At 50.0% G+C, this 70,675-nt stretch overlaps 1 protein-coding gene across 4 annotated transcripts; it reads left to right on the top strand.

Annotated features, from left to right (window-relative positions):
• The first annotated feature begins 9,940 nt into the window (after nucleotides 1–9,940).
• MICALL2 (MICAL like 2) lies at nucleotides 9,941–44,651 on the top strand. Of its 4 annotated transcripts, XM_065560058.1 has the most exons (18): nucleotides 10,574–10,855; nucleotides 19,770–19,818; nucleotides 24,861–25,002; nucleotides 27,327–27,514; nucleotides 28,652–28,773; nucleotides 28,929–28,997; nucleotides 29,441–30,094; nucleotides 30,323–30,549; nucleotides 31,600–31,675; nucleotides 32,030–32,145; nucleotides 34,219–34,341; nucleotides 38,632–38,696; nucleotides 39,113–39,236; nucleotides 39,884–39,974; nucleotides 40,422–40,495; nucleotides 40,839–40,953; nucleotides 42,597–42,643; nucleotides 42,731–44,651. In XM_065560058.1, exons 1-18 carry the CDS (start codon nucleotides 10,713–10,715, stop codon nucleotides 42,826–42,828), a joined length of 2,523 nt encoding a protein of 840 aa, XP_065416130.1. In that variant the 5' UTR covers nucleotides 10,574–10,712; the 3' UTR covers nucleotides 42,829–44,651. The 4 variants fall into 4 exon arrangements, with proteins under 4 accessions (XP_042709098.2, XP_065416130.1, XP_023958115.2 ...); XM_024102347.3 differs by lacking the exon at nucleotides 28,929–28,997; XM_065560059.1 differs by lacking the exon at nucleotides 34,219–34,341.
• The last annotated feature ends 26,024 nt before the right edge of the window (nucleotides 44,652–70,675 follow it).

The following is a 70,675-nucleotide window of genomic DNA, read 5'->3' as shown; positions in this document are numbered from 1 at the left end:
CTCAGATCCTTAGGTGTATAGCTCCCATTTAGGTGCCCTAGATACCATTGAGGATCTAGGCCTAAGTGCATCTGTGCCTCTGATCTCCATCTGTACAATGGAGATAATAGCATTTCCCCACCTCACCAGGGGGTCCTGAGGATAAATACCTTACAGGGTGCTCAGAGATAACGGGGCCAGATAAGTTGATAGATGTCCCTTGGGTTTTTCCCTGCCAGGAAAGACAGGATTTCCCTAGAAAGTTCTGGAAATGTAATTTAGAGCTAGGGCTGATACAAGGTACTGGCTCTGATCTCTTGCTAGTTGTGTGTGGTGGGGATTTATCCATCTATTAAATGCAATAAACTGAAAGAGGTCAATAGAAAAAGTCTTATTGAGCAGACCTCAACTCCAGGGCTTTCTGTTATACTTGTCTTTCTAACCGATAGACTCTAGCTTGACAGAGTTATGGGCTGGATGCAGGAACCACTTGGTGACATCTTATGACCTGGCAGGAGGTCAGACTGGAGGATTGTAACGGGCCCTTCTGGTCTTAAACATTCACGAATCTATGATTAGTCATCATTGCATTGTGATTCTGTGGTCTGGCTATTTTTGGCTTGGATTTGCTGATGTTTTGATGTGATATATTTTTCCATTAATCATCTAGATGACGCCTGGATATTTAAATCTGAATAAAAATGTCAAAATCATGCGTGTTTGCAAGGTTGTTGTAGCTGGGTTGGTCCCAGGATAGGGAGAGACAAGGTGGGGGGGGGGGGGGGGGGTTGAAATCTTTTATTGGACCAAACTTCTGTTGGTGGAAGAGACAAGCTTTCGAGCTCCAGGGAGCTGAAGAAGACCAGAAGAAGAGCTCTATGAATCTCAAAAGCTTCTCTCTTTCACCAACAGGAGCTGGTCCAATAAAAAAATAATACCTCACCCACCTTGTCTTTCTAAAATCATGCTTTGCATTGGACAGGACCCAAGATAACGGCAGTTCCTGCCTTGAAGTGTTGACAATCGAATATCCAGTAAATGAAATTTAACATGAATATCTCTGCACTTGGCTCATTTTCTTTCCCCGGTCTATTTCCACAACGCAGAGTTCCCAGCTGGAAAAGCAAAATGGATCATTCATTCTAAAGCTGGTGTCAATGCTGCCAGATTAATGCATCAGGGGCACGTGATATTTGTAAGGAGGTGAGTTTTGCTAGTTCTTCTAGAGGTTGCCAGTCTGCTCTTCCTGGCACCTGTGCTACTGGCACAGTGCTAGGTTTAGAAATAATTCGTTTCATACTTTGGCTTCCAACTTGGAGGTTTGTAGAGAAAAGAATGTGGAAAAAATAGCTAAAGCTGGTACTGTGCCGACTACATGATGGTAGCCACAGACTGGAGACCACGAAATCCTGATTTCTAACTCTGCTGCTGACGTGCTGGGAGAGAGACAAGGTGCGGGAGGTGATATCTTTTATTGGACCAACTTCCGTTGATGAGCGAGACAAGCTTTTGAGCCACACAGAGCTTTTCTGGGAAAGGTACTGCTACCGTCACCGCTAAATGCAGGGTGAAACAGATTGTTTAGCATCAGTAGTTAGCCCATATCTAAGGGACCATTCAAGATCGAGTCGCCTGTTAATACCTCTGCAGTCATAGGACAAAAAGAGGGGGTTGGCAGATTATAGGTTGTTGTAATAAGCCATAACCTGAAATGCTGTGTCAGTTAACTTCTGCCTCAGGCTAACATTTATGTCGGTATAACTTATGTCGCTCAGGGATGTGAATAAGCCACCCTCCGGAGCGACATAAGTTACACTGACCTAAGCGCTGGTGTGGACAGCACTATGTCTGCAGAAGGGTTTGTCCTGCTGAGATAGCTGCTGCTGCTCGGTGTGGGATGGATTAATTAATTGGCTTAGAGCAGCTACACTAGTAGAGGTCTTACAGTGGCACAACTGTGCTGCTGTAAGCTCTCTAGTGTAGCCATAGTTAGTTTTTCCAGTATGTAAATCAAGGATAACACCCATTTACCCACATGGCCTGGGCTTGTGAGGGTTAATTTGTTAATGTCTGCAGTATGGCTTGAAGAGGGAAAGTGCTATCTAATCACTGACAAACATGATCAGCTCAGTTCACCAGACTTTAATCTCTGCTCCACTGATAACAGGTGAAAAAATCAAAGGATGGCAATGGCAAACAAGTTTGAAGGAAAGAGTAAAACTGGGAAGGGCGTGTTCCCATGGTGATCCATGATAAGGAGAGGGTACCGCACCCAACCCAGCATGTTCTGGTTTGAAAACCCAAGCTTCATTTTCGGTTTCAGTGATACGCAGTGGTAAGATCTCTGAATGATCATGTAACTGGAGTGTTATTTCTGTTTATGACGGTGTAAAGATCACTGTCTGTTTGAAAACCCAAGCTTCGTTTTCGCTTTCAGTGATACGCAGTGGTAAGATCTCTGAATGATCATGTAACTGGAGTGTTATTTCTGTTTATGACGGTGCAAAGATCACTGTTTAAGTCTGATCCGTCGGTGAGGGACCTTAATGCCTTTGGTCTGGGCTTGTCACCTTCTAAAATAAATTGTCCTGTGTGTCAAACTTGTTGCATTGAGTCATGACCCAGCATAATCCTGTGGCAGCCCCACCATATATTTCTGGATCCTTTTAATGTCTTGCTTACCTCATTTGCAGGACACCTGATACTTTAGAACTCTCCTATCCTAGAGAATTGGAATAGGTGACTGTCTCGTCTGCAACAGTTGAAGTTTCTTGACTCCGTGTGTGGGAAAAGAGGCAATGGTATTAGAGGAGTGGAGACAGACCCATTCACCATGAGGGGCAGAGGGAGCTCTGGGGGTGTGAGGATCAGAGACCCACCCCCACATATGAGATCCTTTTATTTATTTATTTTGATGGGAAATCACTTTATGTACCGGGATAACTGGATGTCACTTTCTCCTGATGCTCGATTCCTTACTCCAAGGTTGGGGGATGTATTTCCTCTTGAGAAGCGTCCCCAATGCACCCGGCGTAGGGATTTGCAGGTTGACACAAGTGCATCCTGTGGCTGTAGCTTATTTCACTTTCAGCTTCCTTAAATGTGAAGTCATGTTTGAACTTGAATTTTATATTTTTCTCCAGGCACTTTACAGGTAAAACCACAAACTGGCCTCAATCATGGGTGATTGGTTTGGTGCAGTTTGAAAGCATTTTTGAGTGGCATGTGGAGCTATGAAATTGTTCTTTGGTTTCTCTGACCTGGGCCTTTTAAATATCTAAGGAATCAGCCTGGCTGCCTTTTGGTACGGCACAGATGATTCAGCATGTTACAGAGGAAAGAGACACTCACGCTCTGATCTTTCATGGATACTTCCTTCCTGTTTTGAGTCCTTAATCTAAACTAAGTCATTAATTTTGAAAGCATAAGAAAAACATGCCCTGCTAGTGTTGGGAGAAATAACAGCCATATATATAAACCAACAGAGAGAAGACAAAGTTTTGTTAAATGCCAAGTAATTTCACAACATGGGTAGGATAAGATTTTCCTGTCCTGGAGATAGCTTCCTATTACCCATGTCAGCAAATTGTAATCTTCACCCTGGCTCCAAAGGTCTTGAAATATTTTGAGATATCGATATTGCTAACCCTGAGTGTTCAAAAATAAGGAATCAGGACCCTCATGGAATCATGAGATGGGCATAAAAATCATGACTTTTTTTAAAAAATGGGGTTCTTTTTAGTAGCCTTGTGTTTTAGTGCCTTTAGGATGCACTCAGGTCACATTTCCAAGGTTTCATCCACAACAAAGAGGACTAGAAACGTACGTTTTGTGATGAAAGCTGAGGTGCTCAGGTAATCACAGGATTCCAGACCTAGGGCTTTTAAAAAAGCACCAAATATTGCAAGACGAATGATAAAAGCAGGCGAGTAGGCGATCCTGGGATAAAGTGTATGGAAACTGGGATGAGTTTAAGAAGTGACAGCAGACAGTAGTGCCTGGAGCGGATGTCAGTAGCAGCGGGGTACAGTCAGGGTATGCTTGGCACATGCTCGCCAGATCATGCTGTTATTTAGAACTAAGGAGATGATGAGTTAAAAATGAAGCATTTTGGGTCAATAATAACAGCAGATATATAACTTTGTGCTTGTGGCTGGCTGCTGCTGATCAGCCAGCAGTGTTTCCAAGTCTTCCAAACTGTGTATGGGCATGTGTTAGGAAAGAATCTCGGCAGGTGTTTATTGTGCTTGTGGAATGAACTCCATGGCATTCGAGAAGTCAGGCACCACTGGACTTTCATAGCAGGGACAAATGAAATTTACAAAGGTCTGGCATTAAATCCAGGAAAATGGAACTTAGACCGAAAGAGCACATGGAGAAAAATAAGACCCAGAGCAAAGTAGTTGTTGCTTGTATTTTGAAATGTTACACAATATTATTGAGTTGTTAGTAATAATATGGTATGAGCTTACTGTGTCTCATATGTCATTACCATTACCTTTTACCCTGTAATGAGAACCAAATGCCTATAGTGTACCAATGAGTGTCTCCAACCTGAATTTTGCTCAGTGTACACAGCCTAGAACCAACTACCAAGGGAAGCGGTGGATTTTCCATCTCGTGAAATCTTCAGATCAGGACTGAATGACTTTACAGAGGATTATATGCTTTAGTCAACCACAAATTATTGGGCTCAGCACTGGGGTAACTGGGTGAGATTTAAGGGCCTGTGTGATAGAGGAGCTTAGACCAGGTGCTGAAGGGGATGTCTACAATGCAGTTAAACACCTGCAGCTGACCTGCATCAGCTGACTTGGGCTGTGGGGCTATATAATTGCAGGGTAGATGTTTGGGCTCAACTGGTCGTGGGGTCGCAGGGCTGAATTCAGAGCCGCTATCATTTTCACATTCCCAATGCTGCAATAGTTGTACAGCAAACACTGCAGGGGAATGCTTACCTCCACAAAACCCTGTTTTCACTGAATTAAAAAAAAAAAAAAGAAATCCCACAAGTGAATTTTTTAAATCTGTCGCCTCCCTCCTCCTCATTTCGGCAGAACCTGCACTTCCTAAACTCCCTGAAGAGGAATGAGTATGGTGCCCTAATGTCCACAGTAATGAGACCATTGCCTTTTGCAGATTTGCAAGAAAATGGAGGTTAAGAATTGGTTTGGTTAATCTAGTTTTGACTGGGCCAGAATTCTCTGCCGTGGACGTTTCTGTTAACATTTGCCCAGAAACTGCACCTTCGTTTGCCACACACCTGTCCAATGGGGTGAAACAATTCAGGTTTTATGCTGCATTTCTTCTGACTGACCTCATCAAGGGTTGATTCATTTCTAGCATAACCTGAGCAGAAACAGATGTTTGCCTTCTGCTCCTTTGCTGAAGCCACACAGCACTAGAAAGCTGGCTCAGAGGGTGCAATGTTTCCTATCAGCACCAACTTTCTATTGATTGCTTTTGTTGTAGAGCAACATATGCTAAGGCCTTATTACAAGGGATTCCTATAAATGGCACACAGGATTAATAATGTATTTATAACACAACTTTGTTTTAGTATAAAATGATCTATAAACGTGTAATAAATGTTTTATAATGTTTTTGTAGCCTGTTATAAATGATAAATGGGAGACTATAGATGCCACATCAAATATTGATGCTGCATTGTGTGCATCTTTGTGCTGTTACTGTTCAGGAAGCCATTAATAATAAAGTGAATGGAGATGTAAAAGTTGCTGACATGCCCAGCAAGCCATTTATAATGAAATGTATAATCCTTCCCATAAAGTAAATACATTGGCTGGTGATGGTTGATGAAATGGAAACACACTGTGAATTATTTGTAAGGTATTTATATATTAATGTATATTATCCATATCATGTCATAGAAATGCCATTAATATATTGGATGTATTAATTCTTTATATCTAATTTATAGGCAGCTCTTAGAAGAAAGCATTATTGTGTGTCCTTTGCTGCTTTGTCAACTGTACCAATCCGTTTCTTGTGAGTTCCTTGCTTTTCCAGCTGTTTCTTTTAAGTTGATAATGTTAATTGATGCTAATGGTCATGATCCCTTCCTCCTGCCTACCCCGGTGTAACTCAGTGGCGTAGAGGCTCAGCTGAAGATGTGCCCTTCTGCGTCTGACCAAGGCCCAGATTCACAAAGGGACTTCGGTATTGCAAGGCCGAGCGGTGTGCTGCCTAACTTTTACACATGTAGAAAATCACAGGACCACCACAGCGCTCCTAAAAACCTGAATTAGGTGCCTAGGCATCTCTACAATGAAGTAGGAGAGAGAGGTACCTGAGAATGTGCTCCACCAAAGCCAGCATGCTATGCAGGGAGATGCCTAAGCTAGCCACCGGGAGAGGCCAAGGCAGTGGAATGTACTAAGCCCTGTCTTCTCACCGAGGTGCGGACTGCAGGGAGGTGCCTTTCTCTGCTTGAAGATCCACAAACAGGAACTTGTCTGCTGGAGTCAAGCTCCTAGGGCATTTTTTGTGGGAATGATTTAGGCACCTGCCTTGTGACCCATAAAATGGACGGAGTAGGAAGTGGTCGTTATAACTTTTAGCCCGTTGCTTATAGAACACATTCCTGGGATTTGAGAGACCTGGATTCAATTCCCCCCTTAGCCAGAGGAGGAGAAAGGATTGGAACAGGGATCTGCCCTGTCTCAGGAGGGTGCTCTAACTACAGACCCAGGGGATATTCTAATGTAGGAGGGTCCCTCAGTCTCTCCTGTTGAAGTTGTTCTCCATGGATATATAATGAAAGTGGGATTGGAGCAGGGGGACCAGACCAGAACCACGATTGCCCACCTTCCAGGGGCGTGTCCCAACATTGGGCTGTAGAGCCGTTCTGTCTCTCTGGCCCAGTATTTATCTTCAGGGGAAGAGGCACTGAGAAAATGGCTCTGTAGTCCAGTGGTTGGGGCTAACAGCTATAGGGTGGTACCACCACTTCTTCCTCCTCTGACCAGTATTTGAATGGGACCCAATCAGGTAGGTGGCCTCTGAGCACATCCAGCCAGTTGGGTCCCACATGTGACATAGGCAGCCAAATGCTTGTCTTCCCCCAGTTTGTGAATCGCTGAGGCTGAAGCAGGAATTAGGCATCTGGACGCCTACAGTGAGGCAGTAGGGTGCGTGCCCAAAGGCAGAACATAGGCAGCTAGAGAACTTTTACCCTGAAAACTTAGGTGCCAAGAGCATTTAGATACTGATGGGGATGAAGGGAGTTTTGTGGATAACAGTGGAGCCAAAACTGGGACTTTGGGATCTCAGTACCTTTGGGGAAGGGGGCTCAAGTCACTAACTGCTGACTGAGTGTAAAAAAATGGCCTAAATTCAGATGCAACGACCCCTTGTCAAATTCTCTTTCAGGCGCTAGCCTTTACGTTCTGGATCCAAGATTCCTGGGAATTGCTTCCTCCAGCAGATCCTTCTCTTCTGTGCTCCGATTCGCTGTCCGCTGCACTTGTGTGTAGCTGTGTCTGGGAAGCAGCAAAACCCACTCTGTCCCCACACCCTCCTTTCATTGGAGCTCCCTGGGCCTGATCTAGGCTCTGTGTTAGCAGAGAAGGCTCTGCTCATTCAGTTGTGGGGAAGCATGAGAGAGACATACAATGTTCCTTACGATGGGGCTGGAGCTGCTGTCTTGCATATGCCTCCTTCTCCATTTGGATGGCTGGTTTGAGACCTCCAGGCCCGGTTTGCTGAGCCTTGTGTACTCATTTATTTAAACCCGTGCAAAGGAGATAGAAGAAGTCACTTTACATCCACTCTGCACTGGCGGAAATGACAACACACAGGGCAGGGTAACAATGAATGGACCCTAGAGCTGTTTATCAGGGCATGTTTTTACAGCATTCTATCAGCTCCCCCGCTATCTATTCTAGACCCTACCCCCTAAATCCAATTGTAGGGTGCAATGGAAGCAGTAGCTTCCCAGCTCTAATATAAGTTGCTTCTGTTTGCTACATCCTCTTCCCTAGATTTCCTGCCCTGATCCTGCATCACCCGTACCACCAGCAGCTTCCGTTTTACTAGAGTTTTGTAGGATGAACAAACCCAGAGAGCAAGGACGTGCATGTAGTGTTTGGAAGAGAGTATTTGCTCTTCAACTAGACATGCAGGCTGCCTCTACCTGCTGAACTAGCAACGCCACCCTGGTAACTCAGCAAATATGTACATGAATTTCAGCGTGCTAAGGAAATGATACACATACACCCTAGAGATGGGCTGGAGAAAAATTAAGTTTGAGCCAAACATTTCTAAAGGGAGGAAGTGTTCAGATTTGCAGCTTTGGTTGAGGCTCCTTTCTGATGCACACACGTCAGGTTTCTGCAGTGGGGCTGCTCAGGGTGCGCATGCTTATATGGAACTGTGACATGCCTTTTCAGTGGAAACATGCATGGAGTGAACAGGTGTCAGTCTGCTGAAAAATCAGGAGGTGGGAGATACATAAATGTATGGGCAGATGGGTTATTGTATGAACAGGGGACAGATGAGGAAAATGGCTTCAAGATGTTTCTTCACTCAGCTAACTTGTCTTGCCACCTTTAACCCCTAACATTGTCATCCAAACAGACAAGGATTCAATTATGGCAAATGAGTAGATGACCCTGTAGTCTATGTGCTCCAGCTCCCACTAGTCAATCTGCTGCCTACCACTCGGTGCACATCAGCTGTAGACTATATGGCATTGCCTTCATCAACTCTGCCCCAGAGTTGGAGACAGGATAATCAAGTGGGGCTACATCACTGGCCCAAATGCCAGTGCCTGTGGAAGAAAGCTTCAAAATATGGTGCATCTCCTATGATGCCAGTTGCTTAAGCACCAATTTTCTGGCAATCACATGTGCAGGGAGGTGGTGGGAAGCAGCATGAGGACAGGACAAGGAGAAGACTCAATGATTCTGAACCATCATCTGAATGATTCCCCACCTCTGTCTAGATGCACAATTGCCCCTAGCAGCTTTGAAGCAGAGATGTCCTCTGCACTCACATATGAGGGGAGAGAGGAGGGATACATGGGTGGAAATCTCCCTGAGTCCTGTTATCTCCACCCCAGAGGATGTTCTACACTTGACCCAAACCAGGCTAGAAAAAGCCCAGCACAGCGGGTGTGCTAGCTCCAGGATCGCCTGAGCTATCTCCCTGACTTTCCACACCCAGGGTTATGAGCCAGAGGAAAGCACCTTCCCCTGGCTAGGTCGGTTCACCTGGCTTCCCAGGGGCTGGTTCTGCAGCTCCATAGTCTCCACCTGGCTTGGGCAAGGGCCCGCACCTAGCGCTCTCTGGGTGTCTCCCAAGGCAGCAAAGGAGCAGAGCTAGAGCCCCTGGGCAGCGCCCCCCCAGCAGGGCTTGGCCTGCACAGATGGATTAAGGTTTCCTGGGGCCCTGGGCCAGAGCAAGTGGGGCTCGTGGGGGACCCTTCCCCACCCTTGTTTGCGGTCCTGCCTCCGTTCAGCTCCTTTCAGACCCTTACTGGGGCACTGCCCCTGTTTGCCCCCTCCCCCTCACTGCAGCCACTTCTGGGGGGGAGGGGGCAGGGTCAGGGCACTGGGGCTTCTCCCGCCCCGCCCGCCCTCAAGGCGCTTCTCCCGGAGAGCGGGATCGGGGAACTGGCGGCTTCCGCCGGCCACACGGTCTAGGGCGCTGGGCTGGAGCTTCCCCCTGGCGCGGGTACGTGCCCCGGGACCCTGCTCACCCGCGCCGGGGCGGAGCGGGGCCGGATCCCTGCCCCAGGGAAGGGGTCTCTCTCCTGGTGGGGGGGCGCCCGGTTCCCTGATCCCTCCTCCCGCCCCTCCCCTGCGCTCTCCCCGCCTCTTCCCCACAGATCCGGCCGCGGCGCGGCTCCTGCCCGCACACCCAGCAGGCTGCAGCCGGGACCCGCTGGCAGGGGAGGGCAGCGAGCCGCGGGCACCGGAGCGGGGCTGCAGGACGAGCTGCGCCTTGGGCGGCGAGCGGGACTCGGCGGCGGCGGCGGCTCCCCGCGTCCGGGGCTGGGAGTCGGGACGCCCCTGATACCGTCTGGGGCTTTTGTGGGCTCCCTCCGCTAGACACAGCCGGGCTGGGGCCAGCTTCGTCGGCACCCCCCAGCAGTGAAGGGAGGAGGGAGTTTTGTACCAGCGTCGCCTGCATCCCCCTCCAGCAGTGACCCGGGGGGTCTTGCACCAGTATCACCTGCACCCCCTAGCAGTGACCGGGGGAAGGTCTTGCACCAGCATCGCCTGCACCTCCCAGCAGTGACGGGGGGTCTTGCACCAGCATCGCCTACACCCCCAAGCAGTGACGGGGGGTCTTGCACCAGCATCGCCTGCACCTCCCAGCAGTGACGGGGGGTCTTGCACCAGCATCGCCTACACCCCCAAGCAGTGACGTGAGAGGGGCAGGAACTAGCCTTGTCTACACACACCCCCAGCAGTGAAGGGGGAGGGCTTGTGCCAGCATCTCCAGCCGTGGCGGGGGCTGGTTGCAGCATTCCTTTTCTTGCCTGCAGAAGCGGCCTGGGAGGTTGGTAGCAAAAGCACTTTGCAGCAGCTGGAGGATCTGGGTCTATAAGAGAACCAAGCTGGTGGAGTTTGGGGCTCTTCAGTTCCTGGCATTGCCAAGTGCTGCTCTGGATGTCAGATTTTCCACTGGGAGCATCGCTGCCGGGATCTGCCTTGCTTCTCCTGTACTTGCCTAACCCCTGTCTCTGACGGCCCCCCCTACGCAGAATGGCAGCCATCAAAAACTTGCAGCTGTGGTGCAAGCAGCAGTGTGAAGGCTACCGGGATGTCAGCATCACCAACATGACCACCTCTTTCCGGGACGGCCTGGCATTCTGTGCCATCCTTCATCGGCACAAACCAGACCTCATGTGAGTAACCGGGAGCTTCAGGTGCTCCCGCTCCTGTGTGTTGGTTCCTTCTAGTATCTTGCATTATGAGTTCTCCTGCATTAGATCCAAATTCTGTCTCCCATGTAAATCTGGTGGCCTGCTTGTAAATTATTAGGCCAGAAACACTAAGGAGTCATGGAACTGAGGTTATAGAAATTGTTGCTCATCTTAAAGCAACTAAGAGTCATTTAAAACTTGACTGGAAAAAACCCCACAGAAAATCCTGGCAGGACCATGCACTGAATGACTCCATAGACGCTTCAGGCTTCCCATGAACAATTATGTTTCTCGACACTCAGTACTGGATCTCTCTTCTGTTGCACAGGGGGGTTGGTGGGCTGGAGTGTTGGACGGGGAGCAGCAGGGATGTATTTCTATGCTAGGTATCATTGCCTTTCACATGGAACTTCAGTGCATAGTACCCACCTGAGTGCCACCTGGGATGTTGGAAGAAATCCGGCTGAGAGTTAATTCTCTGTCCTGCCCTATTGCACGGGGGCAAGGGAGACTGGTGAGTCTGGGTCCCGAGGACCATGGCAACGGGGGAAGAGTCAGAAGGTAGGGTCCCGAAGCATTAACTGGGACTCAGGCTGCGCTTGAGCATTGTGGCCTTTACAGGGTGGTTGCGCTGTCCTGAATGCCATCTCTTTCAGCTCCTTGAGGTGCTCTCTGGTGCTAGCAGCTATGTTAGCTCAGTCCAGGTGTGCGATAAACTAAATGCCAAGTTTTGCCTAGTGTGGGAGTTTCAGTGTCTAGTTAATGGCAGCGACTGGTCTTGTCCAGTTGGGCCTGCTGCCTCGTGTTCGGGGGGGCCTGTGTGGCTGGGGGCTTGCTGAGTGCTTGCTGCATTACTGTATGCCCTGTTGGTCCCAGGCTACGAGGGAGACAAGGCGGGGGAGGTGATATTTTCTGTTGGTGAGGGAGACAAGCTTTCGAGCTTACAGAGAGCTCGTCTTCAAACATGAAGCTGGTCTCTCTCACCAACAGAAGTTGGTCCAATAAAAGAGATCACCTCCCCCACCTTGTCTGTCTACAATGCTCAAGTGTAATGATGGCACTGGGTCTCCCTCCCTTCCCGCCCTGGTTAGATGGTGTCCTGCTTTGGCAGTCCTTTCACTGAATTAGTTGTGCTGTCCTGCAAGCAGAAAACCTCCAAGCCAATGGCTTGTTTCTCCCCATACACACTCCTTTCTTCTCCTCCGCCAGCGGGGAAAGGCTGGGGCTGGGCTATAAACAGTTAAAATATGTCCCTTCTGTTGCTAAACGCGTTGAAACGCCAGTTGGGAAATGTTTCCTTCTTTGCAGTGAATGTTTGTTTAGGCTCCACTTTCCATGCTGCGCCAAATGGCAATTTCATCAATTATTAGCTAGCCAATAAACGCTAGTTAAATAAAACAACAACAACAAAAACCCGGGAATTTCCAGGCAGGGTTCCATGCTGGGGAGCTTAAAGGAGCCAGGCTGGAAGGAAACTACTCGTTCCATTGACTGCCTCTTCTCCCTCCCCCGTCTCACTGCCTCTTCCATGGAAACACAGACTGAGTGGCTGCTTTTAGAAGAGCTCTTTGTCAACCCCCAGTCAGCACTCAGTAGCTGCCTGCTTGTCACCACGATTTAGAGCCCAATGGCGTGAGGGAATGGGAGCCCTCAACTCCTAGTGACCTCATTATGCACAAAGGGCATCTCCAGGAGGCCAGGCTGGTCAGCCTGTCCCATAGGTTTTAGGTCTTGTCTTGCCCTGCTGCTGGTGGTGTCTGACTCAAGAGCTGCGTTCTGAAAGGAAGTGTTGAATGCCGCCCCTGAAGTTGCGTTCTGGGTTCTTTTCACTGTGTAACTTTAGCTTGAAGGCTAGTAACACAAGAAGTGTGAGAACAAAGCAGGGGGGCAGGGAGAGAATTGCTCTGTCCGGTTGATTGGAGTACTTGGGTCCCCTGTGGTAGGACGTGTCAGTCTGGCAAGGAATTAGGTTGTCTCTTCTATTCTGGGGCTCTTCTCCAATTCCTTGGACTGTGCCCTCCTGCCTAGGCTGTCCTGTGTGGTCTGTTCAGTTTTCTGTGGGGCAGCCTCTCTTACAGAGAGCAACAGAGGGTCCTGTGACACCTCTCTTACAGGTGTCTCACTTCTTGCTTAAACCTAAGAAAGTGGCCGTCTATCCCCTCTTACCTCTCTCCTGTGGCTGTGGGTTTCCTTGAACTTTGCTTCCGTGCTTTAAAGAGGCTGTCACCCGTGAATGAATGGCTTGTTTGATCGGCAGGAGCAGCCACCCAGTCCAGGGCAGTCTTTCTGAAACTCGTTTCTCCTCCCTTATTTGATCAGGTGCCATTGCCTTGCTCTGTTTGCTTCTTGCCACGTCACCATGTTTACTTTCTTGGAGGTTCTCTGCAGGACTCTAAATGTTCCCTGCTTGCCTTTAATCCAGAGTCAGTAACACAGTAAATGCCTGGGGCAGTGTGTTGTGTGACTTCCGGACACTCACCTCCTGGCTGGCCTTGTATTGAATGTATGTCACGCCGTATCAAACATGGACGCTTGGGCAGGGGCTTGGCTACCTGAGCTCCAGGGAAATGTCCCTGTTGGCCAGTCCAGTGGGTGGGTATAATGCTTAGGTTGCATGTCTAGAGCAGGGGATAGACACACTTTAAATAAATCTCTCTCTTCGCTAGAGCTGCAAACACTTGTGATTTCTCCCTGTTTTTTGTTGTTGAATTCTGCCCCAGATCCTTTCAGGTGCAGCCGTGCTCAGACGGACACGTGCAGGTGAAATTATGACAAGGCCTTTGGGTCTGGTCTCCCAGTTCATGTTAACAATAGCAGAGTCACACAACAAAGCAGCTAGTGTACGATTGGGAGGTTGAGGTGCTGCTGGGTGGAGATGATACCTTTACACGCTTGCTGTTGGAAGTTGCAGGAGGCCATGGGAAGCTCCAGTAGCTTGGATTTTCTTTTAAATTCCTGCAAATCTGTGAGCTCGGTACCCTTGCAACAGAGCTAATTTGTGTCTATAAATCAGGGATTGAGTGTTGATCTGGAAATCTGCAGGGATTGTTTTGCAACATTCTTCTCTTGGCTTAGGCAGATGAGATCTTAGCTCTGGGGGCATGCTATCCAGAGCGTGTTTCTTGCTCCGGGAGGCATGGGGAGTAGCAGGAGACTTCAGGCAGTCAGCAAACTGCAATATTGTTAAAGGTTTTCTATTCTGGGGTTTGCAGTCCATAGGTCAGGGGGGAGGCTGGTATCATGTCTTTTCCCTCTTCCTTTTTCCGGCCAGAAAACATGTGAAGGGAAGGATAACTTCTTCCAAATTTAGCTGAGGTCAGGCAGCAGTGGCAAGAGATTCTATGCGCCCTGTGCACAGGGCAGCCTGCATACAACTAGAACTGCATTCCCCACGTGCTCTAGGAGGCTAGGGCACGTTGGACTCTGTTAGGGAAGAAACCCAGGACTGAATGATTTTGGAATTAAATTCCCCTTTCACTCCAATAGATTAAGATTTCTTAACGTCCCGCATCCATAGTGCATACACCGCTCCAGGAAGGTTTGTGTCCATGGTGGGTGGGGAACGAATATAGAGCATTAATTTATTCTTCTCAGAAGAAGGTGATGCTTCCCAGCGGGGGGATCCGAGATGTGAACTCTGCAGTGTTCTCACCTTGGCATCAGCCTGGGGGGGGAAGGGTGATGTTGCTAGCCCTGTTAGTGGGTTTTGAGTCTGTACCGATCAGTGAGTCTGGAAAAGCAGAGAAACTGTGCTCTGTCGTTCGCTCTCTCTGGTATTAGTTCCAGATGTTTTAGGGACGTTTTGGTGGAAAGGTTTTGATTAAGCTCTGTCTTCTTTCCTTCCCTCTTCCCCGCTGCCCATGGGTGATATTCTTTCCTAGGTCGCTGACTGTTAATAGGTCAGCATATAGGAATTTAGAGGGGGTATGAAATCCCCTGGCAGGCTGGGTAGAGGTGGATGGCTGGAACTGGTGAGCAGTGAACAGTAGCTGTCTGCTCTTATTCTCTAGGAGACCTTAGCATGGGCGTTATCAGCTAGCTGGAATGAGAACAGCCAGGCAAGATTGCTCTGTAGGGGACAGCAAGGCTTGGAGGCAGACAGGAGTGGAGTGGGTAGGGCGAGGGGAGCCTAATCAGACTGCAGCAGCAAATTTGCATATGAATGCAGAGTCATAAAATTTGCCTGCTTTGTCTTCCTTGTTACCTGGAAAATCAACAAACCAGAGCAGTGGTCCCCAACCTTTTTTGTCTGGTAGGCGCCAGACGACGAGCTATCGTGGACCGTGGCTGGCGGACGAGCATCCGCCGAAATGCCGCCGAGAAGCGACAACATCAATAGGTGTCGCCGCCAAAATGCCACCGACAAGCAGCGTCATCCAGAGGCGTCACCACCGAAATGCCACCGTAAATCGGTGGCATTTCAGCAGCGACGCCTCTGGATGACGCTGCTTGTCGGCGGCATTTTGGCAGATGCTCGTCCGCCGGCCAGTACGCAGGCGCACATAGATGCCCCGGTGGGCACCATGGCGCCCGCGGGCACCGCATTGGGGACCACTGAACCAGAGCATTCTTGGAGCCACTAGACTAGAGAGGCTAACCGCCTCTGTCCTCGCAGAAGCAGTTTCACTGGGCTGCTCCAAGAGAAGATATTACCTCACCCACACTTGTCTTTCTATACATAGCAAACTAGAGGACGGGCATGGATTGCACTTCAGCACCGTTCAGGTTGCGCTTTGTTCGTTAGTTGCATTTTAGGTGCTACTGCTTAGGGCTGACCCAAGGCCGCACCGAGCTCTAGGCAAAGTAAGACTTGTTGGGCTGCACCCACGTCTTTTTATCTGTAACCGATTCTCCATGACCATATCCATGGCCTTTGAGCTGGTCTGCCAGTAGCTTGGTGGTTGATGGGTCCAGTGTGTGTGTGTGTGTGCGCGCGTGCATGGGCCCCTGTGCATGGGCATAAACCTAGGGCTCCACTGCCCTCGCTGTAGCCAGGATAAGCATGTCATATGTGGAAAAGCTGGCTGCAAAGAGATGGTCCCATTTGTGCAGGAACAGGTCAGGTTTCTCCTATGCGAGGTCTGTGCTGTTATACGGCCTTTACTACCTTTGCACTGGGAAGGTTTCACTGTTCCTAGGGAACCCCATGTAGAGACATGGGGGCGTTGTCTGGATCTTTCTCCACAGTAGGGTGACCAGACAGCAAGTGTGAAAAATCGGGACAGGGGGTGGGGGATAATAGGAGCCTATAAAAGAAAAAGACCCAAAAATCGGGACTGTCCCTATAAAATCGGGACATCTGGTCACTCTACTCCACAGGCAGCCTTTGGGTTGCTTCCTGGTCTCAGTCACAGGGTGAGCAGCTGCGGAATCCCATTGTGCTGTTGCATCCTATGGCTGGCTTGCAGGAGCAGACAGGATCTTCCCTGTGGAAACACCTGTGACAAACGCTGCAGCTCTGTGCAGATGGTAGGGCTGGAGTAGCGATGTGCTGTCAAGCTCCTTGGGAACAGGCCAGCTCAGCCAGCTGAATGAAAACTTTGTTCAGGGGCTCAAAACAGCACTTTCCTGAGTGAACAAAGTCCATTCTTCCCCACTGCCCCAAGCCTTCCACCATCTCTTCACTTCCCAATGAACTGAGTCCCCCTTTGCCTTCTCAGTGGGGAAATCTTGGGCTCTGGTTTAGTTCTCCCTTTGTATTAATGTTGTTCCTGTAGGATTATAGATAAATTGATCCAGAGAGCAACTGATACTACAGACTAGAAAGAGCATGAACAAGATCAACTCCCCAGGGAAAAAATTCGATGTAATCTTGTTAATAAGACTAGCCATTAAGATGACTAGCCAATGAGGGAAACGGCGTTTGGGGTACATGGCACGAAGAGGATCTCTAGGTGGAACAATCGCCAAACAACCTGGCTGTGTACATTCTCTTCAGAGAGAACTGCAAGCAGATTTCTCAATTATCCTTCAGCAGAGAGAAACCCAAATTCTTCCCTCCAGGCGCCATCCCACGTAGCCTTGATGTTGGCTCCACTTTCACTGGTGTAAATGGAATTCAGAAATGCAGCCTCGTGAGATGGAGGTGATGGGGAATGTGACTGATGCCAAATCAATGGGTCCGGCGTTATTTTAAACCTCTGGCACGGATATTTTTTTTTGCATTTCCCACATCTGTGCTTTGGCAGGTTGAAAGCTACAGAGCAAAGCCTGGGCTTGCCCTGGCTCTGTGGTGCCTTTCCGTTGCTCAGTGCAGTCTTATGGACTTGCTGTGAGAGGGCACCTTCCTTGAGCTGCTGCTCTCTCTCTCCTCAGCACTATGTCAAGCTTCCTTGAAATCAGAGAAGCTGGAGATGTAAAACAATTGCTAGGTTATCTTGTCCAACTCCTGCCTGTGCTGGGGTTTTTCTCTACAGTATATTCTTAAGTGCTTTGTCCAGCCTGGCTTTAAATGTCTCAAGCGATGCGTCCCTTTGGCAGATCATTCCACAGTCTAACAGATTTGGATGTTCATCTTACTTTTATCTTTGCAGTCGTGGGGGCATGAGCAGCAAACAGCCTGCAGTGAGGGGAGAGTTGGCTGTGCATGGCACAGAGCTGCCTGTTGTTTTCATAGGCATTTTGCATGTTAGTTGTACTGACTGGCGTGATCCAAGCTCTCGCTTGGGATGTGAGTGAGAGAAGGGCTTGTAACTGACTGGCTCCCTGGGCTAGGGGTAGGAAAGACCCATATGGTTTGTCTGAGGTGAAGCAGGATGATTTTAATTGTTGTCTCAATGATGCAGTCAGCTTCCTTAATAATGCAGAATAATAAATAAAATACTCCTTTTAAGCCACTATTGTACGGCAAGAAAATCCCCACCCAGGAGCCCACTGGGACAAAGAATGAATGGGATAGTTTGGCAAGTCTTTCTCCATTCTCCAGCCTGGCGGGTGGAGGATTCTGGGTTGCTCCTTGTCTTTATGCACTTCTTGGGGGCGTTCAGAAGTGGGATTTCACCATCAAGTCCCAGCTCATTCTCCATCTGCCCAGCTCACCAGTTCCCATGGGTGAACTCTCAGTTCTTCATGGAAGGTGGGACTCTGGATACAGATGGGAGAAATAGAGAAGAGGTAGCCGTTTGTGCCTTGAATGAAAGGAAATTATTTAAAAGACAACACACTCTGATCTGTTTGAAATCTGAAATCAGCAACTGGCATTTGTAAAACCCCTCTGTTAGTGAAGGACAAATCTCACTGTAACTTTGAAGCAGGGTGATTGTCCTTCATGTATTTTAATGTTCGTGTCTTGTATTAAGTACACCTCTACCCCGATATAACGCAGTCCTCGGGAGCCAAAAAATCTTACCTCGTTATAGGTGAAACCGCGTTATATCGAACTTGCTTTGATCTGCCAGAGTGCGCAACCCTGCCTCCCTGGAGCGCTGCTTTACCGCGTTATATCCAAATTCGTGTTATATTGGGTCGCTTTATGTCGGGGTAGAGGTGTATATAAAGGACACACTTTGTCCCATATTTTCAGTAGCAGTCATGCAAACGATCCTGTGTGTAATATAAACTCATGCATTTTTGCTATGAATAGAACTGTGTGTGACCGCTTTATCCTGGATTTTTCATATAATTGTCCTTTATTCCCTTTAAATAGAAATGGTTGCCTGAGTTTGGGGGGTGAATTGGTGTATATTAAGGGGGGGCTGTTTAAGAACATAAGAAAACCCAAGTTTTTGGCCCACATTTTTGCAAAACGTCATGTGAATAATTCTTTATCTTGTAATTAATGAGAAGTTCCCCTTCATGCTATAAACATTCTACTGCAGTTTCCAACCCCAAAACTGTAGCATGGTGATAACTGGAGAGAAACTGATTAGTAATAACAATGGCACTGGTTAATTTGGTGCCACTGTCCAGGTTGAGAAGAGCAACAGCTCATTGTTAGAAAGCGAACTCGATTTCTAAAATGATTTCTGCTTGCTTGATCTGCGTGTTGTACAGCAGGTGAAAATATTTCTTGCTCAGGCCCAAGTCTGGTACAGCATGTAACAGCAGAGAAGGGGTGGGAGTGGGGAGCAGGATTTGAATCCAGAACTTGGACCTGCTGCTCCCTCAGATCCCAGGAGGTGGATGTCTCCTAGAAGTGCATGATAGTCACAGCTTTCCTGGAGGAGGGGATGACTCTTGCTGCCAAGGCTGCTGGAGGAAGAGAGCACCGGAGCCAAGGTTCTTCTGATGTTGGAAGTGTGCTCTGTCTGCCAACAGCGATCCCTGGGGGTGTGGGGAAGGAGCAAGGATTTCATGAGGGCAGGAGGTAAAAGCCTTCACCTCTCCCGCACTGCAGAGCCATGTGCAGTATGTTTAGCAGATGTGGCATAGCCCACTCTGAGGGTGAGGAGGCCAGCACTGGAAGATGGGGAGCTGAAACGGTGCTCCAGTCTCAGATGGCAGGAAAGTCCCAGCTGTGCTGGTGAAGTCTCCTATGCTGAGCTCATACCTTTGACCCCAGAGGTACGGCAGTGCCTTTACCGACAGGAGTCTCAGGGCTTGTCTTTAGTGCAGATGCTACCCCCGTTGGCATAGGTGGATTATATCAATGGGAGACGCCATCCTGTCAGCATAGCGCTGTCTACGCTGGGGGTTAGGTTGGTTTAACAACGTCGCTCAGGGGTGTGGATTTTTCACACCCATGAGCAAATGTGGCGACCCCGATATAAATCTGTAGTGTAGACCTGGCCTCCGAGGGAATTTCTGGTGTATGTTTGGTGGCAGTCAAAGTGGGAAGGAAGCTGCCACTCTCCTCCCAGAGAGCCAGACTGCGAGGGTCTCGGGGAGCTGGAACGACAGCAGCGTGCTCTGGATTACCAACGCCAAGCTAAACTCTTTCTCATCTTCTGTGTTTCAGAGACTTCAACGTCCTGAGTAAGGAAAACATTTATGAGAACAACGCTTTGGTAAGTGGGATTTGCAGTTCTGCTTTCTGCTGTTAATCATGGTGTTCTGTGCCCGGGGCAGCCCAGTTCCCCTGTGGTGTGGTGTGCTCTGCATGGTGCACGATTTGTCCATGCCTGGAGCGGATCACAGTTAACCAGTGGTAACTCAGTGAACGGAGCATGTTTATACAGCACGCTCAAACCCGCTGGCATATTCTACATGCATCTGCTCTGGTAACTCTAGCAATAGTTTTCCAGCTTCCCTGCTATCGTAAAGCACCGTAAGGCCGTTCAGCTTTCTTAACTGGCTGTGCACTGTCACCTCTGTTCAGATGGGGGTCCCCAGACAGGGACTTTGTCATCTTCTGTGTCTTGTACAGCACGGAGCGCTCCGCCAGCTCGCAATGAAAAGCGGGGCAGCTTGTGCCATGGAACAGCCTATGGATTGCTCCATCCTCACCGGCTTCTCAGTGAAGGGGATTTCTTTTATGGAGCCAGCAGAGCCGAAAGGCACTTTGGAAAGGCCGTGTGGTGGTCAGCTCTCCGCATTTGAAGTGCTCATAGATACTATTGCAAGGAGTAGAGAAGGCAGACGCTTGAATGCTAGAGAGAGAGAGAGAGGGGCCTGGCTGGTGGTGGAATGGCAGCATGTGTTCCTGCTCCCCAAGTCAGCACGTTTTAAGGATGTGCTCTGTGCCTTGGGCAGCCAGGGCTGGGAGCGCTGCCCTGGGGCATATAGGACGTCTCTCCAGCCAGTGCTCAGGCTTCAAGTGGAGACTAGCCATGCTACAGTGGGGTCTTTGGAGGAGGCGGTGCAGGAGGTACTCTGCCGTGGGGAGTGGGCTGGGGTATGGGAACAGAGAACTAAGAGCTCCCCTGTGCCACAGGCTCTTCAATAAAGGTACTGGTAGGAGGGCTCCTGTTCCTGTCCTCTCTGGGAGCTCCCCCACATCCGTCTCGGACAGGCTGGGGGTGGTGGTGTGTGCTCTGTGTAATGAAGGAGCGAGCCTAGGTTTCCCCGTTGCCCCTGGTGTGTCTATGGGGCGGGTGTGGATGTGGACTCCCTTGCTGGGGGTCAGAAAGTCCCCCTTGCCCTCTCCCTGCCTGAGCCGGGAGACCACAGAGGCTGGGGGGGGTCGAAGGAGGGAGAAACCCCCAGGAAGGAGATGCATTAATGTACTGGCCATGTGCTGCTTTCAAGAGATCAGAGAGGGACTTGGTAGGTAGCTTGAGGCAAGTGAGGGTAAGGGGGTCCCCCCGCCCTTCCTCCTGCAGAGTTAAGTGCTGAGAGAAAGTGGGGCAGTTCTAGAGTCTTTGTCCCTGCTGGATTTGCTGCTCCAGCTTGGGACCAGGTCAGGCTAGGGCTGCGGTTTCCCTCCTTCCTCCAGGAAGGGATAGAGCTCAGCTCACCCACCCACTCCCTGCGCTAGCTCCACAAGCCAAGCGTGGGATGAGCCCTTGAAGAAAGGAATTTTTTTCCTGCCTTCGTCCATAAAAGATGGGCTGCGGATACAGCTGCTGTTCGCTTCAGGGCTGGCACTGGCCCATGCTCGCTTCGCTGCTGCTTGGAGTGAGTCTGGGATGTGAACAAACACATCTCTTGTTCTCTTCTGAGTCCAAACAGCTACCTCCTTTTCGGGTGACGCCTGGCCCTGCAGCCAGGACAGCAGAGGTGGTGGTCAGTGATCCCCCCATAGTGTATAGCTGACCCTACTCCCCTGGGAATTGTCTCCTGATGTCCTTGACCACCTTTACTCCAGGTTTCTCCCACATCCAGGTGTGATATGAGCTGCTGGGTTGGGGACAAGGTGTGTGTGTGTGAGAGAGAGACACACTCAGGATCATGAGGGAGCGTGGCAGCATGGGGCGAAGGTTTCCATGGGGCGGAGGAATTAGTAAGGGTGTTTAAATTATGATTTAGCAGCAGCATTGTGCCTGTGATGAGGGGGCCTCTCCTTAAAACTCTGGGCTCACGTGGGGTTGGAAGTCATGTCTGAGTCTTTCGATTCCACCATCTCAGCCCTTCACACCCTGTATCTCCCTCCATCAAACCATCACCCTCTGTTCCTCTCCGTCTCCACTCCTGTACGTTAGGATGTGTCCCGCAGGGGAGGTCAGGTAATTCTCTTGTTTCTGTGAGGGTGCTGTGCAGTACCTTCGCAGGGTTTCCTGGGCACCAGCCGCCGGCTTATAGCGGTGCCAGGCTGACGAAGTCGCTCCTCCCCATTTAGTATTCGCATCAAGCTGCGTTTACAGATGGGACTGGGGCTGAGCAAGGGTGCTCTGAAGTTCTGGAGGGCTGTTCGCTTCCTGTGCATGGCCAATGGCTTCCTTTCCACGGAGCAACTTGGCTGTTGTCTGTCTGTCTTTCTGTGAAATGAACTGTTCAGGCTGCCTCAGCTGGTTTTATTAATGAAAATGTCTGCATGCTCACTGGGTCCATATTGTCTCTTCTCCCCCTTGTCTGTCTCCCCCTCCCTGCCTTTCTTCATGTCCTTTATTTTTCAGGCTCTCCTCCCTCCTTCCCCTGCTGCTATAAGGTACCTTGTCCCTGTGCTAATAGGACACTGAGGGGGTGGGCAGCCCATGCCCCTCTCCACCACCAGACTGGCTCTCTTTGAGCTTGTGACTGTCTTGGGACACGTATGGGACTAACTTCTCCCACAGCTGTTGATCTGCTATTGTTCAGATCTTGCTGCTGCCTCGCTGGTCACAGTCTTCTTTTCAGGGGCTTTATTACAAAACTGAAAAAATCTGTTCCAGGCTGAAACTCTCCAAGGTCTTGAGGCAAGGAAGAATGTGGCTTTTACCAGATGCCAAAAATGATCTGTTGGGTTGTTTTTGTTACTAGAAGTGAAGTATATAAATAAGGGGAAGATGTTTGTTCATTTTCCCTCACTACTACTGGGAGGCAGTGCGGCCTAGTGGGGAGAGAGCATGCACTAGACTGGGACTCAGGAGACCTATTCCTGGCTCTGCCACTGGCCTGCTGGGTGACCTTGGGCAAGTCACGTCACCTCTCTGGGCTTCAGTTTCCCCATCTCTAAAATGATACTTCTCTCCTCTTTAAAGCACTTTGAGATCTACTGGTGAAAAGTGCTATATAAATATTATTAACCCCCTCATTTTCCAGGCAGTTAGTTGGAATAGTGGCAACTCACCTTGGATTGCGATCTTGTTCGATCTCCGTATTAGGAAGGGAGAGGGCCAAGGAAAGCCCCCCTCCCCCCCCCCGGTGCTGCAGGCAGTGACGACACAGCAGAAGGCCCTTCTTGCCTCTTAGGCCCCATCTCCACGAAGTACAGCTGTCTTTGTGTATCTCTTTGTAACGCTCTGAGCTGATCTAGTTCCAACAAACACTGCGGTGTCCCCACAGCATCTTTTTGTTTCCCGGCACGAGCGTGCAGCACCTATCGCATGGCCTATCTGTATCAGTGTGTCTTTGGACAAGCTAGGCAATTACCCCAAACAGCCCCAGCTAGAGGACAGTGTGTCTAGAGGACCTGCGCGCACAGGGTCAGTAGGAGCACGTGGGGAGATATCCTCAGGCATGTCCCGCTGCACCAAGACATGGAGTAAGTAGGACTGGCCAAACCAGTTACACAGACAGGGTTAGTGGAGGCCAGGCCAAACAGCATATTAACTGTATTACTACCTGGTTACAGGAAGACAACCATGTACCAGGCTGGGCTGCTAGCCAGGGTGACACTGCCACAGCTACTTGGCTGTAAGCATGTGTTATGTCCACCCAGTTAAAGATTTTTTGGAAAGACCCAATGAAAAAAGGTCAATTGGCTTGTTAAAAAGTCATTTCTCTCCTAAACAGGAACAGTTGGCTTGTAGGTCAGATCCATTATATTATTGTGCCAGACAGGAAGGGCTCTTGTAGAGTTAGTCTCTGTGTTTAAGACTTTCATCCTTTGTTTCTGCTGTAGCCCTGTGTCTGGCGCTTTGAAATGCCGATATCTCATTGGGTTGTTGGCATTATGAAGGGGATATTCCAACAGAGAGGGTCCGTGAGCTCTCTCTGTAAGCCAGACAGAAGGAGGGATGGAGAAGGTCCTTGGCAAAAGCTCTGTGGGGAAGCAGAGACAGACAGTAGCTGCAGGGATATCGCTCTTTTCCTCGGGCCAATTAAGTCTCTTGTTCGGTGTTGGAAGAAAGTCGCTCAGTATTTCTTTACCTTACTTGTGTCCCCCTAGCACCAGTACACAGGGCAGCACTGGAGAGCAAATGTTTGCCCCGAGTACCTGGTATGTTAGGCAGCACCGAAGTAGTTAAAGCGAATTAGAAATGCATGATTTGAGCAGCGGCTTGGGAGCCAGGAAGTCTTTGATTATAATTTTGCCTCTGATCCCTCTGCGGCCTTGGCCAAGTGGCTTCATTTTACTGCCGTAGCTTGCCTGTCGGTCAGATAGGGAACGATGTTCACCTTGCGGGGGGATTGTGAAGCTTAATGTTTGTAAAGGTTTTGGAGTGAGAAGCGGTGTATAAACACCAAGGGCTTGTTGATGTGGCGAGTTAGTGCGTGGCAAGCCAGGGTGTGAATCTCCAACACGCCGGCTTGCTGTGCGCTAACTTGCAATGTAGACAAGACCCAAGTATCACTACCTACCAAAACCCCACTAACGGGAGCATTAAGAGTGGAACTGAAACCTGCAAGCCAGGCCTGTAGGTCTGGACCATAACATGCGGCTCAGCGGGGCCGCAACCCCTCTATCTACAAATGGGCACATGCACATATACAGAGAATGAAACAGTCCCAAGGAAGAGCAGGGGAAACCCAGCTGAGTTCCAATGGAATGAGCTGGGACCAGCCTGTCTGGCTGGATTTTGGGCCGTCAGCCTGAATTTCCCAATCTTGTGGCTGGAAGTCATGACTGTCCGAGTTCCTGTAACAGCTGTAAGATGTAGGAGCTGAATTAGCCCAGCTGTTCCCTGGGAAGCAAGAGGGGCCTATGTGCTGCATTGCTGCCTTACCTTAAGTCTGTTTCTCCTAATGGATGGCTGCCCGCTTCCATCACTGGGCTAGCACAGACCTTTCCCTTCTGTTCCCGCTGCAGGCATTTCGAGTGGCTGAAGAACAGCTGGGCATTCCTGCCTTGCTGGATGCTGAGGATATGGTGGCGCTGAGGGTGCCAGACAGGCTGAGCATCCTCACCTACGTCTCCCAGTATTATAACTATTTCCATGGACGGTCACCAAGTAAGTAGCCCATGGAATTCCAGCTGGTCCTCCCACCCAGGCCCACCATTCTGCAGTGGGGAAGCCGTCAACCTTTAAGCAAATCAGATCGCTGTTACAATCTACTGTGTGCATGCACCCCACCGTCCCCGGGCACACAGGAAACTGGCTTATATTCAACTTCAGAGACGGAAATTTAGTGTTGACACTCCTAGGCAAAAAGCTCCTGCAAGAGCACAGTTATACTGGCATCATTGCATCTACACTAGGGCGTTTGCCAAGTTAGCTATGTCAGTAAAAAATCCCACCCCTGGCTGACACAGTTCCACGGTAAAACTTTGAAGCGTAGACTCGGCCCAAGGGCTTCGGAGAATATTATACTCCCATAACTGAGTGTGTATGAAATACCATCCATCAGGATTTGCATGCACATTATGATGGATCTGGTTTGTATCTGGCTTTAAACTATTACAAATGAAAGAATACAACAAGCCAAACTCATGGGTTCTCCAAAGGATGTTTTGGAGAGGTGACATTTGGGGCGTGAATAGCTAGGCAGGTAGAGTTCCAGCTGGAGAATGTGGATCCCGATTATAAAACCAGGCTTGTTTGTTTTTTCAAATAGCCGAAAGTTCTCTCGCCCCTTTTCCTCTCCGCCCTCCACTTCGTTCTTTGTCTTGTGTTTTTAAATCCATGTCAAAAAGTGAACAACAGCCAGACTCCGGTGGGCTTTGTGCCAGGTTGGGGGTTTCTTCTCCCAGCCCCAGAGGAACTCGCCTACCACATCTTTAAACACACCACATTTTTGTACCCTCCAGCGTCCTACAAAATGTTTCAGTTGCGCTGAGAACACTGGGGTAAGTGTGTGTGTCCAAACCCACAGGCCTGCGAGGAATGTGCCCTCTGACATGCAGCAGACTCTGAAGTCCAGCGGCAGTGACCTCTTGACTTCTACGTCTTGTTTATTGCATATTCCTTACTGACGCCAGTCATTCTTTGCAGTCCCAAGACCAAGGAATGGCTGATATGTACTGAGGTTGCGCATTGACATTAGAGCAGGACTGAAGTTCCCTTTGCTTGCACTGGGTTCTGGGAGTGGGAAGTCTGAATCTAGACTTTGGCTGTGGCCCTGCTGGTCCCTTTGTTTGGATAACTTGCAGGAGTCTCCTCTGCAGGAGGCCACTTTCATACTGCTCCATGAATCGCTCTCCCTCTCTCTTGCCCCGTTCTTTCTCGTGGCGTATTTACAGCTCACTCAGGAATCTTTTTTTCAGATGGCTGTTCCTTCACGTGGCTGTTAAAACCAAATTTGCAGCTAGAATAATTCTTTGCTGAGTTCTACATGCAGAACTCTCTGGTTCGAAAAGGGGTGGGGGTGTGGAGGGAAAAGAACACACTTGCAGGATGGACTAAATGGCTGAACAGCCCTGCCACTTGGAGTCAGGCTCTGTCATAACCATACAGGAAAGCTAATTTAGGGAGATTCTTTCCCTGCCCTTCCCGGGGGCTGTCATGCAGTTGTTCCCTGTTCCTGATTGGAGTTCTGGGGGCATTTGGCTGTTCTCTTTTCCCCTCCCTGCTTATTGCAACCTTAGGAAGTCCTTCCCACCCCCAAACAAGGAAGAGAGGAAATTGCGCTCATATCTATCGAAGGCGTCCCAAGTCTTTGAGTATTAAATCCTATTTGAGCCTGCTTAGGGGCTCCCATGGTGCCTCCCAGTTCTGTTCACATTCTCATGGAAAAGCTTGTTGACTTTATGAGGAAGGCTGGGATAATGATTAGGGGCCTACCCTAGGACTTATGAGACCCCGGTTCAAGTCTCCGCTCTGCCACAGGCTTCCTGTGTGACCATGGGCAGGTGACTCAGCCTCTCTGGGCCTCAGTTCCCCATCTGTACAATGGGGATAACAGCACTGCCCTATCTCACAGGGGAAATGCATTAAAGATCGTGAGGCACTCAGATATTTTGGTAACAGGGGTTCTATAAGTACCTAAGATAGATATGCTGAAGGCCACTAACTTCCCCAGCCTGGGGGAGAGGTATTTTTTACATTCCTTCCATCAAATTTCCCAAGAGAAATGGCCCTTTAAGAAAGTCCCAGCCTCTTCCAAGAAGGAGAGGATCAGCAGCTACCACTGCCGGACGCACTTCCTTCTCCTCTGTTCACTCACTTGTTGCATCTTGCCCCGAATTCAGGTGCAAGCTTCTGGAGAAGCCCAGGTTTCCTTGTTTGTGTTTGTATAGTACCTAGTGTGGCCTGCTGGGGACCTTCAGACATTACTGTAAGACAGATCACTTCCAGGCCTGTGTTTCTGGCTTATGCTCCCTTGTCCTTTCTTCCAGTTGGAGGCCTGTCTGGAATCAAGCGTCCCACTTCGGAATTGAGCGAGGAGCCACCTGGGAAAAAGGCCATTTCGGAACCCATCAAGCCGCCCCCTGTAAGTTCAACAGCACACCCACCAGCTGCAGCCAAGATAAACCCAGCACGTCCAAGGCAGGATCTGCCAAAGGAAAATTCTCCAGTGACATCGGTAAGGAAACAGGATTCCCTTACTCTGAACCATCTGGTAGGAGTTGGAGACACTCATGACAGTCTGGGAGGCCTCGGCCAGCTGGGGATTGAATCCTGACCCACTGTTTATGATCCACAAACTCTCCCATTATGGGATTAAACCCAGAGGCCCTACTTACTGCTGGCGAGAGAGTGTCTGTATGGTTACCAACAAGCTCGCGTTCAATCAGATGGCAATTCGACTTAGGTCTCTCCTTGCTTGTCTAGGGGCTATGCCATCCAACTGATAGAGCCAGGCTCTGTGCCCTGAGTTAGATGCTCTTTGTGGTGATGACTCTCTCCCCATTCGGGATCAACACCAGACTTATTTGACCTGGATTAGCCCAAGGAGGTCTGTGTGCTGCCTACTGGCAAGAAGGGGGAGCATAAAATATCTTAACACTGATGTGTTTCTGCCCTTAGGGTAATGCTATATGTCCTAATACATTAATTTGTACCAAGAGTCCGTGGTAGTGACAAATGCTACAGTCTATACAAGAGCAAACTTGGGGGGATACTAGAGGCTTGCCAAAATAATGCCAAACACTAGAATGTGGTGGTATAGACCCCAATCATGCTAACATTGCATGCAACATTGCAACAGGTGTGCTAGAGACACAGAGATTTATTACACTGAAGAGAGAGAGAGAGAATTCGCCTCCTCTTATCTTTTAACAGAAGAAGCAAAACGTGCAATAACCAAGTTCCCCAGGATGCACCCGGTCCTTGGTGTTGCTGGTGCGATTGTCAGCAAGGATCCTGATTAGTCCTGGTTGTGGTGGTGGGTTTGTTAAATGGCATTAGCACCTCTAGGAACATAATTGAGAGCACTTACATCATTTTATATTTGCCACCAAACAGTGTTCAGATGGCAGTGGCTTCTGGCTGCTGTCAATCTGGGCTGGATTTGTTCCAGGGACCTTGTGCTAAAAGGCTCCTTGTCCCATGGCCTGAACCGTCCAGTGCCGCCGCCCCCCCCCCCGCCCCCATAGATCATTTTTGTCCAATTTGGTTGCTGCTGTTGAATGTTCCGGTTCAGACAAGACCGTCTGGTATGTTTTCGGCTTCGTACTGGGCTGATGGCTGTCACTGCTGCTGTTGTTTTCTCTCCCCCCAGAAAAGGGTCCTGACAGACAGTGGTAATCTTCGTGGCAGCAGCTGTGCCATCTGTGGGAGTCACGTGCACTTGGTTCAGCGACACTTGGTCGATGGGAAGCTCTACCATAGGAACTGCTTCAGGTAGAGTTCCAGGGGAGGGGAGGCAGGGGTTCATGCCCACTAGAGGGTCAGCCTGGCCTCTTTCTGGACAGAAGAGCCTTGAACAGCTGCTGTGTAGTTTTTCCCTTTGCCCAGCTGCCTGTTAACCTCAGTGACTTACTGTGTTTCACCTACAGTGAACTTCTGGAGACTAGGATGGCTGCTTCTTGGACAATAAAAAGGCTCTTCAGAGCCGGCTTGGTGGGGTATGCCTGACTTGCAGCATTAGGGAACGTACACTGCTCCTTGTTCAGATGTTACTGGCAGCCTCCTCTCGGGGCCTAGGTTATGACACTGACGTGGTAAAACCATCCATGTCTAGGGGAAGCCCATTGCACCGGCTCACTGTCATCAGCACCTCTCAGACAGGCGGTGATCGGAGTGGGTCACTCTTATTGGTGTTTATGGGAGTGTATTTCAGCGTGGCACCCGGGGGCAGCCTGGCATGCACACTGCTCCCTTCGGCAGCAGTCTGGTTTTTACGTGGAGCTCCTTGCACTGATGGCCCTTCCCAATACTGTGTGTCCATGTCTCCCCTGTGTTGGCTGTAATGTTGTCCCTGCAGTTGACTGCTGAGTTCACCTCGGTGGCACCCAACTCTCTGGAAAACGTTTCCTAATAGTTTGGGTTTTTTTGCGACTGTCCATAGGTGCAAACAGTGTTCCAACACTCTACTGTCTGGGGCCTACAAAACCGGGACCGAACCTGGTACTTACATCTGTACCAGCCACCAACAGCCAGCCAGTCTCTGGAATTCCGGACCGCGTAGCATAGAGAACAAACCTACCAGTACCTCCACGACCTCAGGAGATCCCCAGAAGGTGTTGGTGAAATCAAGTCAGTTAAACAAAGGCACCAATTCCACCTCCGATCCCCCCAGTTCCATCATGCCATCCAGATCACCTGCTGGCAGCAGTTCCAGCTCTGGTCCCAAAAGCCCAAATGCTCCATGGTCATCATCAACTGGGAATAAATCAGATTACCGTGAAGGTACCACTTCACCTTCTTGGACAGCATCAGGAGCAAAAACGCAGCAAGCCCGAAAGGAGTTCTTTGAGTCCAGTGAGGGTACTTCAGGGTCTTTGACTGACAAATCACCGGCTACTAAAGATCAAGTCCTTCCTTCTCTTCCCTCTCAGGCAGCTAGTAATAACAGCTCTGGCAAACGCTTTTCTGGGGCAAACTCAGGCGGCACTGAGAAGGATAAAGCACGTCAACATCTCACGCAGGCTCTTCCTGCATCAAATGCCACTACAAACAGACCAGGAGAGGTCAGTTCCAGTAGCTCCCCACCGCCCAGCAGGTAAGAACCTCTGTCTTTCAATCCTCTATTCTTGTGACGGAGGGGAGGCTGGGAGAAGCAATGGGAGTAGCTAGAGCAGGTCTCTTTCCATCCTCCTTTCCATCGACTGTGCGGGGCACATAGGAGACAGTCTGTTATTAGGACCTTCAGAGGATCTTTGGAATGGAGGCCAGTAAAGATGACTTTCTCTGTAAAGGCTCACGAGACTCTTCCTGTTTGCTTTGGCAGCTTTTCTTCCACCATCTCCCCCAGGGACAGTCCTGATCACAAAATACCGGCCAACAAACCAGGGCATGCAAAAAAAACAGAGCATGCTGCATGGAGACCAGTATCTTCACCCAAAAGTCCAGGGGAAAAGTTAGGCGTTTGGGCTGCCGTACAGAATGGAGAGAAGGACCCGGCCACCCTCAGACCTGCTGACACAGGGCGTAAGCCTGACTTGAAGGACGCCAGAGGTGAGAGCGACTTGTTATGCGGTTCTGGGGGCTAGGTTATGTGTTACACACACGTTGTGAATTTCACCTCGTACCAGAAATGTGGCTCCAGGGCTCTGCTCTCTGAGATCTAGACAATAAATGGACCACCAAGCGCTTTCATCTGTACCAGTCACCAATGCACACTCAAGTGTCTGAGCTCTGGGACAGCTAGCACAACATGGATCCATCTGTCCCAAGAGAACAGTAGCTGTGATGTCCCTCCAAGGCAGGCCTGTGGAGAAGTCTCATTGAGGAGTTGTGTATTGGGGTTTGAAGTGTTCCAGCTGTCCTACTACACAGGCTTGTGATTTTGTCAGATCTCACAAGTTAGTTGGGCACAGGAGACCTCCCAGGAACCCCGGTGATGATTTTGGGGTCTAGAAGGTGGCACTTGGTCCTCCGAGTCAGTAGTGAACCAGCAACTCAGCATGGTGTCTTAAACCCAGTTCTGCTGCAGGTGTCCTCCTCTGGATGAAACATAAAATTGACATCCTGACCCCTTATGATTGTATGTCTCTCTGTGGAAGAGTTACCTGTATTTTGACCCTCTCCCTGAGTAATTATATGCCACCTACATATAGTTTCCCCTGAAATTTCAAGTGGGATACCATATTTTTCACATCCTGCTTTAAGTGGTTGGTGTTGCATTACTGTAGACTGTTAAACGGCTGCCCAGTTAATCTCCTGTGTGGCTGCATTTCTGCATGGATGAAGAGGTTTCTGTATAGGTTTTGAAGTGCTTTGGGATCAAAGGTGCTATATGCTGTACGGGTTATTTCTCACCTGTGGGGCCCGGGCAGCTGGCGTAAACGGAGTAGGAACAAGAGCACCAAGTTAATCTCCAACTATGTGGTCTTGTCCTGGTCTCATCTCATCACAGCAGGCAGCTCAGGGTTATAATGTCCTAAAATCCACAAGGAGCTTGGAATTCCCTTATTCTGGGTCTGCAAAGGGAGGGATCTGGATTGTAGCAGACCAGCTGGTTGGGTCAATTGAAGGTTTCTTTACTTGCTGTTTCTCTTCCAATAGGAGGAGTGAACACCACTGAAGATAAGTCTGAGAACCCAGCAGCCTGGCGATCCAAATTGAAGCCAGTGGCCAACAAGTGAGTGTCCCAGAGCTATCAGTTTTCAGTGGTGAGCGTATGAGGGTGTGTGAATGTCTTAGCTCCGCTGAACTCTGACGTTAAACCCTTCTGTATTTAAATCCTTACTGTGACTGAGTGAGGGAATCAGTGGGAAGAGCTGCTTGGCTTTTGCTTCTACGGGCAGGGCTGAGGGGAAGGAGAGCTTCTTCCAACTCACTGCACCTGGAATGGGTGAATCTTTCGTTTTACTGCTTTGAGGGACCCAAGCCCTGATTCTGTTGGAAGATGACAGACAATGGAGTCAGGAGGTTTGCTGAGGATCAAATCCCAGCAGATATACGACTTTCTAAGTTGTATCTTTCTCCCTTGCAGAGACTCCAACCAGGGTGGTCCTAAGAAACCGATGGACAGCTCCAAGGTGATGAGCCCAGCACGGGGGGAGGAGAAGTCGGCGTCATCCATTGCCACGCCAGCAAATAAGGACACTGGTAAGATGGGTTATAAACCTAGTATGGAGGGAGCTTTGACCACCATTTCTCCAGCCGTCCAGGGCAGTGGCATGATGGGTTGGAGACACAGCCAGAGTGTGGGATACCAGAAATACAAGGGAAGAATTCAGTCCTGGGTTTTCCCTCCTCCACTCCAGGCTGGGTGGGTCCCAATTGTCACTTGGCAGGACCAGCCTCAACTGAGGAAGAGGAGCCAGTCTTCATGTAATCTCTCTCACTCCTAGCTGGGTAGGAGGCAAGGTTTTGGCTACTGTCTAGTTGTATAATTGTATGCGTGGGATGATGAGGCCACTTGGCCACTGTCGTCCTCCCTTCATGGTCCCATGGCTTCTCTGGTGCGGCTTTGCTGTGGGTGGTGGGTTTTAATCCGTTTTCGTGGGGGTTATGCCCTTTGCTTTGGAGTCACATTCACGTTGGCCCTAGCGTCCGGGGTTGTAATGCCCTGACTATCTGCAGCCGTGGTGCTAGTGAGAGACGATAGTGCATGGAGCTGAGGCATGGCAGGAGTTTACTGTAAACCCTCTCGTGCTCTGAAGAAGACTCTCTGGGACTCTGCTGGGATGTACCCTTCATTCCTCAAGAGCCAGGATCCATCACTTTCTTTTCCCTGCTGCACTGTTACTTTTTTCTCCCCTTCCCCATCATGCTGTCCCTGGGATTGGAAAAATGGAGGCACGGACTCCTTAGAAATGCGTGTGCTGCTAAAAAACCACCCGTGGAGAGAAGACAGCTACCAAAACACCTGCCCGTCTGTAGGGAATTGAATGGCAGGCACCGTTCTGTGGCTGGTGGATGAGACTAGCTCTCCTAGCTATCGTCACAGTCAGCACAATGGAGTAGGAAAGGGTGCCCCGTACTGCTGGGAGCTCACGTCGTCCGCTGATAGCCCGCTAGCCCATTCCCTACACCATCGGCATGGACAGTTTTGACTTGCCATGTCTCCCCCTGCATGTTCCAGGAACGGGCATTAGTCATCCGAATTGGTTTGTGATGGATTAGTTGCCATCTCCGCCCCCACCCTTTGCACGTGCCAAGAGATCTGGCTTCTTAGTTGGGGGCGGGTGTTCAAATGTGGTTGACAAATGTGTCCTGTTGTTTTGAAGTGTGCGCTGGGGTGGGGTAGAAGAAGGAACGCTTGCTGCCAGTGACCCCCTGGGTTTGTCTTGATTGCAATTGAAGATGTGATTGTACCCACACTAGCTTTCGTCTAGCTAGCATGGCTTAAACATAGCAGCGCAAACAAGGTGGTACAGGCTTCAGCGCAGGCTGTACAAGCCTGTCTAGAGCTTTTTCGTAAAATAAATACGTAAAGTGCAAAGCACTCTAAGTAACTGGCAGGGCCTGGGGCATAGAAAATGTCAGATTTTGAATTTTTTGAACATGGGTCTAACTCCCAGCCTGGGTTCTTTCCCTGGCCTTGCCAGGATCAGAGTTCAGTATTGGGGCTGAAGTGAATGAAGGCTGAGGTTTCAAGTGGGTTTTTATGGCTCAACATTTTGGGGGATGGGAACTGGTGGTGAGATTAAGCGTTGGGGTTTAATAGAATCTCTTGCTGTTTTCAAGCAAGAACCCTACAGTACCAGGTTCAAATACCCGAGTGGGTCTGGCATTTCTGACCTTGCAATGAGCTACGTTTGTCTGGTGGTTTTGTTGACGTGCCCGTCAGTGCAGCATCTGGGTCTGGGACATTATTACATCTACCATTATTCCGAAGCAAACACTGGGTGTGCATAGCATAGGAGCCCAACGCTGACACCGCCTTGTGGGGATCCAGCTATTGGGGAGAAAAGTTCAATTGCAGAACCGGATCTATCCTGGAAACTAGATGGAGGATCGTTCAGGAGTCTGTAGCTCTTCAGATTGTGAGGAGTGTATCCAGTATTGCTGTTGATCTGGGATGGCATTAGAGCTAAGAGTGGAGGAGGGGGTTACCGGTAGGGTTTAGCTGGAGGTTAGAGGTGGGGATTGACGGTGACTGGCTCATTTTGCTGGGTGAGGGTTGAAGCCTGGTGCATTTCACACCCAGAACCGGGTCTGTGCTTTTTAATGTAGCTCCATCTGCTGCGCTGCCTCAGAAGAAGAAACTGATCCCTGACAAGGATCTTCTCAGTGACTGGCTAAAACGGGGAGAGCCTGCCAAGGAGTCAGGCCAGTCAAAGCAGGTGTCTTCTCCAGGTAAGAGCCCTTCTCAAGAAAGCCATTTTCTCCTCTAACCATGCTCTGGGCGGCCTGTCGGCAGCGCTTGTGGGTGCGATACTGATTCCCTGCTGTATCCAGAGCTCTCTGCTGTCAAGCCTGCCTCCCTAACCTTGTCTTCGTTAGGAAAAAAGCTGTGTCTCTAACGCGTTAGGGAACACAAGCCAGCTAACGTGTTCGAATCCTTTAGCCTGTGGTAGCTGGTTGAGGGAAACCCCGGCTCCAGGGTTGACCTCGCTGGCTATCCTGCATTAAAACTACAACTGCCCTGTCTTCATTAGGATTTTAACATATATCCGCTAGCACCTGTTTAACATACTGTTCTTGTTCAGTGTAGACGGGCTCACCTGTTTAAGCTTTCATGTCCAGACACACCTTGGTGGCCACTACTCCCACTTTCCAAACCCATTCCTCCCACTTGCCTGCACGGTGATTTCCGACGCAGAGCTTAAAGCCAGAAAGGACCAGATCATCTAGTCTGACCTGCGCATCACAGGCCACTAAAGCCCTCCCATTGAGCCCAATAACCCTAGCAGGCCATGCTGCTTACAGAGGCTCCGATGATGAATAGCTACCTTTCAATAGCTCACTGACCCGTCTCAGAGATGGCATAGGCCAGTCTACAGGCCTCTGCTCCGGCCACTTTCTGTACTGTCCTTTCAAAAAGGCAGCTGGCATTTTCCCGTACCACCACCTGCCACACTCCTTTTCCATTGTCCTGAGCTATGAATTAGGGAAGAGGTTTAAACCTCCTTTCTAGAGGCTAGATAAAGAGTCCCTTTAGAACTTCCAAATGGCTCAATTCAAAGAGAGCTGACTGGTCTCAAATGCTAACTTTATTACCCCTTCATTAATCTTGTCTGTCTATCCCAGTATTCTAGGTATCCATTCTGTGGTTGATACTAGAGAATACTAGCTCCTTTGTTGTAGGTAATGTTTTCTCTAATGATTAGAACACGGGGCTACGAGTCAGAATTCCTGGGTTCTGTTTCCAGCATTGCCACTAACTCTCTATGGGCAGTCATTTAACTTTCCTCTGCCTCAGTCTCCCTGTCTGTAACATGGACATAAACCTTGCATCACAGTCAGATTGTGACCCTGAATGAGTGTGCTTTGGGATCGTGGGATGGAAGTTTTGCCTCAAGCGTGTACAGTACTATTAGCTAGCCGAGCTAACCGGATGCTGTGTCTTCCTGCGCCCTGCTGCAATGCACTGGCTCGGGCTCCAAGCACCTTGTGCCGCCTGTAGGCAGAGGTGATTTTGTGGGGCTCTCCCCCTAAAAGGCATTGCTGCAGAGGCTGCACAAAGGGGGCTGCTTGGGAGATGTTTTTTCTCGCTAAGCTAGGTCACCTCATTTGTGGAGCGCCCCTGTCAGGCTGCCCAGGGCAGGACATTCCCCACAGGAGGAACCTTCATAAAGGGGTGAGGGCCAGGCAGTGCACGGGGCCAGGCCAGCCAGGCCCAGAAGGGAAGACCGCCTGATGTGAGGCCGTGTCAGAATACTGCTCCAGGGTGAGCAGTGGTGCAGAGACAGCAGAGGGCCAGTTACCGCCTCCTTCCATCCTGACTCCGAAGAAGCAGTAGAACCAGGAAACCCACGACACTGAGGGTCAGGCTGGGCTGAGAGCTGCCCTCGAGCTCCTCCCTAGCTTGTGGTCTCAGGCCTGTGTGTTTGGGGCTCCAGTAATGGGCTCTGTGGTTGCTCCTGCGGGGGGCTCCCCTAGGCTATTTTATTGTCTCTTCCATCAGTCTCCTTGTGCATTCGCCAATCTCGCACTCCTTCCCCGCTTGTGGGCATCTTTTTATAGGTCACTCTGTCTTTGCATGCGCTGTCTGGTTAGGTATTTAGATGTTCCCCAGCACCATGGCATGTGAGGGCGGAGACGGCAACTAATCAATCACAAACAAGTTAGGATGACTAATGCCTTTTCCTGGAACATGCAGGGGGAGACATGGCAAGTCAAAACTGGGCTAGCAAGCTATCAGCGTATGACGTGAGTTCCCAGCAGTACGGGGCACCCTTTCCTACTCCATTGTGCTGACTGTGACCATAGCAATTCCCTACAGACAGGCGGGTGTTTTGGTAGCTGTCTTCTCTCCACGGGTGGATTTTTAGCAGCACACACATTTCTAAGGAGTCCAAGCCTCCTGGTCTCCTGTGTTCCATGCAAACCCCCTCCCCTCAATCCCCATTGGGGAGGAGTGTCAGAGCCAGGTCTATAGACTTGGGCTTGGCTACAAATAGCTGTGTAGATGTTCAGGCTCTGGCTGGTGCCTAGGCTCTGAAGCCCAGGGAGGGGAGTGGTGGGAGGACGGGGGGAGGGAGAGGGCCCGAGTCTGTAGATCCAGGCTTTGAGCCTTGCTGCTGCGGGTGTCTTGCAGTGTAAACACACCCAAATGACTTGTCCGAGGTCATGCAATGTATGGAACCCAGGTCTCCTGACGACCAGATTAATACCACTGGGCCATCTGTCCCATCCTGGTCTCTGTTGCACCCTCCTTGTGCGTGCACTGATCTGAGCTTGACTTTCTTTGTTAAACACCAGGAAGATGGCTACAGTGAATCATAGAATCATAGAATATCAGGGTTGGAAGGACCTCAGGAGGTCATCTAGTCCAACCCCCTGTTCAAAGCAGGACCAATTTCCAACTAAATCATCCCAGCCAGGGCTTTGTCAAGCCTGACCTTAAAAACCTCTAAGGAAGGAGATTCCACCACCTCCCTAGGTAACCCATTCCAGTGCTTCACCACCCTCCTAGTGAAAAAGTTTTTCCTAATATCCAACCTAAACTTCCCCAACTGCAACTTGAGACCATTACTCCTTGTTCTGTCATCAGGTACCACTGAGAACAGTCTAGATCCATCCTCTTTGGAACCCCCTTTCAGGTAGTTGAAAGCAGCTATCAAATCCCCCCTCATTCTTCTCTTCTGCAGACTAAACAATCCCAGTTCCCTCAGCCTCTCCTCATAAGTCATGTGCTCCAGACCCCTAATCATTTTTGTTGCCCTCCGCTGGACTCTTTCTAATTTTTCCACATCCTTCTTGTAGTGTGGGGCCCAAAACTGAACACAGTACTCCAGATGAGGCCTCACCAATGTCGAATAGAGGGGAACGATCACGTCCCTCGATCTGCTGGCAATGCCCCTACTTATACAGCCCAGAATGCCGTTAGCCTTCTTGGCAACAAGAGCACACTGTTGACTCATATCCAGCTTCTCATCCACTATAACCCCTAGGTCCTTTTCTGCAGAACTGCTTCCTAGCCATTCGATCCCTAGTCTGTAACAGTGCATGGGATTCTTCCGTCCTAAGTGCAGGACTCTGCACTTGTCCTTGTTGAACCTCATCAGGTTTTTTTTGGCCCAATCCTCTAATTTGTCTAGGTCCTTCTGTATCCTGTCCCTACCCTCCAGCGTATCTACCACTCCTCCCAGTTTAGTGTCATCTGCAAACTTGCTGAGAGTGCAGTCCACACCATCCTCCAGATCATTAATGAAGATATTGAACAAAACCAGCCCCAGGACTGACCCCTGGGGCACTCCACTTGAAACCAGCTGCCAACTAGACATGGAGCCGTTGATCACTACCCAGTGGCACGTGCATGGCAGAGATCCCCCGTGGCAAGAGTCCAATATTTCTGACCAGCCCTTTGATAATTCTTTGTCACTATAAATATTCTGGGGACTCCAAGGCTGAGGGAAAATTTGTTTTTGTTTTGCTTAGAACTGAGCTTGGCACTCATTCCAGAGCAGCGCTTTTATAAAGTCCAGGGCCAGGGCTGTCCTGGGCCCCTTTAGAACCATGTCAGGTTTAGCTCCAGATGACTGGGTGTCTACTGGCTACCGAGGGAGCGTGCTGCAGTGTAGGATGAGTTGACGGACTGAGAGCAGGGAATTAATAGGGGGCTTGTGGATTCCAGTGTTGAGAAACGGATGACCCCAGTAGGGGATGGACAATAGCAAGAAGCGGCTTGTTGCACTGTCCTGGCTGAAGTGTGTGTGTCGTCGCTGCCCTCTGTTGGATGGAATTGGATCTGCTCCCGTCTCTGATCGTCTATAGCTGTTTGCAGCATTGCTATAGCTGTGTTGGTCCCAGGATAAGAGCGAGAAGGTAGCAGAGTTAATCTCTTTTATTGGACAGACACAAGTGAGTCCAATAAAAGGTATTATCTCACCTACCTTGTCTCTCTCTCTCTCTCTCTAATCACCTAGTGGCTCCTCTACAGAGATGATATCATGTGTGTGTTTGTTTGTTTTTAATTTCTAGTTAAACCGCCAGCTCCAAAAATCTTCCAGAGCCTTGTGAGCGATGAAGTGGCATCCCCGACCAAGGTATGGGTTGAGTGGCAAAACAAGGCTATCATAATGATCCTTTCCCAGAGACCGCCCTTATGGTTCTGTTCAGTCTGGGGCATCCTCCTCCTCACTGCTGATCTTATGGCTGAGATCTTCTCGCATCGGCCGGGTTACAGATGAGTGGGAGGGGCTGCACCACGACTGGTAGATGCTGCCGCTGGTGATGGCTGTGCCATGCCAATCTGTGTGACTTCCTAGCGTGGCCCATTGTGTTGTGAATTACCAGCTCCACATCTTCTCTGACTTTGGTGCCTCCAGCATGTGGTCCTAGGGGGAGATGGTCCATTCCAGCCCGTCTCTTTTTGTTGTTTCTCAGCTCCACCCAGGCTAATGGGTGGCATGCGGGAAGCAGGTAGTATGCGTTTCTAGCCTCCTGTGACTTTATCCCTCAGCTCCAAGAAGACTACATCCCTGAGGAAGAAATCCAGGAGAAGGTGCGAGAGATCGAAAAGCAGCTGGATGAGCTGGAGCTCAAGGGAGTTGATATGGAGAAGCATCTGCGTGACTGTGAGGAAGGTAAGGGAGGCCCCAGGGACCATCTCAACTAGCGTCGGGAGGGATGAGTCTAGAGGCCCATGGTCAGTGTCCCGTCTACAGATGCATTTGGGCTGGTGGCTTTGATCCTAGGAGTTCACACAATGTGTAGGACCCTTGAGATGGCTTAGATGTGAGGCCAGATAAAATCCTGGGATGAAGAACTTCCAAATGGCTCTATCCATGTCCTGACACGCTGTTCCAGGAACTCGCTGCTCTATTGCCCAGTGATCGAGGGTCAGTGAAGTTCAGGAACTGAAAGGCTGCTCCTGACCTGTCTTAGGGAATCCAGACTGGACTGTCTGTCTTGGACTTTGCCCAGGACCGTCCCTGTTGTCCGAATACTTGATAAGCTTGTTCAGGTTGGCACAGAGGGGCAGATTGCATGGAAGGTGAAGTGGGCAGCCTATGAGGAGAGTCCTTGGCCAGTTTACCTGCATCTGCCCGTGATGCTCGCTGTCCATAGCCTGAGTAACCGGAGCAATCTGTGATGGAAACAATACATAGCCAACTATCTGAGGCTACTTTTGACTAGTGTGGGTTATCTGGAGCTGTCCTATGTGGACAGTCACTGACGGCTCTTGTAGTCAGTGCATTGTGAGTGGACGTATTGTTTGTCTTGTCTGCAGATGATTCAGAGGATGCTCTCATGGTGGATTGGTTCAAATTGATCCACGAGAAACAGCTGCTGCTGAGACTGGAGTCCGAGCTGATGTACAAGTGAGTACAACCAGAAAGCCGGGCAGTCTGCCCTGTCCGTAGACAGTGAGCTGACCCCTGCCGGGGGCTGAGAATGGGAGTCAGACTTACTGGGCAAGGGGGAGGGACACGGAAAGCGTGAAGGAATCTCTGGTATATCTGCCAGCAGCTGGGGGTACTAGCTGATGGGGCATCATTACAGTGGAAGCAATCAGGACCATAGCTTGCTCACAGGTGGGGAAGGTTGATGGCCCCCTCTAGCCCCATATCTGGGTGTTAGGAGAGAGAGCGCTTATCTGAGTGACATGGAGCAGCCCAGGAGCCCCCTCACCCTGGCTGGTCCCTCTCCTGAGTCCTGCCGGGTAGTTTGGAGAGCAGCCTCCCGCTCCCAGCTCCAAAGCGACGTGTGAGTGTCCTGCTTCGGGGTGAGGCGGGAGAATCACCTATTGCCTCTCTGGGATCTCACAGATCGAAACAGCAGAAGCTGGAGGAGAAGCAGTGGAATATCGAGAGCGAGCTGCGGCGCCTAATGAGCATACCAGGTAAGCAAGGCCATCACAGCAAGGCTGCCATCCCCCATGTGAGCAGCCCTGTCTCTGCAGAGCCCTTGTCTCTGCATCTTGCTGGGATTCTACTCTGCAGAAGGCTGTCATGGCCCCCTGTCCTCCCCTCCACCTAACCCAGCCCAAGGGGGAGAGCAGTGCCTCAGGGGGAAGGGACCAGGGGGGTTGTGAGGAACCTATTGCTTTTGTAGGTAGGCCTGTGTCTTGCTTGTAGCACAGAGGCAGGGTGTCTGGCACAACAAGCATGCAAGTAATGTAGCGCTCGTTGCATGGACGGACCCAGAGTAGCGTTGCTGTGACCGATTCCCCTTGTGTTGCACAGAGGAGAAGAAGACCTACATGGAGAAGAAGCGGGAGAAGGAGCTGCTGGACTCGTACGTGAACACCGTCAATGACAGAAACGATATCGTGGAATGCTTGGACGAGGACAGACTCAGGTACAGGACCCCGGGGCAGTGGGGGGAAGGGAAGGCGAGACGGAGGCTGCTTGTATCCTACCGCTCCTCGTTCCCCTTTCCGGTGTGGCGGAGGAGGGGAAAGGCATGGGGCAGTGAACAGAACGGATGCAGGAAGCCATTGATAGCGAGGGATGGGAGCAGTGGAGCCAGTGGAAGGATTTGGCCGGGATGGGATAGGGAGCTGAGCTGTTGGGAATCCTCCGTTTACTATAGTGAGCAAAGAACGTGGCCCACGCTATAAAGTTTAGCTTGAGAGCTGGACTATCCCCGAGCTTGGGAGAGACACGGCAGGGTGGGTTTGAGATTTTGATTTGTGCCCATCTCTACTGAGAAAAGCTCCCACGTCTCACTTGGCAACGCTCCCCAGGAGCCCTCGGTGGCGCCAGACCCTGTAACTCTCACTCAGTTGTCTCGCGTTGATCTGTAATTTATGCCACCGGCACCTCACCAATAGGACAGCGGGCCACGAGTCTCTTCTACAGAGACCTCCACCCCAGAATGCACCGAACCTGGATGATCTAACCCCCAGCCACACTTGCATCCCCCTCCCAGGCTGGGCAGCACCTGAGTGGGAGTTGCAGGATCCTCAACCCTTTGTGCTGGTGCAGATTCAAAGGGCTGCTGGTGAGGTGTGTTAATAACTGGGGCACCTCCATCTCTGGGCTGCAGAGGGGGCAGGGTTTTGGTCAGGGAGAAGATTTCTCGGGGGGACGAGGGTGGTTCAAACACCCTGGCCTCCGCCCCCAACCGGCTGCTGGCTGGGGCAGAGGGGGCTTTCTCTGGAACTTTAGAGCGACAGGTTAAAATGCTGTTGCCGGATGTTTTTGCTCCGGCAAGTCCAGAGTGGTTTTGAGCAGTGCCACGGTGGAGTTGGAAGGAAACCGAATATTCTGGGGAAGGGGCTGTTCTGGGGGAGGACAGAGGAAGAGCATCTCCCTTGAGTCTTCTGAGCACCCCTCTAGTGGGTGCCTGATGGAGGCTGGGTTGTGGGCAGACGCTGGAGCTGACGGGAGCCCTGCTCTGCGCGGAGGAGCTGCTTTATGCCGGCCCTACCACCTCTCCACCCCCCTGTGGCTGGTGGTTGGCTATGAAGCATTGGCATGCTGGGTGGCTCTCTGCCTAGAGCGCACCCCTCTCCTGCACAGGGGAAGGGCTGAGAGGTTAATCTGGTGCTTGCCTTGCTGGCTTTAATATTTCTGTGTACACTCCTCTGCGGCCACATCTCCTACTGCCCAAGTGCTGGGCTCCACATGCAGACTGGAGACCCTGTCTGCTCTCCGGCCCTTCCCTGGCTTGGCCAAGGATCCCTCCGGTATGTGTTTGCAGCTTCCTCTGCCGCCCAGAGCTCACAGACACGCTGGGACCAGGACAATTACAGAACTGCCCATTTCTGTCTGCTCACTGCTGCCTACAAGGGTGTCTCCCCGTCAGGCTGGGTGGCAGTGCGGACCATACCCTTGGGGGCACGTGAGGGCACTCCTCTGAGGGTGTCACCCCTGGCCTACAGCAGGAGCAGCCCTCGGTGGCTTGCTGTGGAGTTTTCCCTGTCCTGCTGGAAGTGCAGGGTACTGGCTCACTGCGTTCCTGGTGCCCCTCTCTAACACAGTCCTCTTCCTTCCCAGGGAGCTAGAGGAGGATCAGGTGCTGGCAGACATGCTCCGGAGGCTGGGTAAGGGCTCTCTCTGTTGTAACTGACCAGCTCTCTGCTGCGGTAAGGACCGGGAACTCATGCTCTGTGCTCTCTCTTCTCCCGCAGATGCGTCTCCTGAGAGCCCAGAGCCCAACAAGAGGAAAAACAAGTTCCGCTGGTCCAAAATATGGAAGCAGAAAAGCAAGAAGAAAGCGCAGCAGTGAAGTTCCCTGCACGGCAGCGTGGAGGGCCATGGAGTCCAGGAGCTGGTCCCTCCCCCGCGCTGCTTCTCTGGAGTCAGACAGTGCTCCTCTGCCCTGAGAAAGGGGGATTCAGGGCATGAGGACTGCTGGGGCAGTGTGATTCCCCTCTCCTCCCAGAAGGAGCTCAAGGTGTTACCCACTCAGCTGAGTGAGAACTGCAGCCTCTGCCAGGAGACTGGGACTTGGGAGCTCTTGCTTGAATTCTGCGCTGTGCCTTGCACTGAGCCAGCACTGGCCTAGCTGCCACTCCGCTGAGCAGAGCTGATCTGTTCCCTGGCTGCTAGCTCTCTGATCACACCAGTTCTGATGCCCCCTGATCACCCCCTGCCACTCAATGGGCTGGACGCCTGCCCAGGATGGGTACGTGAAGGGGGAGCTGTTCCTCAGCCTCCCTCCCTGCACACGTTTGCTCCACGAACATTTGGAAGCTCGGAGGGTCTGTCTACATTGCAATAAAACACCTGCCGTTGGCCCGTGTCAGCTGACGCGGGCTCATGGGCTATAAAACTCCAGTGTAGATGTTCAGGCTTGGGCTGGATGGGGGAGGGTCCCAGAGCCCGGGCTCCAGGCTGAGCCTAAACGTCAACACGGCAATTTTAGAGCCCCCGCAATCCCGAGTTAGCTGCCACGGGTCAGCCGGGGGTGTCTTATTGCAGAGCCAGGAGTCGCCGTGGGCCACCAGGGACAGAGGACCTCTCAGCATCGGGAGCTGCAGGCCCCAGCATGAACAGACTAGGAAGGGAGGGCGGGCACAGAGCTGGAGACCTGGCTCGCGTGGGGAGACGGTTAGGGATGGGAAGGACCTCGCTGGGCTTTGAGGAGAGAGGCTGCTGCAGGGACATTCAGCAGCACTTCGGCTTTCCAAACCACAGGGTGCTTGTCTGTCTGGGCCAGGCATCTCCATGACATGATGCTCCCTGCCCCTCTCTGCACTTCCTGTCCTGGAGACTGGGCTGGAAAGTGGAGCTCTCGCCGCCTGTGGCCCATCACTCTGAAGGTGGCAGCAGAACCTCTTACAATGAGCTGGTAACTCGGGAGCCCAAGTGGACGATGGGGGTGAACCGGCCACCCTTCCCCCAACCACATTTTCTTAGTGGGGTAAACAGTCGTCTGCTGAGGCTCCTTTAATGGTGAGCCAGCTGCCCCCCGGGGTCTGAATCTCATGCATTCAGGCTGGGATGGGGAAGTTCTTTGCTGGGCTGAAGGAGTCTCAAGTCGAGGCCTCTCTCCTCACCCCTCCTCCCTGCACATACAGAAAAGGACTGTAGCCATGTGTCTGAGCCGACGTGCATGCACACGGCCTACAGCTCTGTCACTCGGCGCTGGGCACCGCGGATGAAGACTGGGAGCAGGGGTTACAAATCTTACTTTGATCCCCTCTAGCACTTGCAAGCTGTGGAATCTCCCTGCATTTATTCCCTTACTCCAACACAATGGATCTCCTTAGGATCTCACTGGATGCTCTGCTCCTGCATGAGAGAGATTTTCTCATTGGAAGGTGGTCACCACCTCACTCTCAGGATGGAAGTCTGCAGCCTGATACCTGTGCCTAGAAGTATGTTGGTGTAATGTTCTCTGTCTCCGCCAGGTGGCAGTATGGTCCTCTGCCCAAGTTGCTTTGCCCAGGGCAGTGAACAGCTGATTTGCTCAGGAAGGACTAATGCTTTTTCTGTACAGTATGTACAGTGCGTGCTGGGTCTGTATAGTCAGCGCCGGCATGTGGGGATTCACTTTCTATTTGCATACGTTTCTAGTCAATAAATAATAAATTTTTTAGAGGAAAACCTGGAGCCCTGTGATGTGAATGTGCTGGAGCTGCTGGACATGGGACTGCATCCTTATCGGCAAGGACTGGACAGCCTGTGACGATTGAACTTGGCCCTCCTGCCAGGATGGGGGTATGGTGTGCTGGCGGGGGATTGAGAATTAGCCCTTGCCTCTGTCTGTTTTGTGCAGAGAGGGTTCCCTCCCCCTAGCACCTTTCACAGGCACTAGGGTAACTTTAAACAGGAGGGTGGGGGTGGAGAAGAGCTGTTTTGTTGCATGGGCTGCGGTGTCTGAAGCGATTGAATTCACACTGAAACAAGTGAGCGTGAAGGCATTGCCTGAGACACTTGCTCTTCAGGAATCAGCCAGTCCACTTAGTGAATCTGTACATCGCCCAACGCAGCCTTTATAACTCACTCCTTTCGTCAGGGCTGGAGTGTGTTCTGCTGCTCTTTAATAAATGGGGTGAGCACATCTCTGTAGCCTTCATTCCTCACCATCTCCCTCTTCTCCAGCCCCAGACTGAAAGCTACACCTGTTCTCTTGCTGCTTCTCCCCTTATCCCCAAACCCAAGCTCTGGGAAATCAGAATGTAGCTGGTGCTTTGGCTGATGGAGCATGAGGCAAAATTGGATCCAACTTGTTTGACCAGAGATGTATTATGTCTGTTGTAACCACAGTAGCCAAATGATGGTTACATCAAACGAAGCAGATCTGGTAAGTGTAACCCTGTAGATCCATTTCTAGCCATGTTTCTTGCCCTGTAGCCTGTGCTCCCATAGAAGCGGAGATAAAATGAATCTGCTGGGTCAGCTAACCACAGGGGCTTGAAGGGTTAGTCTAGAAAAGTGCCGTAATTCTCTTTCCTGGAGAATGAAAGTTGCTTGTGTGAATACTCATTAAAGACTAGGCTGCTCCTTGGGGTAGGAGACTGCTCTACGAGCACAGTAAGGCACAAGAATCCCAACAGCCTGCCCACAGCTGTGACTTTTGTCCCACTATCCAGATCCTACAATCCACAGTACAGACACTGGCTCTGACCCTGCAAAGAACTAGGCATGTACTTTACCGGGTTGAGTAGTGCCAGTGTTTAATAGTTCCCAATAGGCTCACAGCGCATACAATTAAGCGTCTGCCTAAGTCTTGGTAGGGTTGAGGCCTGTGCACGCCACAGGAAGGAGAGTTGGAGAGAGACGGTGGGAGAGGTAATATCTTTTATTGGATTGGTTTCATTCACACTGAGCTATACTGGAGGATAGAAATACCCCAGCTGCTGGCATGGGCTCACCTGCTCAACTCCTACTGAGCTATCGCTCGTGGTCCGCTTTTGCCTTCTGCAAATCATCAATTAAAGACAAAAATCCTTGGTCCCGTTACAGCCCTGGAAAAGTTTAACCCCATAAGGGGGCTTGCCTTTGGCACTATTATAAGAACCCCAAGCCCTTCCCTCTCTCCTGGGATGGGGAGAGGGCACACATGCAGAATCCCTTCAAAGTCCGTCCTGCTCCTTTCTGGCCTTGACTAACCTACAGAATTTTGGGGCCTCTGCAAGCATCGCCATTTTACGGCTCACGCCCCCTTCTCCAGAAAATTCATCAATAGGTCAGGCTGGGATTTTCAAAGGAGTTCATTGTCCAGGGACTTGGGCAACTGCCTCCTTCAGCCCCCCTTGGACCATCCCTGCCTTCACCACCGCCTGCTACAGCACAGACCCGAGTCGCTGTTAATCTTCTGCCATGTTGAAAACGGACAATAGTTGAGCTGGGGAGGAGAATGGAGACATGAGGCAGCTGAAGTAGGACCCCCGCTCTCCCCGGGTCATTAAACAAAAGGGTGCTGCGGCTGCTGCTTCAACGCTTAGCCGAACAGTGAGCCGTAGTGGTCGTTCGCCATATGATCTGTTCCTGCGCAGCCGCAAGGGATTGACGGCCCAAGAGTCCAACGTCGGAACAGACTTCATGCACCCATGTAATAGCGCGGCTGCCTCTGGGCCGCCTCCACCCCTCGCTTGGTGGAATTTTATCCTGGATGTTACGAGCCTCCGGAGAACGGCGTTCGCGGGAACATCTGGTGCCATTCTCGCGACTTGTCCGAAAAGCGTAAGGCGCCGTCTGCGGACAATGGCCCCGGTAACCTGTAGACCGGAGCAACTATAAACATCGGCATGACAGATGAAGTCATTCCACTTTATGCCCAATATACGACTGGCATTTTGTGTGGCAAGTCTCCAGCTTTGCCCAGTCTGAGCAGCGTAGGGTGCGTGTTTCGCAGCCATACAACAGTACGGGGAGGATACAGCTGCTGATCCTACAGTGATTTGTCATATGTTCTGTCTCACACAGCCCAGATAGGGCTCCCCCTGGGTGGACTCTCTCCAGGCGCTTGTGTTTGGGGCCCACCTTGGGTGCTTTAAGTCTGCAGACTCTCGACGGGGTCCAGGCACGGCCCTGGCTTGGGCTCTCTCAGCACACTTTGGAGTGCAAATGCTTTGTCTAGCACCCTGCCCCCCCCCCCCCCCCCCCGAACGCTGATACCCTGTGGTTCAACTCCCTAGCCCCTGGGACGAGTGCTGACCCCTCAGGTTCCCCTATAGCCCTGCGCTTACAGGTCACCTTTTCAGGGGAATATACCTGTACCTGTTTCCCTGCCTCAGTTTCCTCACTACGCTGGAGAGTTTTGTGTTTAGGTCAGAGTATTCTGGTGTGTCCAGGATTCCCCCACCCTCCCTGTGCTCATGGCTTCTTTCCAGCATCATGGAGTATCTCTCGCTCTGGCCTCTGCAGGCAGCGCTCTTTCACTCCCCTGCCCAAAGCTGCCTGGACTGGATACTGTACCAGAGCAGAGGCCGGCTTCCAGACTTGATGTGCTATTGCTCCGGCAAACGCTATGTGCTGGATTCAGTCTCTAGCAATGGTCCTACTCTATCTACACCACATGCCTGGCTGGATGGTCTAGGGCTAGGCTGAATAGGGCAGGAGACAGTAGACCATCCTGTCTGTTTCTCCAAAGTATGGTGTGGCAGGAGGGACACACAGTCCTCCATCTTTACCCAGTGGCAGTTACAGAAGCAAGTGAAAAGGCTGGCTGTATGGAATTCCAGCTCATCGAGCAGCTGGTCCCAAAGCTAGTTCCTGTAGGACTGCTGGCACGTGTCCATTCTACTCTGGGGCTAGTGATGGGGCAACGGCTGGAGTGTTTGGCTGGCTGAGCTGTAACTCTCTGCTAACGTTATCCCAGGCCATTCTTCCCCTTACAAATCCCACGCGATGGACATGACTGATCTCCAGCCACAGGGATTTAGTTTCAGCTCCTAAATCTGGTGCCAGGGCAGGCTGCGCTATCACTTCTGGAGAACCTGGATCTCATTCCAGCTTGTGCTTGAGTGAGTGGTGCCAGTGGTTTGAGCATTGGCCTGCTAAACCCAGGGTGGTGAGTTCAATCCTTGAGGGGGCCACTTGGGGATCTGGGGCAAAATCAGTACTTGGTCCTGCTAGTGAAGGCAGGGGGCTGGACTCAATGACCTTTCAAGGTCCCTTCCAGTTCTAGGAGATAGGATATCTCCATTAACTTAATTTATTTAAGCGATGTGGTCTGCAGTGGTGGTACTAGACTGCGGTGATGAATTCTGCCATTCTGCACCTGCGCTGGGTTTGCTGGGGGGGATATGAACACATTAGTCCTGTCCCCAGCAGCATAGAGAAATCTAGATTGTGCTCAGTGGGACCCAGGCAACTGGCTAAAGGACGGGATGGTGAAATGGTACATAAGTGCTATGACCACCATAGAAATCCTGGAGCGAGAACCCCACTGAGGGTGAGCAGCTCTTCCACAGGGCACAGATGTTCTTTGCTTTCCAGACTGTAGATGCTGGAGCCTTAGTTTCAATAACAAAGGGGTGGGGGCGTAGGCTGGTTCCCCGGGGCACTGCCTGAGCTATCTGCATCTTGTCAGAGCTACACTGCGTGCTTTCAAAGAACAGTGGGGGGGACCCAGTTACCAGCTCTTGTACTCATCCTGCAGACTCTTGTGCCTTTTTACCTTCAAGCCCCTCTGCCGCCTCCTGGAGCTCCACAATAGAAGTGTCCACAGGAGCAGAGCCCTAGTTTGTGTGCAGTACAAAGCCAGGGCCCTGTCAGGTCTGGTCAGTATCGGGCACGCTTCTGCTGCGCTAGAACTAACTTTACATCCGCCAAAGGGGAGTGGGGAAACTTTGCCTGTGTTTGTAATAATGATTCAGCTAGGTCAGGCCGCATTAAAACCAACTCCTGCGATTCAGTGGTGTATCCTCCCCAGCGGTGACTGGCCAGGCCCTGCTAACGCGCCCACCTGCAGTTTTACATTTTAAAAACAGGAGAGTTGCAGACTGATTCCTCTTCCTACCTTGCCTGAGTTCAGGGCTTCGCAGTTCCCCTGCTCTGATTAATCAAGGGCTGAGCTCCAGCCCAAGGAAAACCAAACAGGCGAAGGTGAAAAAAAGGACACCGCTTTATTCCAGTTAGAAGCTTATGCTGAGAAAATCCCAGGGGTGAACCCTGTGGGCCTGTCTGATGGGAGCGGTTCTACTGTCTGCAATAGAACTGGGCATGGGAGTGGATACAGCCTCCAAGTGAGCAGGATACAGCCTCAGGCCTCCTGGTGCAAGGTAGGGAATTCCTACCCTCCCTCGACTCCCTGCCTCCAGCGCTCACCCCCTACATAATGATATAACCCAACATCCCCTCCTATCATCTGCTGCAAAGCAAGTTACCCTTTAGTTCTCCCTTGTGAATCATTAGAACGCTGAGGGGAAATTTCCTGCAAACTCTGCTCTGGGATACCTACCATCAAGCACAGAGCTCTGAGCTCAGGCATTGGCTTGTAAGGGAGAGGGAGTGTGAAATACTCCAGAGAGAGAGAGAATATGTGTGTACATGTACATGTACATTTCCTCCCAGAGCCATGACGGGGGGCGTGGAGGGGAAAGGTTCATTTTTTTTTTTTTTGGAAGTTTTGCTACTCTTTCAGGAGTTGATTGGAACTCGTTTCCTGTGGGCTCCTGCTGAGGTGTGTTGCCATGTTGGTTCACATGTAACCAGCGTGCAGCAGCTCATTTTTCCGTAGCTAGATGTAAAGGGGAGCGCCGGTTGGGCTGTTCTGCACCCCTTATTTGCTGTGTCCCTGGGCCCCTGCACTGGTGTGTGCCTTCAGTAGGCTCAGGCCAGGAGTTCTGGAGGGGAGGTGTAGGGCTGACGGCCCATTCTAGCCAATCATGACTTAGAGATGGAGCCCTCACTCTGTCTGTCTCCTCTCCCCCACCCCTCCCCGCAGGTTTCTTTAATTACAATCTCAGAGGTAATTTTTGACGGATCATTAACGGTTCAGAGTAAACAAGGGGAATTCTCTGAATTATTCGCCATGAGCACAAAGGGAAATTGACTTTCATCTTCCCCCTGTTCTTCCAGTGAAGATCTGGGATCAAAGCCACACGGAAGGAGGGAGCCCGCTGGCTGCTGTCTTGCACCCTGAATCAGCTTGAGATGGAGAAGCCGAGCACTCCAGTTTATCTGGCTGTTACCCAGCAGTGGCAGGACCTCAACAGGGAGGTCCCCTCTCTTCTTATCCTGGTGGCAGGGGCCTGTTGCTCAGCTGGGATCAACACGGGCCTGGGCTGCGATCTCTCCCAGAAAGCCGGGTGAAGGATGAGGGACTCCTCTGCGTTCACGCACACACATGCACACACCGAATCCCTGGACAAATCAGCTTCACTTTTGAGGGTGTTGCTGGCCAGGAACGCTTTGGTCCTGAAGGCTAAACCCAGAGTCCAGCATTGTGGACGTTCCTGTGATGGGAGATCGGGACCTGAGAGCTGGGTCCATTCTCAATGCCAGGCCATTGCTTTTCAGGACTATTCTGGTGTCAGGGAGACTGACTCTACCAAGGGCTCTTTGCCTGGGGAATCACCCCAACCATCCTTTCTATGGGAAGGTGGAATTTTCTCAGGGGCCTGGCATAGGCCTCGGGAGAATGGGGCTGAATTAAAGGGGTAGCTCTGGGGCTAATGCCAGGTGCCCCCACAGTTTGGTGAAACACACCCATAAACCCCTCCACACACACACACAGCCCCCCTACTCTCTGTCCATGTCACACCCTACGTGGCAAGCTTCCCTAACCCACACAGCACCCCCCCCTCAGGCTGGACTCATGCACAGGGTCACAGCATGCCTGGTAGCAAACGACCGAGGGAAGGTTATTAACAGCCATGTTGTGGCTCCTTCTAGCCGGGACTTTATCTGCCAGGCATGAATATTATTTGAATACCAAGTTTGTCGTGGCTATTCTTCCAAGTGAGAGGAGGGATTTCGGGAGCCCTCCCTCCAGCTGTCAGTCATCAAGCGTTTCCTTTTCCTGGCTCTTTGGAGACAGCATCCCCGGCAAGGTGAGACAGTGGACACTTTTCCTCTTGTTAATAGCCACGTGTAATCTCCCCACAGAGGGACCCTTTGTCCTAGACGCTAGCCACCAGGAGTCATTCAGGGACAGATGAGAAGCTATAATTGGCCTGTGACAAATTAAACCATTTTTCCTTTGGAGCTGAGAGCAGGACTGCGGTGTGGGCCTGGCACCCATCACGGGGAAGGGAGCGGTGGTCGGAATAAGCGCCTCACAAATTATCGCCAGATATGCATTAAAGGCTCAAATTAAACTCCAGCTTGGCTCGTATCACCTTGGCTGGGCGCTGCTGGCAGGGGAGAGGAGGAGGAGGAGGAGGCGCTGGTCTATGCGGAGCAAAGGGATGCGGTTTTGCATTTTTCACTGTAGCTGCCCTTTGGGGTTGGATGTGGGCAGCTGGGGGGCGAGGGGGGTGAGCCGGGACAGGCTGAGTTAGTGAGCTGAGGAGCTGAAGGAGGGCTGAGGGAAGGGGCCTGCTGAAAAGCTGGGGCTGTGTGTTTCCCTCTTTCTTCATCATTAAGCCCCAAGGCTTAGATGCTCAAAGGTAATGAGGCTCCTACAGGAGTTAGGCACCTATTTCTTCTCCTCCTCCTCTGTATCGACACCACCAGTGCTTTATAACACGCTAAAGGAAAGGTCCCCTGCTCCATGGAACCCGCAACCTGGTGCAGATCAAACCCTCGCTTCGGAGATGTTCTTAACCAATCACCGTGTGCTGGGAAACAGCTCCAGGGCCAGGAGGCGCAGCAGGGGAGCTGAGGAGAGGTGGCTGGTTAAATCGCCTTTCCTGGATCCCTGACCCAGGAGCTGACACACTAATTTTGGACCTGATGGATAAGAAGATGGCAGGGAAGGGCAGAGGAGGGAGGACAGGGATCCCAGCCCTAAGGTGATGTGGCTGATCAGTGAGACTCGTGCGCAGTGTGACGGAGCACAGGCAGGAGAGAAATGGAGCTCAGATCTCATTTGGGAGATGAATGGAGAATGAATGAGAAGACCAATAATCATCAGGTTTGTGGAAGAAGAGGGCCTTCAGGAGGGATTTGAAAGAGGTGAGGGGAGCGGCTCTGGGGACCAGACCAGGCCGGGTGATCCACACATAGGGACCGATGGTGAAGAAGGCACAGAGCTGGTAGTGGGTGAAGCAGATGAATGGGGGGTCAAGGCTAGCAGTCTGTGGCTGACGTGATGAGGAACTAGATCAGCTGCATGGGTCTGGGGCAGAGTTATATGAGGCCTTGAAGTTTGAACTTGAAAACAAGAAGGTTCTACTTGGTCCAGTAGAGAAAGAAGGGCTGGAGAAGGGGTGACATGGTTGCATCAATGGGCTAGGACCTTGGCCAGCTGCATTTTGTATGGACAGCAGGGGGAGGTTGCAGACATCAACGGGGAGATGAAGGTCTGGGTGAGAGATGGACACACAAAATCAGACCTTAGTGATGATGTGTGGGAAGAAACGTAAGAGTCTGGATATGAGGGGGCAGGAAGAGACAAAGATGACCTGCTAGGTTACAAGGCCTGGATGACAGTAGGGTGATGATAGGAGTGGGATGAGCTTGGGAGAAAGATTAGGAGCTCAGGTTTGGCCATTTCAATTTGATGGTGAGAAACTCAGGAGGAGACATCAGAGGGACAGGTTGGGATGTGGAATTGGCTGGAGGGTGATAGGTTTGCGCATCACCAGCATAAAGAGGGCTGCTGAAGTAATGGGCGTGGATGACATCCTCCAGAGCAAGGGTGTAGAGACCTGAAACAGAGCTTGTGGGATCCCCATGGAAATGGGGAGGAAGAGGACCTGCCAAAAGGGGACACTGGTGGGCTGGCCAGAGAAGTAGGAGAACAAGGAGCAAGCAGTATTACAAAGGCCAAGGGAAGACAAGTTGTCAAGCTGCAGAGAGAAAGCAATGGTGCCAAAGGCAGTGTTGAGGCAGAGGAGGATGAGGTGAGGCATTGGAGCACAGGCTCTGAGATTTGGTGAAAAGAAGCCACTGGAGAACCTTAGTCAGAGAGGTTTCAGTGGCAGAAGCCAGGCTGGAGAGGATCTAGGATGTGGCTGGAGGTGGGGAACTGTTGTAAAGTGCTTAAACAGTGCATCTGAAGGTGAAGGGAGATGGAGTGATAGTTACAGATGCCTCTGGTCTCCCATGCCCCAAAGTGCCAAAATATCACAAAAAAGCTTCTCTTGTTCTCGTGGGATTTTACACCCAGGAGGACAGCATAGTTCAGAGCACGAGCTGTATTTCGGGGTGGTTAGCTGAACCTAACTATCCATCTCTTTGATGTTCCCCCCGGGTTATTTAAAATGTCCTGTGTGAAGAAGCAATTCTGATGTAAGCATCCCAACAATCATCTCCTAGGCATTTATATTTCAATACTTATAGCTGCTGGATCTCAAAGGTATCCGTCTGTGAGACAAGGCACTGTTACCGCTTCACGCTTATTCTCATTATGTCCATGGGGTTGGTTTTTTGTTTGGTGAATGCCAAATGAAAGCAGGGTTAAGCACAGACTGAATCTCTAAATGCCCTGAACTCACAAGGCTGGGATGTGGGGTGGGGAGCAGTTAGCACAGAGAGTCTGTAACTAACTTTTCGAAACATTCTTTCCCAGCCACTCGCTGAAATCCTCATGGTGCCTTCCCGTTTGCTGCCAATATTGCCGACTGCATCATTCTGGGACAACACAGATACCAACGACCTCCCAGAACAAGGGCTTTTGGTATCCGTGCTGTCCCAGAATGATGCATCAGGAATATTTGTAAAGAATCAGGCAGTGCCAGGAGAATTTCACAAGGGGAGGGCAAAATAATTAAACAAATGTGCTGAATACCCCTCATAGACTAAACTAAAATTCATAGGCAGAACTAAAATTCATTTGCAAATTTAACACCATTAATTTCGGCTTGAATAGGGACTGGGAGTGGCTGGCTCCCTACAAAAGCAACGTTCCCTCTCCTGGAATTGACACCTCCTCATCAGCTATCGGGAGTGGACCGCATCCACCCTGAATGAATTGACCCTGTCAATACTGGTTCTCCACTTGTGAGGTAACTCCCTTCTCTCCATGTGTCAGTATATAATGCCTGCATCTGTAATTTTCACTCCATGCATCTGAAGAAGTGGGTTTTTTACCCACGAAAGCTTATGCCCAAATAAATCTGTTAGTCTTTAAGGTGCCACCGGACTCCTTGTTGTCCTCGTAGACTGGGTAATGGAGCCTACAGCACATACGTTTGTTCTTGACTCAACTTTCATTTTACAGTTCAGCGTTAGCTTTGCCCTCTTTTCCTAGAAGTTATACTTTACTCCCAATATTAGGAAAGCACTAGTCGGTCTTGGCACAATAAAGTTGTGACATTCAGGCATGAAAGTGATGGGGAGATATAAATATTTAGCTTCCTTTCCACGCTCTTTATAAAATGATTCAATATAGCAGGTGATATTTAAAAAAATGACTTTTTTTAACCACACGAGTTACTAAAGATAAACTCTGATGGAAAGAAGCCATTGGGCCAATTTCACCCCAGATGTAATTCTGTTTACTTCAGTGATGTTACAGAAGGCATACATTTGGTTCTCAGAATGGTCCTTTAACATGTAAGTACCTACAAGTAATAGCCCTTGACATGTGATAGGTGAAACCGGGTAGCCTAGTTGTGAATCTATAAAAACTCAGTGATTATGGTCTGGGAAGCTTACAGGATGCATATCAAAGCTAATATGTGAATTGCATAAGTGTGATGTAGGTCTGGAGCTAAAATGATAAGAGTCATATCAAGGGAATAACTTAATTAACTGGTCTTGATCAAAGAACTATATGAATTCAATAGCCCAGTTTCAAGAGCTAAATGATGAAGTTTAAAGAAACTGTACTTGACTGAATTATCAATTTTCATGTCTAAGGAGCTTTGAAGTAGCATTTAGAAGGGACAGTCTATTGTTCCAGTTAGGACAATTTCCTCCCTCCCCCAAACCATCAGAGAGGTGGGGTGAGAGCTTTTCTTTCAAATACTCCTCTTAGGCAGGCAGGGGCTTGAGTCAGACAATAGTGGTAAACAAAGGGTACCAAGGAAAATTGTCTCTCTGCCCTCCCAAGTTAATGGTCTCTAGTGGAGTAACTGGGAGTGATGAGCTGCCAACTGCTGACTTTGTCGGCTACTGGAGTCAGGGTTTGCATCCATTTTAACCAGTCGTTATGAGCTAGTGAAGCACTTTCCAGAATGATATGAGCAGAGGTGTCCCCTTTGACAGCTCATTCAAGACATAAAAACCATGTGGAATTTTACCTTCTACATGACTGGACGTATTCTTGATCACAAAGTAGTAGTTACTGAATGTAATTAGTACAATGAGACAGGAAGAGGGTGTTGTGCTTCATTTTACCCAACAGACCATCCTGTCACCACTTCCATATCTCAAAACCCTGGCTGATCATTGCTGGGTCCAATAGCGGAGAGAAATGTTGATGCCTTATGTTCAGAGCCAATCTTCCCCGCAAGTCAAGGGGCAACACCCACAACCAAAGGACACCAACCTGGAAATGTTATCTACTATATTGTTTGTTGTACCATTGTTCCTAAAGAAAATGTATTATAAAAAGAAGAAACCAAATGGTCCCAAAGTGGAACTCTGTCTGTTAACCTAAACTGTCTTTGGGCTCCCTCAGAACCTCATCTCTGAATACAAATTTCATATTGGTTCAAGGGGCCTGAGCCTTTTAATGTGCATCTATCAATGACTGTGATACATGAAAAGGGCTGCCATTTCCTCCCTTCTACAGATAGGGTGACCAGATGAGATGAAGAAAATATCGGGACACCGGTGGGGGGCAAAAAAAAAAAGCCGAGTGATCCCGGCGGTGCAAAATATCGGTACAAAAATTGTGTCCCGACCAGAGATCGGTCAGGACGTGGGACAAACAGCTCAAAATCAGGACAGTCCCAATTTTATCAGGATGTCTGGTCACCCTATCTACAGACTACTAAAGGGCTGATTTCTCTCCTCTGTCTTATCTCCCTCCCTCTTCACTGACTGTATCACTTTCTTTCCACCAGCCAGCACTCAGCAGCAAATTTCTCTTTCCTTCTCCCATCCTAAGGGTGATGTCCAGCAAGCCTAGAAGCCCAGCCCAGGGCAAAAGATCCTTGGGAAGGTTAGAATTAGTTCCATTTCTCACTCGCCCCAGGATTTTCGCTGTCAGTGACTGTGGGTCAACCTCAAGTTCGCTCTGTGAAATTAGGTAGCTCCTTCTCCTGTGCAGAGCCAGGAAATGGTCTCTGTTGAAGAGCCCAACCCTAGGTCCACCAGTTGGTGAGTCCTGTGTGTTTTATGACTTCCCATGGTGTGTGTGTTTAGATTTGGGTGTATTTACTCTGAGCAGCCCCAGTGGTTTTCCTTTCGAGGAGGAGGGTGCTACCAGCTAGTAGCCAAGGCTGTGGTTGGCCATGTGGCATCTGAACAGCCAGGGCCATCTGGGATCAGAAGGGCTGGGGTGGCTTCCTACAGTCACTTTCCCCACTGCCATTCTGGAGGTGATAATATAATTCATATCAGAAGAGTTAGTGGGCTGAAAATGAATTGGAGAAATCAATCCAGAGGGTATAAATGAATTAGCATGTAAATGAGGACACTTGCTCTACATAGTTTAATATTGCCTGCAGCTGTAAATAATTCCAGGGACGGAATCAAAAGCCGCAAACAACTTCATTTTTGCGCTCCTCCCCCGTGCAGGAGCACCTGCAGCAACGACCAACTGATGCTTCCCTCACAGAAATGTAGCGTTGCAGGGAATCCGCGTCACAGGGGGATTTAAGGAGGATATTTTTTCCCCCTGATTGCACATTATTTACAAGGCTGCTGGCTCGTGGCTTCTTGCATCGACACATTGTGCGCATGCATGCCACCGCTTCAGGAGTCGTTGGGAAAGCTGTGAAAGCTACATGAAAAGGCCTCGGATGGGGCAGAGGGCTGCGGAAGGGACTGCAGGAGAGGGGGGTTCTACCCAGAACTTAGGGAGGGATGGCGGTCACACGTACATAGCATAGCTAATAGGCCCCGATGCTGCTGTCTGTCCCTATTCAGCAACGCACTTAAGCGTGCCTCTAAGTTCTATTGGTTTCAATTGCACTTAAACATTTGCTCATGTGCTTTGCTGAGCTGAGGGCTACGGAAGGTTCCAGAAAGACGTGGGGGAGTGGAGATAACAGCCATCCTCCCTGGCTGCCTGGGGAGCAGGAGGTAAAGGGAGGTGTGGGTGTAGTAACTTGGTAAGGACATGGGGAAATGGGGCTGCCCTGGGTGACTGGTGGAGAGCAGCATTAGGGGCAGCTATAGAAAAGCTCGATGTTCTCTCCAGTGCTGGGTGATGACCTTGGAAGCAGGCGGGCATCCACACCACACGCAGCAGGTCTGGGAATAGGAAGGCTGCATGACAAAGGGATGTGACAGCAGGAGGTATGGCCCATCTTGGCCTAGAGGGGTTTTGAAAGGCTACGGTAAGCCTATGGTTTTATCTGCCTCTTTCTCTTGTTTATGGCCAGCTCTAACTCTCTGAGCATGTTCTTTACACCCTGGTTCTCTACGGCTCCCTCTCCCTGGGAACATTCCTGTTTCCTATGCTTAGTAATGGACCTGCACCCTGTTAATATGGGAACAAGGTGGGGCTGTGCTGGTAGAGACTATCCCATTGATTAACTAATGGCACTGAGACACCAAGGCGCTAGGTGCCTTTGGTTAGCTAGCTAATGATACAGCCTCACTGTCCCATTGCTGATCATTAACACTTCGGGAGGCCTTATTACCCTAACTCATATACCTCACAGAGGAAGAGATGAGGAGTTAGTGCGGGTGGCCTAGACTCAGAATGGAAGTCCCTGTTCTTTTCACTGTGGCTCAGCAGTGGTACCAAAGTCCTGCTGGAGATAGCCCGCCATTATTATTATTGCTGTAGTACCTGCTGGCCCCAGAGTGCCAGGCACTGTACAAACACAGGCAGCCCCTGATCTGAAAAGTTTGTAATTCAAATAGCAAAGACAGAGAAAAGATGGGGAGGACATTGGTCTAATGTCCTGGTACAAGTTGGGAGGTACCTTCCACAGGTAACTGGTTTGGAATGTAGGATCCAAACCAGAGATCCGGAAAGGTACACCCTGGTACCAGAAAACCAAGGTAAAAGACTGGTAAATTTTAGTCTTGGGTGATGTACAGAGTGCTTTTTGCTTGTAAACAGCTCTGATATAAATATAGGCAGTTTTGGGGGTGTATTTCAAAGCACGCCTTCTCTGCAAGGTGACCTGGCACTGCAAAAGAGAGAGAACCACTTCCCATTGGTATGGTATTAACTCTTTCCTTTCTGTATTGTACAGCTTTGTCTTAAGACAATAAACTGGGCTAAGCTTGGTTATCTGGTGTCTTAAACATTTTTAATATTGAACCACAAGACTAGTTGTGCAATTGGCTATACTTTTAGCAATCAAACACATATCTTCTGATCATCTTCCTTCCCTGAAATGCTAGAAGCCTTGAGGGAGCCCAGCTGCAGTGTCCCTGCAGACAAAAAACCCTAGTGAGTATCCGGATTTGAAGTCCACTTACTACCCACTAGTCTCTGCAATGCTAGAAATTCCTGGTGAGAAAGTTGGACCATGGGATTCCTGTTGCTGTCAAGGGGGCCCTGTAATATTCTAGCACCAGGGGCGGCTCTAGCTTTTTAGCCGCCCCAAGCAAAGCCTTCGGCGGCGTGCCTGCGGGAGGTCCCCAGTCCTGTGGATTTGGCAGCATGCCTGCAGGAGGTCTACCAGTCCCGCGGCTTCGGTGGCATGCCTGCAGGAGATCCGCCAGTCCCATGGCTTTGGCGTATCTGCCGCCGAATTGCCGCCGAAGCCGCGGGACCGGAGGACCTCCCGCAGGCATGCCGCTGAAGGCTGCCTGACCGCCGCCCTCGCAGGGGCCAGCAGGGCACCCCACAGCTTGCCACCCCAGGCACGCGTTTGGAGCGCCGGTGCCTGGAGCCGCCCCTATCTAGCACTGGAAAAGGCTTGGTTGGGGAGTCCCTTGTAGTTCACAAAGGCCTTGGCCTTCAGACATTTCATAACATCATGGAGTGGCACTGTGGCAGCCTGGGTTTGGATCTCCTTGGGAGGCTCCGAGAAGTTCTATTGAGAAGTTTTTGAACTGGTAGTGCTGACAAGAGCAGAAAGATAGGCCTCCACACTCTTTTATCAGTGGTTCTCTCTTGTTTTTGACACTGACGGATCATTGAGTTCCTCTTTCATCAGGTCGGAGTTTCAGGTTCTGCACTAACTAGATCTCCCAGGTGGAGTGGAAACACTGATTAAGACAGATAGAGTGAAAGCAAGTCCATTAAATTGTTAATAAAGAATATTACACACATACCTTAATCTGCAGCTAGCCTGACACTTTATAAAAGTACATTAGGATGTAATCCAATTGAAGCCACAATATCGAGAACATCTTATCTCATCACAAATTGAAATTATATCATATTCCTCATTTCTTAAATTAAAAAGCTAAAACCTTTTAGTTTGCTCTCATATGCTTGTGTAAAACTTAATCAGTGGTTTTAACAACATTATTTTTCAATATGGGCCATTTCTGCTCTCATTTATTTACAAGAGAGAACTTCCTGGTAGGAGAAGTGATTCAATTTGCAGGAGGATACATCAAGCACTTAAGGATTTTGCACGGATTGATTGATTATTTATCGTGTTATCTTGCCTGGAGTCCTCTGATATGGCTGTGCTCTCGCTATCTCTCATTCCACCTAATGCTCTTCCTTTTCGTCTCCTTCCCTTTCAGCGCTTGGGGCCTTCTCTTATGTGTCTGTGTGCATGTTGGAGGAGGAGGGGGTCAGGGGAGGCAGGGCTTTTGCAGCCTCTGCTGGGATGAAGATGTTGGAAGGAATGAAGTGAGATATTAGTATAACTGGGAGAGATTGGGGGCTGAGGGGAGGGTGAGGGATGGCTGGAGACTCTACCAATGTTCCTTCTGTGTTAATCATGCTGCTAATATGTACTGTTTCTCTATAGTATGCTTTCATCCTTAGCTCACCAAGCACTTTACAGAGGCCCCTCGCTTACAGAAGAGGAAACTGAGGCACAGAGAGGTCGTATGATATACTGAAAGTCATCTGGTGGGTCCAGGGCAGAGCTGGGAATAGAAAGCAGGTCTCTGGAGTAGCAGCGCTGTGCTGCATGCAATAGAGTGCATAATGGCCCCTGAGCCCAGCCCTCCAGGCCTGGCCTCCTTAGAGCAGCACTACTACCCCCGTGCTGTGCTCCTACCCTGGGGGTGCAAGAGGGCAGATCTGCCTCCACTGGAAAGGAAGCTGTCTCAGTGATGGTAGTATTTGAACAAGGGGGTCCACAAAACTGCCCCTGCCCCCCATGTTCCAGTGAGCATTGTGCTTGCAGAGAAGGGAGAGGGACCGTGAAATCTATTCTCATTTCAAGAGAAACACTTTCTCCTAACCATCGCCTTACAGGGCAGCAGGGCACTTACATAAGAACGACCCTGCTGGGTCAGACCAAAGGTCCATCTAGCCCAGTATCCTGTTTTCTGACAATGGCCAGTGCCAGGTGCCCCAGAGGGAATGAACAGAACAGGTAATCATCAAGTGATCCATCCCTTGTCGCTCATTCCAAGCTTCTGGCAAACAGAGGCTAGAGACACCATCCCTGCCCACCCTGGCTAATAGCCATTGATGGACCTATCCTCCCTGATTTTTTCTAGTTCTTTTTTGATCCCTGTTATGGTTTTGGCCTTCACAACATCCTCTGGCAAGGAGTTCCACAGGTTGACTGTGCGTTGTGTGAAGAAATACTTCCGTTTGTTTTAAACCTGCTGCCCATTAATTTCATTTGGTGACCCCTAGTTCTTGTGTTATGAGAAGTAGTAAACAAGACTTCCTTATCTACTTTCTCTACACCAGTCATGATTTTATAGACCTCTATCATCTCTCCCCTTAGCCGTCTCATTTCCAAGCTGAAAAGTCCCAGTCTTATTCATCTCCCCCATACAGAAGCTGTTCCATGCCCTCTGCTGCTGACCGACCAGGTTCGTGGGTGCTGGAATCCTGCTGGGAAGAGTTGGCTAATTGGCACCTGCTGTCTCCTGGTGGCAGGTGTGGCTCGTTATCTCCACCCTGAAGGAAGGTCTTAATGACAGCTAGAAGGGAGGTGTATGAGGCAATGAGGGTATGGGACTGAGCCATGCTAAGGGGGAAGAACCTTGAGGACGGTCAGTCTGTGGGCTCATGTTAACCCAGCCAACCCCCAGGAAGGGGTGCTGAGTTTTTATCCTACTCGGTGTGTGCTGGCTGCCTTTTGGAACAGGGTGGGAATGCCAGTGTCTCTCACCTAGCCAAGGAAGCACCACTGGGCATGCTCAGATCTTGGCTCAGGCCCTTCTCAGATCTTGGGGAGGATGTGCTGGTTTGGGAGTTTGAAACACACCTTTCCTCAGTAAAGGGATTGCCTGGGATATGGGGTCACTGAGTAACAATAGCTACACATGCTGCCCATTCAAACGCTTGGCTCAGTGCCTTTTAGCACCGAGAGATTATGGCTGTGTGGGTAAGGCACTGGATGGGGAATTTGCATAGCTGAAGTCAGTCTACCTCTGCTACAGTCTACCTATGTGACTCTTGGCAAATCATTTAATCTCTCTGTGGTTCAGGCCCCTATCTATACAGTGGGGATGATGATCCTTCCTTCCTCTGTATTGTCTATTTAGATTGTGGGGTTTGGGCATGAGAGCTCTCTCTAACGTATTTCTACAGTACTTAAGATTGTGGGGCCCTGATCTTGGTGGGGCCTTTAGAAGATACCATAATTCAAATAATAATAATGACGATCCCCATTTGTTTCTCCTGCTGGAGAATTGTGCACCAGGGAGATTGCCAATATATGTGATTGCACCACGAAAAAAACCCTCGTTCAAAAGAAACCACATATCTTTGATCCCTGGTGTCATCTCTGAAGAACTCTTCCCACACACTTTGCTAGGCACTGTTGTTTAGGAGGTAGAGCAAAGGAGTGAGAATTGTGACACATGGGATTAATTCTTTGCACTTTTACTGATTTATAGTGTGACCTGAGGCAAGTCACTTTCTGTTCCTCAGTTGACACGTCTCTAAAATGGAGATAACAGTTGCTATCCTCAGATTGTTATCCATACGTGCATATTTGATAGACAATATTGCCAACCTCAAGTGTTAAAAAAATCATGAGTCAGGCCCCAAAAATCATGAAATTGGTTTTAAAATCATAAGAATTTAAAAAATAGGGTTTTTTTTATTTTCCTTTTGGTTCCTGAGACTTTAGGGTTCATGTCTTCAGGCATTTCTCTGCAACCATGAAGGTTAGAAACATTTTTTAATGAAAGCCGAGCTTCCCATATACATCCTATGACTCCAGGGACTTTAAGAAAAACATCAACCGTTGTGCGATTCATGATAAAATCACGAGCATTGGGAACATTAGATGACTCTCTGAGGTGCTCAGTTATTCTGGGGCTAAACACCTTCAACCAATGACTGCACGCCTGCAGATAGTTACACATAGTCCCATTGATTTCAATGAAACACAACTCGTGTCAGACGAAGTGTGCGTCTGAAGTATGGTGACCCATGTTTGCAAAGCACTCTGAGATGCGTGGATGAAAGGGGCCATAGAAGTACAAAGCACTACTTTATGATCCTGACTATCGTTGGGAGGGTTGCAATGGCTTTGTGCAAAGTAAAAACATAAACCCACTTTTGCACCTTTTGTTTTTTTCAGTTGTGATAAATAGAAATGCAGGAAAAGAAAAAATCCACTCCTGACAGCTAGAGAAGGAAAACAGCCCCCGTGCAATTTGGTACATGTCTAGGAGGTTTTGGCTGCTAGCTTTACAGGTATTTATAAAGACTAGTGAGCCTTCCCGGCAAACAGCCTCTAGATTCCAGTCTTCTGCTTTGGTGCCTGGTCCATGCTTGGCTGAGCCTTTATAGCAACTTCCTGGTTTTTCAATGTTTGTAGCAGAAGCTTTGATTTTTGAGGCTGCCAATTGCCCAGAGTGGGGATGAGACGATTAATCAAATTATTTGAATGGAATTCAACAGAGTTGGGAAGTGACCAGTCTTCCTCCTAATCTTCCAATTGAGATGTCAAGCAGGGCTCCAGCACTGAGGGCCAATGACACAATTCTGGCATTCAGCGGGGGCAGCGTGTGGAACCACAGCTCAGGCAGTGCCCAAAGCGGCCAGGTTGTAAGTAGCAAGAAGGGCTGCTGATGGTCAAGGGACTTGAATTATTAATATTAAAAGTGCTGGGCCGGATCCTAGGTCCCCTTCTGGGCCCTCTGCACCATCAGATGGTAAAGTCCTAGGTGGGCAACTAAGCATCTGGAATCCCCACTGGCACAGAGTGGGCACAGCTGGTTCTAAATCTACACCCCGATCCCTGCCCCCCACCAACTCCGACACAGGGGAAGGTGCGGGAGGGATGGGACTGGAATGTGCTGTGCTCCAGCAATCCCCAGGCAGCGTCAGTCAGCCAGCTCCCAGGATCAGAATCTCTTGCTCTGGTGTGTGCTGGCACTCTGAGAACCTGCCATTCACTAGTGTGTGTCTTAAATAATTGAATCATGATCCTGTAAATGTCCCCAGGCGTAATCCTCCTTGTTATCAGTAAAGCACCCGAGAGGGCCTAGGCAAGCATAAAAACGAGGGGCTTGAAGCTGAACTCTCTTGTACCCGGGTAACTCTGTTGTCTTCAGTAGTCGCTCCTGATTTATACCAGTCTGAGATCAGAATCGGGCCCATGTTCCCTGCCCCAAAGATCTTACAATCTAAATAGGCAGGTGAGTTGCAATGGAAACCAAGAGCCCGCGCAGAGGAGTTTAACGCTTGTTTAGAAGATGCTGCAGTTCATATTGTGAATTTTTATAAATATCGTAACTGCTTTTGCTCACACTACCTTGAAGCAAGCTTTAGGGGTTAAAGGCACCCCCAGAGACCAGTAGTTTGAGAAGTGACTTGGAGGAGGAGAGGAAGGGGCCTGGGAGAACCAGGTGCCTGCTTCAATTGGAAGGAGGAGCAGAGACCAAGAAAGAAGGGGGTGGCTAGTTTTTCTTGCTGTATTTTGACTCTTCCTCTTCCAGATCTGGGCAGATCCTGGGGGAAACTGTGTGTGTGTGTGTGTGTGTGTGTGTGTGTGTGTGTGTGTACGTGCGCATGAGAGAGACATTTATACAACTAAACAAACCCAGAAGAAGTGAATGGAGCCTCTTTGCACCAAACCGCTCAACAGCTGGGTCTGCAGTGATGAGTTTGGGTGCTTTGCCAATCTCTAGTGCGAATGTGACTTGAGTCCTACACACTGTGTATTATCCCAGCCAGGTCAGACCTGTTGGGACTGGGATGAAGTGAGCCCAACCTCCATCACAGGCCAGGGTGTTGCTATATGTGCCTTGCCGGCCATTGGTCGGCAGGCTGTGAAGGACAGCACCTTGGTGGCCCTACCCGCTCTCTGGGCCCCGGGAGCCTCTCTGGGCGTGTGTGTGTGGAGGAAGGCAAATGGCTGATGGCATCCCACTAGCAGAGCTTTCTTGGGGTGGCTGCTGGTAGCCCATTTCTTCCCTCCCCTCAGCAGCAATGCCACTTAGACACCGTCAGCTCTGGCCACAGAGCGAGGCTGCCATTGACCCATTCCCCTGCTGGTAGAGAATGTCTTCACCGGGAGATGGCTACTGGCCCACGTTTCCTCCTGCAACAAAAGGGATCTGAGAGAGGGCATGGTGGGTGGCATGCTCCCTCCCTCAGAGGGGGTTGTTTGGCAGCCTTCCCAGGTGTTCCCAAGGCCCTTACACACTTCCTGATTGGCTCATCCTTCCACTGCCAGCAGCAGATCTTATTTCACCATCCAGGAGCCAGGGGACAAGTTCAGCAGTGATGTAAATGAGTTGATAAGTCACACATCAGGTGTGAGCGTGTCTCTGTCACTTCTCCCCACGTGGGCACATAGCAAGGGTCCAATTCACCCACACAGCAAGCCCTCTGTAGTAAAGAGGTCACCAAGGGGTTAACTACTGGGTCACTCAAAGCTTTATGGATTGGATCAACACTGCATCCCTCCCTTACTTCCTGTGTAGTTAGTGGGAGTTCTCCCCTTCCCCCAACATCTCAGTTCTGAGGCAGTTAAAGCAGCAAGTTCCCAGCCTGCAGTCCTGTGAGTAAATTTTTTTTTTTTTTAATTCAGTGAGTGATCCCCTTACAAGCTCTCCTCTTTGTAAAGCCCTGGGCATTGAGCACTATGGGTTTTTGGCAGTCTGTGCATTGACTGAGGTTAGTCTCTGCTCCTTTCACGGGTAGCTAGGTATTTGGGGAGGGGGTGTTCCTTTTCGCTGAAGCCTTTATTACAAAGTTCTTGGGATCTGGTGGTAGGGAAAGGGAGCCAAGTGCTGAAGGTGCAAGAACCCACTGACTGTTGGAGGCCTCCATTAGCTCACGCAGGGCCAAACACTTTGTGGTCTTGCTGCAGAGCAGCCACGGTCCCTTGTATATCAATCTCTTTGGTGATCACCTGGGCTCGCTTCCACTTCATGTGCTCGTTTTCACCTGCTGCAACCCGGGGAATTCTGCTCTGATCTATGTTAAACATGAAGCTGGTTCAATTAAAAACGTCAAGCTGCCCAATTTAAGGGAGGAGGAGGGAGAGGAAATTCCCGGTCAGGCTCATTTCCAAATTGAAAGGTGCACACGGGTTAAATCAAATTTCAACCCTTAATAAATTGACTGTTGTGTCCCTTTAAGGCTGCCAGGCAGCGGCTACCTAAGAGCCCTGGCACTGCGGGGAAGGGGCAGCCAGGCCCTGTGGGGGCTGTTGTGGAGTGTGAAGTGTCTCTGAGCTCTGCCGGCTAGATAGGGCTGGCCCAATGTGTGTGCTGCATTCACATCCCACGAGAGCAGACAGATTGCAGATGAATGAGCTTCACTTTTATGCATGGAGATCAAGGTGCTTCCAAGATATTGGTCTTTTAGGAACGGCGTATTACAGCAGCCACTGGAAAACGCCAGCTCCACGCTCCGGCCCTCTGGCTTAATGGAGAACCCAGAGACCAGTAAAGAGCTGACTGGCTCCTGCATCTCGCTGCAGTCTTTGCGTCTCCTCTGCCTTGGCTCCCTAGCACAATGATGGCTCCAGAGGTCGCGGGGTTTGCTGCTTGCTATGGAGAATATGCAGAAGAGACGACGGTGCCTGTGTCTCTGCTTTGTGCAGAATGGCAGTGGGCTCGGAGGAACCCAGAGCGGCTGCCCTCCGGGAAGGGACAGTCTTTTCGTGATGTTTGTACAGAGCTTAGCACAATGGGGTTGGGGCTTTTAGGTGCCACTGCAACACAAATAATACTCCCTGGCCTCTCTGCTTTGCTGGGCCCCTGTTGCTGATCTTCTTGGCCTTGCTCACTGAAGCAGTGGTTCTCTGGTTAAAAGAAAATGCGTGCTGCGCGTGTCCAGCAGCGTTTCAGCTGAGAACCGAGGAACTCATTCTATGCATGTCACCTGGCTAGGGAGAAACCCTGGGTCCGGTTCGGATGGTATTTACCCACCATCTGTGCACAAAGCACCGAGCGGCTGGCTTAGCTGCTTATGCATGTATGAGGCGTCGTGCTTCAGGCTGGCTCGGCTCCAGATGAAGGCAGGTAGATCCGTCGATTCCGTTAACAACCTCGAGACGCTCGCCTATGGCCCCGAGCCCTCTGCTCGGAGACGCCGCAGTCACCTGACCCGTCAGCTGACAAAAGAGGATGACTCAGCCAGCAGCTGTCAGGCCCCTAAAATAATGACAAAAACAATTAGCAGTCCAAGCAGTAGCCTCTCCTTAATTATCTCCTCCGAGTTTAATTAACTAGCTAAATTATCAGCAGTAATGTAGGCATTAATTATGTCAAATTACAGTGTAAAAATCACAAAGTGTGGAAAATGTCAATTCAGCTGTGCTCACCTGCCGGGCTGAGATGAACGCGTGTGACAGAGGCGCAGCCAAGCGCCGGGGAAAGGGGCCACTTCCTCTTTGCAGGTGAAGAGCGCGCCCTTCTGACAGCGCTGGAAGAGGGGGAGGGAAGGGGCAGTTACATGGCGAACAGTCGAGGGTAGCTGGGGGGGAGAGCCAGGGCCATATTTTTGATTCAGAGCCACTGGGGTTGCTCTTGACTCGGCGAGGATGGACTGTTTTGGCTCTGGCAGAGGGAGGGGAAGGAGTTTGGATCCCCAAACCAGATGGCTTGGATGCTGAATTATTAAATTATGAATATTAATACAAATCAGACACGGAAGAGGTAATAATTTTGCTGCCCTACAGAAATAATTAACATAATTTTGATAAATTACATGATAAGAGAATCTCAAAATTGAGGTAGATTTATCTCAATTAATATCTTGGACCTGCTCCGTAAGGTAAATTGTTCCACTGGGAGTGGGGAAGGGTGAGGAAAGGTCCCCCTGTCTCTGAGGTTCAGACCCGTTCCAAGGTTTATCTCACAGTCAGTGTGTGTGGCGGGGGGGAGACGCAGCCCAGCTCTGGAGTGCAAGCAGTGTCCTAGGCCCTCAGCACAGCAGGGTTCAGGCTTGGAAGCAGCTCTCCCCGCCCTTCCGGGGCATGTGGTTCCCATGGGAAGTGCTTCTGGCAAATAGGGCTAAACCCTCAAATAGGGGCAGGGTTGCAGGCATACAAGCATAGCACTCACCTGGGGACACAGCCACTGGGGTGGATTCCTGCAGAAACTCACTTCCATCCAGACAGTAGCTTTTTGGGGAACTGGTGTGTACTCAAACCCAAACACACCTGTTTGCAAACACCTACCTGTGTCTATAATCAAACACCCGTGCATACTTGCATAACAAACACCTGCACCCACACATACTCATATTCATCCATGGGGGTACTTATTTACACATAAACAAACACATGTGTGCATACCTGTGCATACTCATGACCTAAGCAAACATCTGTCTGGCTATCTATCTGGGCTCCATTATTATAGCATCCGATCATCTCACAATCTTGTCATGTATTCATTCTCCTGGCACCCCTATGAGGTAGGGAAGTAGTGTTATCCCCTTTTTACAGATGGGGAAAGGAGGCAGAGATTAAATGACTCGCCCAAGGTCACACATGAAATCTGTGGCAGAGCTCCTGAGTTCCACATAGACTCATAGGGTTAGTCCACACTACCCGCTGGATTGGCGGGTAGTGATCGCTCTATCGGGGATCGATTTATTGCGTCTCATCTGGACGCGATAAATCGATCCCCGAACGCGCTCCCCCGTTGACTCCGGAACGCCACCAGAGCAAGCGGCGGAAGCGGAGTTGACGGGGGAGCCGCGGATGTCGATCTCGCGCCATGAGGACGGGAGGTAAGTTGATCTAAGATACGTCGACTTCAGCTACGCTATTCTCGTAGCTGAAGTTGCGTATCTTAGATCGATCCCCCCACCCCAGTGTAGACCAGCCCATAGAAATGTAGGGAGGGAAGGGACCTTGAGAGGTCACCTAGTCCAGCCCCCTCCACTGAGGCAGAACCAAGTACACCTAGACCATCCCTGATAGGTGTTCATCCAACTTGTTCTTATAAAGCTCCAGTGATAGGAAGTCCTGAACCTCCCTTGGAAGCCCATTCCAGAGCTTAAATACCTCAAATATCTAACCCAAATCTCCTGTGCTGCAGTTTAAACCCATTACTTCTTGTCCCTCCTTCAGTGGGCATAGAGACCAACTGATCAACATCCTCTTTCTAACTGCCCTTAACATATTTGAAGACTGTTATAGGTCACCCCTTAGTCTTCTTTTCTCCAGACTAAACATGTCTAGTTTTTGTAACCTGTCATCATAGGTCAGGTTTTCTAAACCTTTTATCAGTTTTTGTGGCTCTCCTCTGGACTCTCTCCAGTTTAACCATGTCTTTCCTAAAGCGTGGTGCCCACAATTGGACACAGTACTCCAACTGAGGTCTCACCAGAGCAGAGCAGAGTGGGACAATCACCTCCCATGTCTTACATATGACACTCCTGTTAATACACCCCAGAGTGATGTTAGCCTTTCTCTCAGCTGCATCACATTGTTGACTCCTATTCAATTTGTGACCCACTATAACCCCCAGATCCTTTTCAGCAGGACTACCGCCTAGCCAGTTATTCCCCAGTTTGTAGCTGTGCATTTCACTTTTCCTTCCTAAGTGAAGTACTTTGCACTTGTCTTCATTGTATTTCTTCTTGTTGATTTCAGATCAATTTGCCAGTTATCAAGGTATTTTCAATTTTAATCCTATCCTCTAACCCCTTCCATCTTGGTGTCCACAGATTTTATAAGCATACGCTCCACTCCATTATCCAAGTCATTAATGACAATATTGAATAGTGCCGGACCCAGGAATGACCCCTCTGGGACCCCACAGATACATCCTCCCAGTTTGACAGCGAACCATTGATAACAACTCTTTGAGAATGATCTTTCAACCAGTCGTGCACCCACCTTATAGTAATTTCATTTAGACTACATTTCCCTAGTTTGCTTATGAGAATGTCATGCAGAACTGTCAAAAGCCTTATTAAAATCAAGATATATCACATCTACTGCTTCCTTCCATCCACCAGCCCAGTAACCCTGTCAAAGAAGGAAATTGGGTTGTTTTGGCGTGATTTGTTCTTGGCAAATCCATACTGGCTATTCCTTATAACGTACAAGGCCCCAGACAGCTTCTGAACTTAATGGGAGTTTTGCCATTTTGTTTCACTGGGAGCAGGATTGGGCCCCTAGACTTGGACATACTGGGTGAAATCCTGGCCCTGCTGAAGTCTATGGCAAAACTCCTATTTGACTTAAATAGGGTCAGGATTTCACCCAGTGAATATATTCATGTGCATACGCACATGGCAGTATCCACACACAAGCTTCTGTGCATAGTTATATATGTTCACCTGCAAATACACACTTGTGTATTTGTTTGCATGCTCACTTTCACCTCTTGTGTGCATTCACTCCTGTCCATGCTCTCCCACACACGTTGTGTGTTTCTGTGTGTATTCACGTCCCGCCAAAACATTATTTTTGTGGGTACACCTGTGTATGCTGCTTTGTGTATACACACAGAGTCTTGTATCTACTTGTGAATTCTCTCCTGTACCTGGATAATCTCTCACACACAGAGCTGACAGTATGCTGTTCTGCATCTAATCAAATAAAAACATGGGCCTACACATGTATTAAAAGACACAGCATTAAAAATCATACAAAGATGGGTAGGGTCAAATGTATTCCTGCAGTCAATGGAGTTCCATCATGTGTGTGATTATACCAGTAGAGGAGGACTCTGTGTGTATACGTGTATCTGTGTATATACCTGAAATGTATATTTTTACGATGCAGGTGAATATACAGCGAAATACACACACCTAAATGAGCATATGAAATCAATGGAGTTTATGCCAGGGATGAAGCTAGCTTGTAGCAAGAGGCAATGTACAGGTGTAATCTGGTTTTATTCAATGCCCATCATCCTGTTCTTTTGGCATTATCTGTTCTTGCACTTGTGCTGCTGCACTGTGTTGCACAGCTGGC

This window comes from Chrysemys picta, chromosome 10 (assembly GCF_011386835.1).
Source record: "Chrysemys picta bellii isolate R12L10 chromosome 10, ASM1138683v2, whole genome shotgun sequence".
Lineage (NCBI taxonomy): Eukaryota > Metazoa > Chordata > Testudines > Emydidae > Chrysemys > Chrysemys picta.
This window is presented reverse-complemented; position numbering and strand designations above follow the sequence as displayed.

Bases quoted from the DNA above. Each gene is read 5' to 3' on its own strand.
- MICALL2 (XM_065560058.1), top strand. From the start codon at position 10,713: ATGGCAGCCATCAAAAACTTGCAGCTGTGGTGCAAGCAGCAGTGTGAA. The intron at 40,496-40,838 runs GTAAGCAAGGCC...TGTGTTGCACAG, and splicing joins GCGCCTAATGAGCATACCAG to AGGAGAAGAAGACCTACATG. The intron at 42,644-42,730 runs GTAAGGGCTCTC...CTTCTCCCGCAG, and splicing joins AGACATGCTCCGGAGGCTGG to ATGCGTCTCCTGAGAGCCCA.